The 72,089-nt window shown below is 37.8% G+C and overlaps 1 protein-coding gene across 1 annotated transcript; it reads right to left on the reverse strand.

The window, feature by feature from the left end:
• Positions 1-353: 353 nt before the first annotated feature.
• Positions 354-56,796, reverse strand: LOC121431982 (disks large homolog 5-like). The gene is given in 24 exon segments (XM_041629785.1): positions 354-2,672; positions 3,348-3,457; positions 4,642-4,754; positions 5,798-5,925; positions 6,597-6,698; positions 6,976-7,017; positions 7,839-8,038; positions 8,770-8,992; positions 9,397-9,499; positions 10,567-10,756; positions 14,232-14,367; positions 14,960-15,062; positions 16,184-16,340; positions 17,484-17,592; positions 18,812-21,233; positions 21,697-21,867; positions 23,469-23,583; positions 24,139-24,266; positions 27,514-27,646; positions 30,090-30,295; positions 31,085-32,424; positions 36,982-37,747; positions 37,749-39,977; positions 55,331-56,796. Coding segments are annotated over 23 exon segments (7,257 nt in total). The 5' UTR covers positions 37,902-39,977; positions 55,331-56,796; the 3' UTR covers positions 354-2,565.
• Between the last annotated feature and the right edge of the window lie 15,293 nt (positions 56,797-72,089).

Here is a 72,089-nt window from a genome sequence, read left to right on the forward strand (position 1 = left end):
CAAAATGTAGTGATGTAATAAAACAATAATACAAATAATTACCATGGAAATCACTACAATGATGGATTTAAAACACAATGCAAAAATCCTTCAGCTCTCAAAAGATGATAAACAAACTATGATAAAAACAAAAATGAACATATCACATGTAAACATACTATTTCATTAAGTATAGGCAAGGAAATGGTTTTCTAATCTGTGATTGCGGTAAATGTAAGTAAACTTGGCTTTGCAGGGAAAAAAAATCCTTCTTTTCAAAAGAAGTAACTGTAAAGCTGATTAACTTAGATAAATCAAAAGTTAATGAGTCTTTAGCCTCCGTATCCAGTCTCGTTTCATTTTTTCATGAAAAATAAATACAAACTAGGCAATTATTGGTGGAGTTTAATTGCCCAGAATTATCATATACAATATTGAATTACTTTTACTTTCATAAAGTATGACTTCGATCCATCATTATTGATTTCAATATCCAATATGAATACAGCTTATTTGCTACTTATACGGTGCTTATACAGTGCAAACATATTCTTAATGAATTTATCTTTATCAAAACGTTTTGGCAGATTTAATCTCACTTAAAATTAGAAACAGTATTAGAATACAAATTCAATGAAAGCCCTTGACTAAATTTCTCAAGAAAAATGAAAATATTGTCAAATTTATTAATTTTCAGAAACAAATGACATGAATTTAAATTAATTTTGGCAGTATTAAACAAAGATTATTTCAAAACATTCTCGAATACATCAATATAGGTCTTTAAAACAATCAGAATGGTTACAGAAGTTCATAGGAAACCACCAGGAATGCAATACTTCTTGCTTGAAGAAAAAAAAGAATTTCTTGACCAAAAAACAAACACCATGAATTAGATACAAGCTAAGTTAATACAATAGTTTTGCAGATTTAGAATACTACTTAAATATTGGTATCATTGTGGCAGTGACGCTATTTTGAAGCCAATATATTAAATTCATTAAGTATGAAGCAATAATCATGTCCAGATAAATAGCTAAGGTTTTTATCAATTTTTACACAGAAGAAACAACTGGGCATGAAGTCATCAGCTTATCAAATCGAATGTATTTATTTAATCAAATTAAAATCTGAGATAAAAAATAAAATAATTTGAATACTGCAATGAAAGCAATCTGGTTTGAAGTGTAAGTTGTACTGCTACTGGTAGGGAAGTTATTTTGTTCAAATTCCTATGCTAAAGTAAATCCATTTCATGATTTTAAACTTTCATCATACATTATCCCTTCAGATGGGAGACAGGCTCAAACTCAACAGAGATATCTCAACGACACAGAATTCTACGTGAAATGAAAGGAAAAATCCAGGAAATGCTACTAGTTATAACCATTTATAACAAAATTTATCTGACTTTACTTTCAAACAAATTCCCTCATCTGACAGGCTTACCAAAAAAGTCCCATAGCACAAAGGCTAGCAATGATCATAGAACTTTTTTGTACAATCGATTGCATTGACTACGGTGTACAATCAATCGCAAAAATCAAGCCTACGATTAATTGCCAAACTCTGTCACGGGACCCAGGATATCCCCTGCAAGCCTCATTGCATGCCGCAGCTTTCGAATCCTTATGCACAGCGGTCTCAAGGTAACAATGGTGGATTTATCACAAAACCAATCTGCAAAGTAATTGTTCCTTCTTTCCATTTTGAACCAGATCTCATATCACAGTAGACTATACTGCTTTGTTTAAAGAACAGGCATTTGACTTCACTGGTACAGTAGTCAAAATTCTGAATATCATCCATATTACTAATGACCTTGGGAGTGTTTCATGAAAGGACTTGTCACATGTTTTACCTTACAGTTACTATGGTAACAGTGAATCTTAGCCAATCATTATCAAGAAAAGTTGTCAGACCCAACATCTTGTTGGACGAAAATGTTGATGAAACGCTGCCCTGATGGCTGACAGCTTTGATGGCTGATAGTTATGACTGCTTGATGTCCGACAGCTTTATCTGGTTTGTGTCTGATAGCTTTGCTTGATGTCTGATAGCTTAGTCTGGCTGATATCAAACTCTGATTGGGCAAAGGACGAGCGACATCTGAAAGCTGTGATTGGTCAATCAGAGCTGGACGTCTCAAGACTGTTGAAGATTGATATCAACTTAAGAGTTAGATTTGTCTGATGTACGACTGATGTCTCCTGTCTGACAGCAATCTGCTCACTTTGATTGGCTGCTGTCCGAATGACGCCATCTGCAAGATGTCTCTTTTAAATTTGACTGGCTAATGTCCCTTAGTTGTGATCAAGTGGTATCTGCAACAAGCAATATCCTAATGACAAAATGATGTCAGCTAGCTCATATTGGCTGATACAACAATCATGTCTATAAGATGTCATCAGATATGAACTGATGTCGTTGATCATTATAACTTTAAGTACTCAACAGTCATTATTCCTCTCGAGGTTTGCTCTGTCTGATATCTCAGTCATGTCTGCAATATGCCATCAGATATGAAATTGACATAAAAAATGCATTTAGCTCTAAGCACTCAACAGTCCTGAACATTAGTTCTTCCTATAGAGGTTGACTCGATGGTATCCAGATAGGTTTGCGTTGTTGGGCGTCTATGAGGTTCTTCACACGAGTTGATATACTAGCCAGGTTTCCTCCTTGGATAATTTCTGCAGATAGTGAAAAAAAAGATATCCATTTCAAAGTGAGTTAAGAGTGAGTAGTCTTTTAAGCATGCTAGCTCACATTCTTAAAGGGGAAGTTCACCTTGATGATAACAGTCTTATTATCAAGAAATATTAATGGTAAGAAAAAATTCAAACTAGCAAGATTCTTAACTTTCCATGTTGCATTATCTATCCACAAAAATTTGCCTCTTCCAAAATACATGAATAACTGCAGCTTAATATTATCAACATCTCACATGAAAAAATGGGTTCAAACCTACAATGCCATAAAACCTTTTACATGGCTCACCAAATGGCTTGTGAAAGTAAATGGAGGTCATCAATGAAAACCAGATAACTTTGAAACTGTCAGATTTGAAATTATGGGAAGAAATGGACTTAACTCCCCAGTAAATTTATGCCTGAGACGGGAAAGCTGGAAACTGTAAAAATTGAAATTTTCAAACTAAAAGGACAACTACTAACACAATGACCAGCAAACATTGTAGTATTGGACTAGTACAACCCCATAGCCAGTGGAGGTTCAATTGAACCCCATCCCCCCCCATTTTTTTTGCTGTTAAATTTTCAGGCGAGGAGAAGGAATCAAACCCCAAATTGAAAACCCTGGCTAGATAACTGTAGTATGATTTCTCATTTGGAAAGAAGTGGTCGTACCCGAGAAGAGGGATTTGAAATCTTGTTCAATCTTGTTGGCAGCCTCCAAGAGTTCCTTGGCTTGTTTGTGAGTCACTCTTTCTCTCAGGAAATGAGGATCTTTCTGCTCCCTGTAAGATGGAAAAAAAAAATAAAAGTGAAATTATTTTCATTATCATCCACAACATTTTGAATTTAATTATTCTTGTCATTTGAGATAATTTACCTTATAGTTATAATTCAGATGCAGTCATTATAACTAAAATATCTTCCTTAATGAAAAATAACCAGAATTACCATGATCATCATCAATATCATCACCATCATCATCATCAGCAGCAGCATCATCATCATCACCATCACCACCATCATCACCATCACCATCATCTACATCATCATTTTCATCATCATCATCATCATCAGCAGCAGCAGCATCATCATCGTCACCATCACCACCACCACCATCATCATTTACATCATCATCATCATCATCGTCATCATCACCACCATCATCATCACCATCATTATCATCACCATCATTTACATCATCATCATCATCAGCATCATCATCATCACCACCACCATCACCACCGTCATTTACATCATCATCATCATCACCATCATTATCATCATCATGATAATCATTATCATCATTAATATCATCATCATCATCATCATCATCATCATCATCACCATCATCATCACCATCATTATCATCATCATTACCACCACCTTTATTTACATCATCATAATCATCATCATCACCATCATCATCACCATCACCACAACCATCATTTACATCATCATTTTCATCATCATCATCAACACCACCACCATGATCATCATTAACATCACCACCACCACCATCATTTACATCATCATCATCATCATCACCATCATCATCACCATCATTATCATCATCATCACCACCACCTTCATTTACATCATCATAATCATCATCATCACCATCATCATCACCATCACCACAACCATCATTTACATCATCATTTTCATCATCATCATCAACACCACCACCACGATCATCATCATCATCACCCCCACCATGATCATCATTATCATCACCACCACCACCACCACCATCATTTACATCATCATCATCATCATCACCATCATCATCATCACCATCATTATCATCATCATCACCACCACCTTCATTTACATCATCATAATCATCATCATCACCATCATCATCACCATCACCACAACCATCATTTACATCATCATTTTCATCATCACCCCCACCATCATCATTATCATCACCACTTCATCTTCAATCAAGGTTCTCCAAACCTACTTGATATTCTTGATTGTCTTGAACTTGACAAAGATGACAATAGGATGAAGTTGAAGTCTCTGAAGTCTCTCGGCCACATACGGGTTGAGACCATTCAAGATGCAATGACACCCCTATAAAGACAGCACCAATCAACAGTTAGTCAAAGCATTATTCATCATGAGGACCGTTTGTAATTTCAGGAGTAAAATCTAACTTTTATAACCCTTCACAACATTTTTAATTGCTATTTGTATGGTTATCAGGGGGGCATTTCATCAATATATTCACCTGACAAATTGTCAGATCTGACAACTTTCCTGGATTCTGACTGGTTGAGAAGCACTGTTACTATAGTAACTGTTGGATAAAACAGGACTTGTTGGATAAAACGTCTGACAAGTCCTTTCATGAAACGCTCCCCTGATTCATGCTAAAGATGTAAGTATTCCAGACATCATATAGTCGGAACTTCTCTCAAAGAATATTTTGAAATAACAAATAAATCAATAGAGGTAAACTGTTCTATTAATATGGCTATAGATGCTGAGGCTTCATCCCTACATTCAAGTTTTCTGTTCAATTCAATCCATTTATTTAATTCATTTATTTAATACTTTCATTAAAAACAGACATATATAAAGACATAATAACATAGACAATATATAATAGAAATAATTATGACATTAACAGTAAAGCAAAACAATACAAAGAAAACATGAATGAAAAAAATTACTTTACTTGGATAGAAATGAAAGTATAAGGAGTGGCAGAAAGGCTGAGCCTTATATAAAAGCCAAGCTCCAAACATGATTATAAACCAAAGTATATATATAACCGATTTAAACCAAAGACAAAATCTAAAAGGTATGTGCATACATGCAATCATCAACACCTATTTACAAAAAAAATGGACAGACACACACAAACACACCCACACATACACCACACACACATCTTATTGAGTAAAATGTTGTTGAAAACTACTGACTAGGCCTTAGGGATAGCTATCATAGTGTTACCTGTCTTGTTTTCTTGTATTTCTTCATGGACTATTGTTTATTTTAACATTCTATCCAATTTTTTTAAAGAGGTAAACTTGCCCTTTTAAACAAATATCAAATATTTGTACTTTCTCATGACAAAATAACGATTTGGGGTTGAAATCTTGGCTTACCTTCTTACAGATGTCTTTGACATCCGATGTGTTGATGACCTCATACATTCCATCTTTTCTCTGATAGTCTAAGATTAGGCCATTCTCAATGTCCTTCTCTAACATATGGCTGGCTGATTGGACTATTTCTGCACAAAATACATGAGAGAATAATAACAATAGGTCCGCAACTACTATGTTGTATTTGCAAGCATAAGATTGGAGTTTCCGATTGGTTCAACATGCCCACCTTGTTATTGAATGAACAATACATTTAACAAAAATTTCTGGATGGCATCTGCATGCTAATTCTTAACATAATAATTTTTGCCAATCTAATGATAATAACATAGGATTTGTATAGCGCAAATATCCACCTTGCTAGGTACTCAATGTGATCCTACATTACCCCGGCTTAGCTAATCTACCCATTCCGGTGCTCACAGCTTTTACAGGAATTACTGCCAGCCAGTACCCATTTACCTCGCCTTGGATGAGTGCAGCACAACGTGGGTAAATTTCTTGCTGAAGGGAAACACGCCATGGCTGGGAATCGAACCCACGTCCCTCAGACTGACAGAAAAGATTCTCAACCACTAGACCACAGTGCCTTCATGGAGGCAAGATGAATTAGTTGGAATTCTTTAAACAGGAGATTATCTAGTATCCTCAAGGCATTGAAATTCTGTTCTGGACACTAACTTGGGGATCCTCCTTCCTTGTTTATATTTTTACTTCAGATATTGTTACGGTGCGTGTGTCAAGTGCTTGATGTGCACATAACCTCATGTCGTATCATAAATATTGAATTATGACTTACTTGGATAAACTCTGACATATTTGTTGGGCGATTCCTCTGTCATTTTCAGCGCAACTTTGTCAACCAAAGGTCCCAGCAATATCACAGGCCTTTTGATGTGCACTGCAAAAACAGAGAAAATATGCAAAAGCAATTAAAATAGAATCCATATTAAAATGAAAAAAAATCAACATGATGATTGAAGAAGAGCTAATCTTCAACAGATATCCATCTGAAGTTTTATTCAGATCTAAAATATGAGACAAAAATGTGAAATATGTAAACATACCCAGTAACTAAAAAGTATCTCTGAATTTTGATGTCATTTTTTGGCATTCATATCAAGCTATTATATCTATAACATTTTCATAAAATCATTTGCAGAAAAAAGGTAACTTACTGTCCAGGGGCTCCACTCGTAGGTATGTAGGGACGCTCGCATCTATGATAAAATAAAAAAATTAAAAAAATATTGAGAATAAATATCACAAAAATAAAAAAAACATTATGAACAGCTGATTGAATATCTTCTACAGCTCCTCAGAATTAGGATACTCGTTATAAAAGCAGCAAAGGAAAATTTATATTAGTTGCCATTTTGGAGAAAAATAGGGACACGATCTGACATCTTACAAAGGTCAGAATGATGTCTTTCATGTAGGAATCCTGCAAGCGAATTTCATCGCCATTCGTCGTGTTTCATCAGAGACGGAACAATGTGGGAAGGAAGTAACAGCTGCTGTGAAAAGACACAAGCAAAGAGACACAACGCACCTTGATAGCAGTATCTCTACGAAACGACACGGCAGAGACTTTCGTAATGGTGCCTTAGTCCAAGTGCAGGATAGCATTTTTTAAACAAAAAGTCAGTGATTTTAAGTGACAACTTTGCACTTAGCCAATCAGAGACAATGATTTCAGTAGCTTATAACAATAAGTCAGTGAAGATCACTATTTGTTTCATGAAATGCCCTCCTGGGCCCCATCTTACAAAGAGTTAGGATTGATCCAATCAATCACAACAACGGAAAGCCAGCAACGTCAACATCTAAAATCAGGTAATCATACATTAATCGTTTTCTTGAAAATTACAGTGGACTTATCTTTGCTCACAAAGAACATTGTGCAAATTTTCTGTACAAAAAATTATGGCATTGATGGATTTCCATAATTGCGATTGATTGGATCAATCGTAGCTCTTTGTAAGACGGGCTCTGAATGTGAGAAAGGAGGTAACTAATGAGCGGAAGCAACGCTACCTACCTTCATGGACAGGGACATCAGTCATGGAACCTTCACTGAGTTCCCTACTGTCCTTGGAGTTGTTGTGCTGGTGTTTCTTCTTGCGTTTGAGGAAGCTCCGTCTGGCGGGACCGGAGCTACGTCTCGAGGATGCGGTCCGGAGTTCCTCCTCCTGCATGCCCTCTGAGAGGAGACGACGCCTAACCATCTCACGGTGGAGACTGGGAAAGAAATTGGGAAACAATGATCATGTTCTCACCATGTTGCTAAACAGAAGTTTAATACTTTGATAATTAGTTAATAGTAAAGCCCCTCATAGACACACTTGAAAATAAGCAATCTTTAAGTTCAGTCAAAGATTAAATCCATAATATTTCTCATGGTTTGCACCCTATCCTCGAACCATAGAGGTCCTCATTTGTAGTTTTGAGTCTTTTTGACCAATAATCAACAAATTCAAACTTAGCGAGACATTTTCCTACACTCAGTAGTACTGGGGTCATTGTGATGTCTCTAATCAATGAATGGGATTCTCACTCGAAATACAGATCTTAAAGATTAAGGGCCCTTATTCTGAAGTCGGGTTTAATTCAAATTATGGTCTTAAGTTGCAACTATGGATAGCCAATTGTGACATTTATTTATAACAACGAAGGATCAGAGTATTAGCTCATTTGACTCTCAAATCATCTTTACTGTTTGGGAAAGATAAACAAATTAGTTTTCATATAAGAATTATGAAAGAGCACAGTAAATAAAAGCAGCATACAATGTAAACAAAGTTTTGACATGTCTGGGTTCCCATATGTTTAGGACACAATGGTCTAATCTAAACCCGACTTCAGAATAGGGTAATATGGACAACCAGGGGTGAGCTCTTATCAATGATGAATAGCAATCACCAAGCTAGAAGAGTTTCTTTCCAGGTTGTTCAGGTCTTGCGGATACTTACGCAGTCTTGCTGGGAATCTGTCCACCGGCGCCCCTGCTCTTCTTCCCCTCCTGGTTGATAAGCCAGGCAATCCAGACACCAAGGGATCCATTGTACATGGTGTCCTCAACGACCATGATCTCTTCCTTCTTGAAAGACAACTGACCTTCCTTCTCAGCAGTGAAGTCCGTCAGAGCCTTGATGTAAAGCTCATCACAGTTGTGGTTCTGAATCTTGTTGAATTCTGGAATTAAATGTTCAATTTTAGATAAATTAAAGTTGTGGCAAACATGGAAATATCAATTGCATGATGAACAAATTTTCATGATATATTGCAATATCATGAAGGGGAAAAAAATGGTCCAGAACAAAGGTCTGCTCTTCAAATGTCCTCTCATTCAAAATATACCAAAGTTGAAACTGTAAGATCAACAATTTGGGATTAGTCCCATACATTCTTATCTGTGTGCAGTGCATGTGACCTTCACAAATTTTTGACATCATTTTGGTATTTTCATTGCTTTAAAACAAACACCAATTCTTACGCACATTTTAGATATTTTCATAATGTTTACACAGTTTCCTCTGTCATTCCAGTTCACAAACAGAACCAAATCTCATCTTTAAAGAGTAAAATTCGAGACTTACTTGAGAGGTTATGTTGTGCCAAGATTGTGATTCCTTCTGCTGGTTTCTGAAGCTCTATGGCGGCTTTCTCAGCAGTCGCATTTCTCAGGTCAACGCCGTTGTACTGAAAAGACATTAACCATAAATATAATGTAAGTATATTTGGATGACAAATTACACATTCTTTCCTTTGATATTACTGAAATGTCATGATTTTCATGTTTTCTAGGTATATACAATAGTTTCTCCATTATTCTACATATATATATATATATATATATATATATATATATATATACATATACACACCAAGGTCTGAAAGCCTTACACTAACAAAAAATACAATGGATTATGAGTTTAAGCTGCAGATCTCCTCATCCCCATGTAAACATAAATAGAAGAAAAAGCATGTATATTGTATGTATTAACACTAAATTGATTCACAAAATCATAAAATTTTATTTGTGTTCCTTAATATTTCCCTTACTAAGTATTTGGAGAGATATTCCTACAATTGAAAAGATTGTCTGAGGATCTAATGACTTTTGTTGTCATCAAGTTGGGATTGTTTTAATGTAACTTACTACAACCACCACAAACATTCAGGTTTGACTACAATAATGATAATATGCAACACTTATATAGCGCTTGATATAAATGTTTCTAGGTGCTGCATACTACTACCCCGGCTTTAGCACGGCTACCCTCATCGGACGCTCAAGCATTCAAGGAATTCCTTCCTACCAGGTACCCATTAACTAGACCTGGATGGAGAGTGGCAAATGTAGATAAACACCTGGCCAAAGGACGCGAGTGCTGCGGTGGGATTCGAACCCGGGACCTTGTGGTTCAAAGTCTGGAGACTTATCCACCGGGCCACAACACCTTGGGGGCGTCGTGGTCTAGTGGTTCTGACTCTCGCCTTTGAAACAGAGGGTCGTGAGTTCGAATCCTAGCCACGGTGTGTTTTCCTTCAGCAAGAAATTTATCCACACTGTGCTGCACTCGACCCAGGTGAGGTGAATGGATACCCGGCAGGAGTAATTCCTTGTATGCACTGAGCGCCGGTGATGGTAGCTCGAGCTAAAGCCGGGGTAATTATAGCAGCACTTTGTATCCTCAGGCAAAAAGCGCTCTATAAATCCAGCTATTATTACTACAAGAAAGATTCATTCCAAATCAACCAATTACCTCCAGGATCTGGTCACCGACGAGGAGCCCATCTGATTTGGAAGCAGGGCTCATCGGTTCTATCTCCGAGACGAAGATGCCCACTTTGTTACCTCCATACATCCGTATCCCGATGCTTCCTCCACACTTGGTAAGGAAGACAAACCTTGGTTGCTCACTCAACATTACAGATGACGAGGAAGAGAGGATGCTGGGAAGGGAAAACGTTGAAGAGAATTTTTTTTAAAATCGTGATGGCGATTAATTTGGGTATTCAGTCAAAATAACTTTATCTACGATTCCAAATTAATGTTCATAGACGATGGTAATAATGATTACAGGAAGGAAATGATAATGAACAAGACAATGGTGATGATGGTAGTAGAATTTGAGGCAGATATGATGACAGTGAGGATGGCGGTGATTGAGATTATTATTATTACTTGTTTATTTTTTCATTGATGATGATGATGATGATGATGGTGTTAATGGTGATGGTGATGATAATGATGGTGATGATGATGAATATGAAGAAGATGCTGGTGATGATGTTAATAAAGCTGATGATAATAAAGATATTCACACATATTGTATCTGTTACATTACTGTTTGTGAAAAGTATAAAGTATCATATTATTTTTCTTTGAGAGGAGGCAAAGTACTCACTGCAAAACAAAACATTTGATTTAAAATAGTATTTATCATATATCTGACATTAATCCAAAGCGAAGAAATGTGTAATACAGCAAACAATGCCTCTATTGCTCAGCACATCAGACATTTAGGATTACAAGCACCATGTGTGTGACAAGCACCAAATGTAAATCACCATGTGTAAAATCACCCAAGGTCACTGCTATAGAAATATGTGTATGACCTATGCCAGTTGAGTCAACACCTGACAATACTAACATCACTCCAACAAAGAAGTCTTTCCCCTTACCATAAACTTCAAACAAAATAAGGTTTATATCCATTTGGTCTACTATCATTTTGGTCTAATCAGCATTTGGTCCAACCGTCAATTGGTCTAACTGTCAGTTAGTCCAATGCCCAGATGGACTATTTCCACTTGGCACAATAAAATTTGGTTCATAAATAATTTCTCTCATAATACTAGACCAAGTAAATTTATATATAAAATGAGAATATAGCCTTTATGCAAATTAGACAAAATGGTAAATGGGCAAAATGGCTATAGACCATAATGTAAGTACATAACTGGTTATATTAATAAGTGGAATGCCTCTGGCCGTCTCACCTGCATCACGCGGTTCAATATAGCAGCAGTGCTGACTTTGAATACTACTCTAACTCGCACAAGATGTTCAGTGATACATGGTTACTCTTATGTCCACTTTTTATGAACTAGACCAATAAACTTACAGAGATATGATGGTTATTCAACAAAAAACCCCAACATGGCCAAAGTTCATTGACCTTTCATGACCTTTGACCTTGATCATGTGAACTGAAACTCGAACAGGATGTTCAGTGATACTTGATTATATACTCTTATGTACAAGTTTCATGAATGAGATCCATAAACTTTCAAAGTTATGATGGTAATTCAACAGATACACCCAATTCGGCCAAGGTTCATTGACCTTTCACATTGGTCATGTGACATGAAACGCACACAGGATGTTCAGTGATACTTGATTACTCTAATATCCAAGTTTAATGAACTAGACCAATAAACTTTCAAAGTTATGATGGTAATTCAACAGATACTCCGATTCGGCCAAAGTTCATTGACCCTAAATGACCTTTGACCTTAATCATGAGACCTGAAACTTGCACAAAATTTTCAGTGATGCTTGATTACTATTATGTCCAAGTTTCATGAATCAGATCCATAAACTTTCAAAGTTATGATGGGAATTCAACAGATATCCCCAATTCGGCCAAAGTTCATTGACCCTAAATGACCTTTGACCTTGGTCATGTGACGTGAAACTCATGCAGGATATTCAGTGATACTTGATTAACCTTATGTCCAAGTTTCATGAACTAGGTTCATATATTTTCTAAGTTATGATGACATTTCAAAAACTTAACCTCAGGTTAAGATTTCGATGTTGATTCCTCCAACATGGTCTAAGTTCATTGACCCTAAATGACCTTTGACCTTGGTCATGTGACATGAAACTCTAATAGGATGTTCAGTAATACTTGATTAACCTTATGGCCAAGTTTCATGAACTAGGTCCATATACTTTCTAAGTTATGATGTCATTTCAAAAACTTAACCTCAGGTTAAGATTTGATGTTGACGCCGCCGCCGTCGGAAAAGCGGCGCCTATAGTCTCACTTTGCTTCGCAGGTGAGACAAAAACTAGGATTAGACCATGTTGGATGAGACCAAATGGAAAATAGACGAAGTGGGCTTGGATCAACTGGCACTTTACCCAATAAACTTCAACCAGACTCCAAAAGCCATTGATTGCATAAAACCTCACATCATGAACGCATAACTTACATGATTTATGAAATTTAGTAACTTTGCGAGAAATGATGGCCACTGTGCAGTCTTCAGAATCGAAAGCGGTATTTTTTTCATATAAAATAAGATCAAAGTCACACTTAAGTTTTAACTTTCATGCTGTTACATAAATTACGGCCATCCAATCCCTCCCCAAATAAAAATCTTTAAGAGAAACTTCACACTTGTTATTGTTGAAATGACATAGCAGGGAAGTATTTTTAGAGAAGTTTGAAAAGATTTTCATAGATAAAATTTGTTCTTGTCCAATCAAATGTGATGGCTTTGGTAACATATAATACTATCTGAGAATAATTATTGACAAATTGTTTTGTGAGAATGCCCCAAGGTGGACCTTGGGAGCTTTACATGAAGCTGTGATTTAAGAGACAAATTTGCTTTCAGCCAATCAGGTACAAGGATTGTGGTAGCTTATAACAATGACATTAAGCTGAAGGAAACACACCTCGTCAAAGCAAGGCTCACTAACACAAAGCTTGAGGTTTTATTGTATCTTAGATACCATGATTGATTGTATATTCCGGTCAATGCAATCAATCATGATTTTTTTTCTAAGCTTCATGGAGTAGAAGGTTTCATGATACACCATGCATCTTTCTTGGGAAATTATTGGTCCTGTAAAGGATCACCCACACTCGACGTTTCGACAAGCATGTTCTTGTCGTCTTCAGTGGAATGACAACGCTCGACGTTTCAACAAGAACACACTTGTCGAAACAGTTTGGGTGGACCTTTTCAGGACCAACAATTGCCCAAGAAAGATATGTGGTGTACCGTGAAACCTACTACACTATTCTTCTTCATCATGGAAACATTACATTTCATCACCATTTATGTCCGACAAGTTGTCGGAGCTGACAACTTTCCTTGATGTTGATTGGCTAAGAAGCAGTGCTACCATGGTAACTGTCGGATAAAATGGGACTTGTCGGATAAAACGTCTGACAAGTCCTTTCATGAAAAGCTCCCCAATAGTTACTAAGCTTCACGTTCCAAGATGTTCCAGGACCAATACCTTTTGTGTTCTACTAGCCTTAGGGGGGGTAATGGTAGAGGTAGGTGAGTTAGTCCCAATATCGACCCGAGAAACAATGAAGGACAACTCTCCTCTCAGTCAATCATATGCTATCATTTCTGCAGCTTACAACAAAACCAAAAGCTAGATGACATGTTCTCTTACCTCTGCGTTCTGCTAGCCCTAGGTGTGGGAGGTGTGATGGTTGGGGTTGGTGAGTTAGTCCTGGTACTGGTCTGTGAGGCGATGGGTGTGGACTGGGTACTGGAACACATGGAGTTCCTCTGGTCGTCTTCCATTTCTACAGAGAGAGAGAGATAAGGTTTAAACAGGGTTCCAACAGAAATAATAAAAAAAAAATAACAGAATTCCATGAATTTTTCATGACTTTTCAATGAATAAATTGCTGCTCTCCATGACTTTCCGTCACGTCCCGGGAGTTATGTAGAATTTGGGATGTCACAAAACTGGGAAAAATGGAAATCATGAACACAAATTATAATAGCAGAGTAGGACCACAGAGTATGAGAGTTGCGAGACACTAACTGGAAAGTTGCCATAGCCAAGAAGTAAATGCAATTCCATGACTTTTCACAAATTTTTCCTAATTCCCTGAATTTTCCCGGACTTTCCATGACCACAAACTTTTCCAGGATTTTCCATGATTGTGGGAATCCTGTTAAAAGTGAACAAGATCATAGCAAACACAGTCTAGACATGGTTCAGACAGCAAAACATCTACCCATGGGAATGATCAACCAAGTTGCGAATTGTGACACAAGCTACAGAAAGAACAATTTCAAAAATTTTGCCTGTACTCCCTCTACTGCCTCTAGACACTCCCAACAAATTTCATGAATAATAGTAATAACTGATATGAAAGATAGACTTACTATTCCTGTTGTATTGAACCTTGATACAGATGCTATTACCAGCCCTCGTGAGGATCTGGACTGCGTTCTCATAGGTCGCACGACGGAGATTGATCCCATTCACCTTGAAAAGGAAGACAAAAAAGAGAGAAGGCATGTTACTTCTTGTTTCTTTTCTGCTGGGAAAAATTACAGTTGTACCAAGTAGAATATCTTGCAAGCATGCAAGTCGCTCTTCATATTATAATTGATAAGCAAATATATTTACAAAGACAAATTGATGAATATTTCGTTCATGTAAACCTAGTGAAGAGGCAATGCAAATGCCAATTGTGGTAATGAATACAAAATAAATTTGAACAGAATCCAATGAAATGACCACAAAGGATTTGTATGAAAAAATGAAAAAAATTCTGGTAAGAAAATGCTCTTTTTCTAAAAGCACAAACAATTCAACTTCTAACATGTGCTAATCTGTATTGGATATCTTCAGTGTGATCCGTTTTCAGCTAAGATTCAATGATTTCACAAAGTTAGCTCCATGATATTGTACTAATCTAGATCTACAATGATGTGGAGACAATTGACCTTGATTTGAAAGCTTGGTGCGACTATTTGATCACAGCTTTATCCTGCTTTGAGCCATAAAATACTTGAATTTCAAACAGCATAAATTCCTTGTAGCTTTATTCTCAAATATCATACCCAAGCTTTAGGATTCGTCAGGAATACTTATATGTTTTCACTAATTTTCAATGAATTTGAATAGGTTACACTAATATGAACAAATAAGCAAACTTAGGGCCGTTTCATACAGCTGTTTGTAAGTTAAGAGCGACTTTAAGAAAGACTGGTGAACCTTTCTTACATGCGTTACCATCGTCAATGAATATACCACTTCCCCGCATTTTCCACAAGAAAGGAACAGTCGTTATTTAAGTCGCTCTTAACTTACGAACAGCTTTATGAAACACCCACCTGGGGGGTGTTTCACAAAGATTTAAGTATGACTTAGAGTCGCACTTAAATGTCTAGTTGCGCATAGTATAAAAGGCATGACAGCATTGGTCAGATCATGCCAAGAGGACGCGCACTACTGTGCATTGATCAATAAGATTGCGCGTTGCATATCATGTACGCGTCGACATTTAAGTGCGACCTAAGTCATACTTAAATCTTTGTGAAACACCCCTCTGGTATATTAACCGTCTATATTATTACAAAGAACCAAACTCGTCAGCATACCTCAAGAATTTGATCTCCATACTTGAGACCCCCTCTGTAAGCAAGGCTGCCCTCTGTGACCGTATTCACAAAGATTCCTCCGGCTTCCTTGATACTGAATCCTAGACCAGGTTCCAACGTCTTCTCAATTTCTATCAGACGAGTGTCGTTCGGTCCACTGAAAAAAACATATATACATATTCCTCACATGAAAATTACTCCTACATGTATAAAGAGTATCATTTTGGTCCATTAAAATCAACAAAAATGTATTTCATTCATATTAAAATAAATCCATGAATAAAATTAGCATTGTTAATTCCACTGAAAACTAACAAAAACAATTATTCCTCATAGTTCAGAAAAGATGCTTAATTGAAAATGGCTTTCGTAGCCCATTATATATTGATACCAGGTGATCCCTGTACAAAGCCTATGGAAAACACAGAATTCAAAGTCAATATATATGTAGACGGACAGTCAACCTGCCCGAAACGTCAAGTCTCTACTGCTTCTACTCATCATCTCTACTCGACGACTCAAGCCAGCATCTCCTCATCCGTCCTACTACTCAAGCTCTTTTTCAACTCATCAATTTCTTCTGGTTTAGAGTCCTTTTCAGGACTACTTTCAAGAAAGAATACTCTACTCTCAAATCTCCACTTTCTCGCCTACCCATTCCTTTCCTTCTTCTATCCACTGTTTCTATAACACTCCACATGGTGTACCGTAAACCTCATCAGCGAATATATTAATAGTATACTTTTGATTTAAAAAGAAAGTACCAACAAAGCGATATTCAAGTGGTGCATGGGTAAGATGAAAAACAAAATATCTCCAAGCCGTCAAACCAATTTCAAGATATCAGATAAGGGGACAAGCCAACGTAATGATGACATTTTTTTTCCAATCAAGTAATAGGTGTGTTATACAGTTACATGACTCACAACTGTTCTTTCAGGAATTGTCTTCCTCTTTCCCCCTTTACTTCCTATTTCCCCCTTTATTTTCCTCTATCTTTAGTCATACTTGAAAAAAATTATGAGGAGGGGGCCCTTCCCTGCCCCTTGTAGCACCACCCCTGGTGAGTGTTTCATCAATATTTCTATCCGACATGTTGTCAGATCCGACATCTTCCTTGGTTTTGGTTTGCTGAGGAGCACTGTCACTATGGCAACCATCAGATAATCAAGGACTTGTCGGATAAAACATCAGACAAATCCTTTCGTGAAATGCTCCCCTGATTAACCTACATTATATCATCATTCTAAGTTAGAAAATACACTAAACTAAAATCTCTTGGCTCATGTTAAAGACTTACCCTTGGCTTGTGACGGTTACGCTGGGTTCAGCTGATACGGCAGGTGAAAGGTGAGAATCGTCTATCACACTAGGTGATGTCGGACTGCTGTGACCGGAATTGATAGATGCTACACACAAAGAGGAAATAGTTTATAGTTGATGATGATGAAGACTCATAGCATTTTTATGGTGCTATACAGTGAGTCCCAGAAAAAACGAAACCGAGATTTAGCGATGACATATCATAACTTAATCACAAATAAAATAGACAAATGACCTACCAATGTAAAGCTTAGAATCTCCTCTTTCATCTGGTATTACTTAGATTATTCCTCATTCATGCATAAGGGGGCAAAAACAATTCGAAGAAAGGATGCCAAAAACTCATTTGGCGGGGGTATCTGAATTTTAAAAAGAAAATCACATGACTAAAAAGTTCAATATCTGCTCTTTTCTTTGATACCTTAATCACAATAATTTCATCAAATAAACATGTTTTCACCGGTTTCCCACAGAAGCTATCGCACAGTAATAAAAGACTTAATGCATGGCTGATCGTCAACAAAACGGAGTGTCCCGTGAGTTTGAATGCTAGCCTTTAAAACCTCTTCATTTTAAGAAATTATTGAAATTCAAGCCTTATTTCAAATAACCAGAACTTTGTTATTTCTTGACCATTTTCTGTATTTGAGGTATCATATTGAAGAGCAGATATTGAACTTTTTAAAAATGTGGTTTTCTTTTTAAAACCCAGATATAATCCGCCAAGTGACTTTTTGGTATCCCCTTTTCAAATTGTTTTTGCTCACTCATGACTGAATGAGAAATAATCTATTTTCAGATGAAAGAGGAGATCCTAAGCTTTGAAATGGTAGGTCATTTTTCTATTGTATTTGTGATTCAGTTATGATAAATCATCGATAAATCTCAGTTTTTTTTTTTGGGGGGACGCACTGTATATCTCTTTGGAATCTCCCAGACAATGAGAAAGACTAGGCAGGTATGATACAGTACAAGGACTTCCTATATTTGCATTTTACATTGCTATTTAAACCTGACTCTCTATTGGAGACTTATTATGATTATTTTATATAACCTCTAACAAAGAACAGTTGTACATGTGCTATCAAAATGAAGCTCTAACTTTGGCAACCTTGTACACGGTGCAGAATCTTTTCCCCTTCAGTGCAGTGCACTCCTCCTTATTCATGTGCACTATGAGAGGCTGCTGTAAGATTCTGCATCATGAGGAGAAATCTAAACCTCTGCATTTAAACAAGAATGTATAGGAAGTCGATCTCATGGTGTTCATACAGGATCAAAATTAATGAAGGAATCCTTTCTTACCAATATCTGAGGAGCTCGATAGTCCAGGACTAGGCCGACTAGGAGGATTGGGAGTAAAGTGAATCCTATTAAACTTAGCAGGAAGAGAAGTTGTGCTATATTCAGAACTAGTACTCCAGGACGTCTGGTGTCCTCTCCCGCTTCCAGGCAAAGATGTCCTAGAGAGGGTGATCGGCTCTCTGGGGTACATCGGGAAAGGATCAAAGTCAGATAATCCTGGTGATGGTGGTTGGCAGTTTGGGTTGTCCTGGATATAGCGGTTGTTGGTGATGGCCGACTCCAGCTTACGACTGATGACTCTGTAGCTTGGTACAGTAGGCTGGATGATCACCTGGGCTTCTGCAGGCCTGGACCAGGTGTTGTAGTAGCTAGAAGATCCTGACTCTGATGACGGGAGAGATGAGGTGTCCCAAGGTGGAACAGTCACAACTGGATCTGCTCTCACATTCTGGAAAGGTTCTGGATGCCGTCTGCTGGAGTAATATCCTGGAGATGTGGCATGAACGAGAGGCTCCACTCGGGGCACTATTGCACTTTCACTGGATAAGTATTTGATTTGCTGCACAGATGGAACTGAGACAGGACGAAAGGCCACAGCCTGGGTAACATCTTTGGTCACGGAAACAAACGACTTGCTGTGTTCAGGATGTGAGTCAAATTGAAAGAACCCATTCTGTTTTGGGGAGTCGATGCCATTTTGATTGATGTTATCCTGGCGCATATTGTTCAAGGGACTTGATGGGTTGATAGGTGAAACCTTAACAGTTGTGCTTTGTGCTGAATGGAGCGACCCTTGACTCTTCATCTCAGAACCTGCACTTGATGACTGCCTCCTAGATTCTGATCCATTCGGAGAAGTTGGTGACGGTTCTACATGTCTCAGTGAGGCTTTGAAGGATGATGTACGACTAGGAGGAGTTGGCTTAATAATAGCTTCAACACTATCGTTCCTTTGGGTCATGTCTGGAATTGGTCCCCTCCTACGTTTTTTATGTCCTTTATTGTAGGGATCAGGTGGCCCATGAGATCGGGGCCAAGTACTGTGGTCCTTGACATGAACTTGCTGTTTGGGGTGTGTGACAGGCACAGTTTTGCTTTCAGCATCTCCTGCAAAAACATTGTTTTCTGCCTGTTTCTGATCCCAGTCAGGATAGCTATCCTCTTGATCATTGTCCAAATGACATGAAACATATTCCTCAGGCTTAAAGTTCGGCTCCATGTCACGTCCGCTACTGCTAGACCAGCTACGGATGTGACCGGACTGCACTGGCTGCTGCATATGAGGCGATGAGGCATGGAAGTCTCTAGGGGAACAATTCTGCGATGTGGATCTTGATACTTGCACATTCCCATTAACATGACTACTATGTACACTTTCATTTTTGCACTTTTCCCAATGACTGGACTCGTAAGAAGGCTTGTGGTTGGGCATCCGCGAGGGATACAAGGAGCGGCTAGGCTCGCTCCATCCATTGAATTCTCTCTTGCGATTCAAGCTTTTTGAAGCATTCCGGTTGTGGAAGCTCTCCCTGTGGGGATCAGTTCTATCAAATTGCACTGGCGGAAAGTCTCCATTGAAATGACTCTCACGGCTTCCTTCTCTTGGAAATGTTCTATCCTTCCTCTGACCTTCCCTTGACCCAGGGAGAGGTCGCAGGTCACCATTCGTAAGTGGCTGCCCATCATTCTTAATCTCACTTACATGAGCAACATCTCTGCGGCCACTGTCTTGAGGTCTATGAGATGAATCATTTCCATGATACGATCGTAGGTTGCCATCCCTGCGATAGTTTTCATGATGCATAACGGCACCTGGCGAAGGTGATTTAACAAACTCTCCTCCCACATGCCGCATTGGATCATATTGTCCATTGGGATGACCAAACTCTAAAGGCATATTTTCATGTCCGGAGTATGACTTCCTACTCTCACGTTGCCCAATCTCACTTCTCTTCAGCGAATTCTGCGGGTAATCCCCCACCGTCAACCTCTTGTCGCGGTTCGGGTCCTGGTTGTGCATTTTTTCCTTGACAGAATTCTGCCTGGACAGTGCAAGTGGAGTCTGTTCACCACTGTTGGCCGACTCATGACTGCTCTCCCTCGAATGCATGCTCTCTCTGCGCTGGACAAACGCCCTAAGCGCTTGTTGGACGACCTCATCCTTGGCGCTTGGAGGCTGCTGAAGGTTGCCATTCCTGTCCGACTTCTGTTCTGGAACATCCATCGGGGGTAAGTAGGGTGTTAGACTGGACTTTGATGACGATGTCTCGTGGCTCTGAATGGATTCCACTGTCGGGCTGGTGCTGGATGACATTGACATCCCTGTAACCCTGACAATGTTTAGCATGACTGAATCGTTGCTTGAGGAGAGCATCTCTTCAACTTCAGAGACAGACTTGTTCTCCACCAGAAAACCATCAACCTGATCACACAACAAACAAATCAGAAACATTTTTTTAGTCATCCTGCCTTTCATTTATTGGACAATTCCATGAACTTATCAACGTCCATCCCCCTGCCATTTTTATCCATTCTTTCTTCACTCCATGAATCGCTCTTTCGCAATGATAACTTGAGAGCATTATAACTTTTCATATTGACAAGAAAACAGGGGGAAATCATTTCAAGAAGGTCCCATGTATCAGGGGTCAGATATCCATAAATTGTGGAATTGTGCCCCACTGCAATATTGAGTGATATTCTTGTCCATTTTGTAGGTGGGCAGGGTTTATTCTATATTTTCATTTGAAGTTACTGATATGATTAAAATTGGATTATTTGATTAATGGTAAAATGTTTTGCTAAAAGAAGAAACAGATGTTGAATTTCATATCTCAAACCTTCCCAACCAATGACACACTTCATCCGGAATTGTTTATACTTACATAAACTATTCTGTCACCAGGTAGAAGACTGCCCTCTTTAGCAGCCGCAGAGCCAGCCACTATCCTGCTGATGAAGATACCATTATCAAGGACAAGACCATGCTCTTTGCCGCCATAGAACAGCTTGACTGGATGATGTCGGACACTAGAGGGCCTGCGTCGCTTAACAACCTGACAGGGAAAAATTTGTCAAAAGTAGAATAAATTGCTCCTGACAGATTGAGAGGTATACTATTTCTTTCCTTAGTCGGTAACCAGCAATATTTGGAAGATTTAGATGAAGGAAATCCATTATCTATCTAATAACAAGTGGAATGCCTCTGGCCGTCTCACCTGCACCACGCAGTTCAATATAGCAGCAGTGCTGACTTTGAATACTACTCTAACTCGCACAAGATGTTCAGTGATACATGGTTACTCTTATGTCCACTTTTTATGAACTAGACCAATAAACTTACAGAGATATGATGGTTATTCAACAAAAAACCCCAACATGGCCAAAGTTCATTGACCTTACATGACCTGTGACCTTGATCATGTGACCTGAAACTCGCACAGGATGTTCAGTGATACTTGATTACTCTTATGTACAAGTTTCATGAATCAGATCCATAAACTTTCAAAGTTATGATGGTAATTCAACAGATACACCCACTTCGGCCAAAGTTCATTGACCTTTGACCTTGGTCATGTGACCTGAAACGTGCACAGGATGTTCAGAGATACTTGATTACTATAATATCCAAGTTTAATGAACTAGACCAATAAACTTTCAAAGTTATGATGGTAATTCAACAGATACCCCCAATTCGGCCAAAGTTCATTGACCCTAAATGACCTTTGACCTTAATCATGAGACCTGAAACTTGCACAAAATGTTCAGTGATGCTTGATTACTATTATGTCCAAGTTTCATGAATCAGATCCATAAACTTTCAAAGTTATGATGGGAATTCAACAGATATCCGCAATTCGGCCAAAGTTCATTGACCCTAAATGACCTTTGACCTTGGTCATGTGACGTGAAACTCGTGCAGGATGTTCAGTGATACTTGATTAACCTTATGTCCAAGTTTCATGAACTAGGTCCATATATTTTCTAAGTTATGATGACATTTCAAAAACTTAACCTCAGGTTAAGATTTCGATGTTGATCCCTCCAACATGGTCTAAGTTCATTGACCCTAAATGACCTTTGACCTTGGTCCTGTGACATGAAACTCTAATAGGATGTTCAGTAATACTTGATTAACCTTATGGCCAAGTTTTATTAACTAGGTCCATATACTTTCTAAGTTATGACATCATTTCAAAAACTTAACCTCAGGTTAAGATTTGATGTTGACGCCGCCGCCGTCGGAAAAGCGGCGCCTATAGTCTCACTCTGCTTCGCAGGTGAGACAAAAACTAAAACAATTGAGATTTGTTTATAGTAAACATGCGTGCAGTTCGCTTGCAACCGGCAGGGATTATGCCTATAAGATGAATTCATACTCAGTCTGTATTTACCCCATGTGGTTCCTATCAAACGTTAAAAAAGTATCTAGAACAATGATTTTTTTTATTTCTGGAAAAAATACTGTCTTCATGAGTTATTGATATTTCATACATTTCTTTAAAGTTATTAAAGATTAGATCTGGTCAGCAAAATGGAAAAGGAAGAAACGTCTCAGAACGATTGTGGAATATTGATTAGAAAGTACATTCTTTTAATTATTTAAATTCACAAGAGGAACCAAACGATATCATTTTATGATTGATAATGTCATTACCATGTTGAGCACCCCTCTGCTGTTCTTGACCGCTTGAAGTGCCTGGACGGCTATACTGCGATCTCCGCCATTGGTCAAATCAACATTGTTAACCCTCACAACACAGTCGTTCACTCTGGGGGAAAAGAATGAGTAATACATTTACATATAGACATCATAAATGGGGTTTCCAAAGTACAAAAAACAATTTCAATGGATTATATGTTACTAAGTACTTTTATAAATTACCTTTTGTTAGCAATTACTATAAAAAACTGCACCCACGCCATATTTGTCAAAAGGGGCTGGTACATTATTCCTGAAGAGATAGGACAAGATATCACATAAATTTTCTACAAAGCTACCCCCCCCCCTTACAAGGGTTTCACCTCCACTCCAAAAGGGGTGGCCACTTTTCAGATATATAGAGGCACAACAACAATCTTAGGCAATAGGGTTAAGAGTGAATATCATTGGTTCCCATGACTAAGCCACTGGTTACTTGAAGTCTAAGAAGATGATAAAAAATGTTGCTTTAAACCACTTGCCAATGTGGTAGATCACAGCAATTTCAGCTGCACAAAGTGAAACGAATCGGAGGAGGGGGTGTTGGAAAAAAGGAACAAGAGCTCATAATCATCTAAATTTCTATGAGTATTTTCAATTATCATCAACAATACATAAAACATACTTCAATCTCCCATCAGCCACGCTGCCCTTGTCGACCTTTGTGATGACGACGGAGCAGTCGTCAGGAAATTGGTGATCCTTGTTGCAGTCGCCGATGTCGAAGCCGAGCATCGTCATATCTCCATCATCCTGATTGAGAAACACATGAGAATCAAGAATTTAGAATGAATGGTTGAGTAGAGCGACTTCCTGAAGAAGTTGCTCATATTTCTACCAAGACTAGACTTGCATATTACTTGATGATTTGAGGACATCATCACATAAAGAGGATTCTGGGCCCTGTATCACAGAGATTAGTGAATGATCACATGGTTGATTTTATGATTGATTACTGTAATGATTGATGTGTCTATTGTACAAAACAAGTACATAATCGATCGCAAAGCTCTGTGGTATTGGGCCTTAACATATGTAATGTCTAAATGCACCGGTTTCACCCAAATGATGTGAACAATGCAAAAAATGTACACAAAAAACCTACAAAGACCAGCCGAAAAATACAAGGAGACCCATAGGCAAGCATTACTCTTCATTATGGCCAATTTCATTTTTAATACACTTCTTTTTTTTAACATGACTGCATTATGCCCCCCCCCCATCCAATGAGACATGTGGTGAGTAACAATGAAGGTTAACTGAAATATGCCAGTCTTGTCAGATAGTACTGCCAATGGTAAAAGTACATTTAAAATGATTCACGAAATACTTCCTTACAATGAAAAATAAACAGATGCTGCATTAAATATCAGATAAGCGTTACATATTTGGGTCAAATATATTTTGTTACATTCGGGTCAACTGTAATGATGCTTTTACATGCATTATGATGCATTATGCTCTATCAGTACATCCAACCCATTGCTTACTGAAATCAGGTAATCCATAGCCTATGGAATTACAGAATTCAGAAGTCAACAGACTAATTTTCAACGTATCTTAGAAATAAAGCCCCTTTCACAATTGGTGGTGCTACTGCTTACAACCGTTGCGATATTGTGCTACATACTTTGCGACCAAATGATCGCAAACAATCACAAAAGTGATTGCGAAAGCCCCTTTAGTCTCTAGGGTTTATATGTATCAAGTGTTTTGGTTGTGTTTTTTTAGAAATGATTTTTGTCTTATTATGCCCATATCATTTTATTCCAATGTGGCAATCATAAATATAAATAAGTGGGCTAATAAAGACCCACACTTAGTGCCCTATTAATATTAGCATTATCAAGTGTTGCCAATTTGGAACTTGACATATTGTGACTTTAAATAGTATCATAATCGTAAAAAAAAGTATGGAGACTTAGAAATATCAAAATAAATTTGTTCTTGTCTAGTTAGTAATGAGCACTGCTGTTAGTAAAAAAAATAATCCCATGAATGGACAACTGACATTCTCAACCTTTCAAAATAATTGATAATTCAATTTCATGGAATGCCTACGAACAAGCTTCTAAAGACTCACCTGTTTCTAAAGGGGGCATTCATTTGGCTGCATTCCATATGATGTAAAATAACATGTGTATTTAAAAGGCAAGATCTTTTGATGATATAATTATTTTACAACAAATGAACCCTCATCAAACAATGATTATTATCAATTGAGGGTCATTTTGGATTAAAGAAGGTCATATTTACTCTGGCCCCAATTAATGACAAACCCTACATGTGTTTTGGTTTGTATTCCTCCTCGTTTTCTTTTGGTTTTTTTTTTCTCACCCATGTAGACAATCGAATGAGTCACTGGGTGGGAAAACTGAATGTAAGCCTGGGAAGTTCTTCAAACTATGGGTGTGCCAAAGCTTATTAATCCAAAATAAAGGTTATGTTTCAACTGACAAGACTCATACTGATTCCTTTTACCCACTAAGAATGGTTTTATAAATATATATATATTTGTGTTTGTGTGTGCTACCGTACTGAGCTGCAGTTTGTTTATTTTTCGCCAGTGATCTTTCAGTTGAAATTCCTTTTTACAGAATACATGATACTATTATTTCATTTTAAACATAATATATATTTTTTTCTTCTTTAATGGTCACTGCATGTTATGTGTATTTATTAATTTCTCTGTTATGTATTTTTTTATTGTAAACTCACATTGCTAGTCTTCCGATTTTTTATGAGTATTGCTTAATAAAACCGAATTGAATTTGAATATCTTGAAATACATGTAATTTGGTTTGCATAATCATGTTGCTATGTTTGGAAAACTAAGTCTGATAAGCCCAGGTGTTCTGACAACTTATTGTCTAGCATGTCTCAAATTTCCCTCCCACCCCCTTTCCAAGTAAAAATATTATGAAAAAAAAGATATCATACCCTTTTCAGAGTTTCAACACAGTATGCAAATATCCTTGTTTCTTAAAATCTATTCCTGAAATCACTTCACTTGAATTGAATTCAAGTATATGAATACAGGTTTCACTTGAAAATTAAGATGTACACTACAAAACCTTTATATAAATCTCACAATACACTTTGACCAACTTTAAGGTAAAATCAAGCTCTAATGAATATAAAGTATGGAGAAAAATATTCTGAGGTGTTTACAATGCACATAAAAGTCAGTTGTTTGCAGGAAAGCAATGGAACCACCAATATTACCTCAAATTGACTAAATACCTATGAGGGTCACAAGCATAACACATGCATACTCATGTATGGGACTACATAAAAATTGACAGCTTATAAGTATCAGTAGTTATTTTTTTATATTTTCAATGTGAGGGCATTGGTAGAGCAATCAAAAGCAGTGGACCATTAATAATGATATTCTACCTTAATATCATGTAAAGACTTTGAGCGCTCACAATGATTAGTTCCATTTTTGTTTATTTTAATGTGGGTTTTGACCTGGGGTGTGTCACAAAGAGTTCAGTGTGAGTTAAAGCTATGCCTAAAAGCCATGGGCACATGATATAGAGTACCGAAGTGTGATGTCCTCAATTTTCACTTTTTGCATAATGGGTGTTTTTGATACAATACATGTGTTTTGGTAGAACATGATGAAAAACCCAAATTTGGTGGGAATCGGTCCATGAAACCCCAAGATATGACTTCATGAATACATAATTAGCCCCATTGATGTCATGAAACAGTTTTAGATTGCTCCTCTCATTTTATTCTTTCTGATAAGATTGAGTCTCTCCTTGTATTTTGGTTTGCTTAAATGTGATGATGATGCTGATGCACAGCATTTGTATAGCGCCATATATCTGTCAAAGACATTCAAAGGTGCATTGGAGGAGCCAGCCAATCTGGGTCGCCAAGAAGGGTGCGCACACAGATCTGTGATCATAAGCAAATTGGGAGTTAAGTAAGAATATAAATCACACTTCAATCTTTGTGATACTCCCCCCTCAGTTTGCATTCATCTTACCTTGACGGTTTCTATTTCTACCAACTCCATCTGCCATTCTTGAGAATCAGCATCGATGGCGGAGTCTCGGCTACGAGGAGCGATCAGCTGTCTCATCCTAGCTTCCTTCTCCTCCTGCTGTATCACATTTTGTCTAAAAAAGATTTTAAAAAAAACTTACATTAAAGTCAACTCATATTAGAATAAAATCTATTCCTATTAGATTAAACTCAACTACTTTTAAATTGAATAAAATCTTACTTGATCAAAATCAACTCCTATCAAACTAAATTCAACTCCTACTAGATTAAAATCAACTCATTTAAGATTAAAAATCTACACCTTTTAGATTGCATTCAACTATTAGATCAAAATTAGTGAAAACATTCCAAAATCAGCCCAACAAAAATCAACTGAAGTAAACATAATCATTAAAATTTTCAAGCAAGAAGGCAAAATTTAACGAAACTTATTTGAAACTTGACAATGACACTTGAAGAAGTTGGCTCAAATATGATATTGATACAAGTATGATTTCAAAATTATACATGCTATCACCAAATTAAGTATAAATCAAAATTGACAAAGCTGTCCAAATCAAACTGAAATACAACTGGACTCTTACTAAAAGAGAACAGAAAGGAAAATTCCTTATAAATCAAAATAAAAAAGCTTTAAAACATTTAAGCTGTACAGAGCAGAAAAAAATTCACACCACGCATTAAATATGAACAAGACTAGAGACCTATTCCCTTTTTGTCTTTCAATAGGGAGATGATTGACCTTTAAATTACATTACTTTAATGGTCTGCTCATTAATGCATACAAATACAGACAAGGGCAACACAATGTCAGGCAATTAAAGGAGGCCCACATAGTTTCAAACAAGCCAACAAATATTTTTAAAAGCCAGCATGTAATGTTAAAATTGATTATTCAGGACCTATTATGCCAAGTAGAATAATAATCATTAAGAACAAATACAATACATATAAGTTTTTTACATCACAGAAAAGAAACCATTTCATTGCATGTACAATTTTAATATCTTCAGCTAACATTGCCATATTTCATTAATATAAAGTGTTTGGAGCTCCTGCACCTTCACAATATTTGTAATTAACATTTTTTCCCCTTTACTGTTTAAGGCAGTTTCTAATTACACAAATCAAAATTTGCCTCAGACTAGGATTTGATATCACAATAGTGTATTCGGTATATATTACATTAATCTGTTCCTTTGTTTATAATGCAAACATTTTATATGATGGCTTTATCTACTTTTGTAGGCCCAGAAAAAAACTCATTTGTAATTGATTAGCTCCTTCTAATTCTCATAAACCCAACTGCTTTTCATTTTTTTGTGAAGCAGTGCATGCAATTGTTGTTCATTTAAATGTAAACATTAGAGTACTTGATGCCAAACCTGGGCTCCATAACATCAATCTTTGCGATCGATCATGACATCGTTTTCTATGAATTATTGAATGGATTATTGTGCATGATCAGTCGTAAAATCCATCGAAAAATCAAACGCAAAGGTTTTTGTGTCACAGAGCCCTGGGTAGCATGACACAAAGCTTAATATTGATTGTAAGCCTGGTTTTTATGATTGATCATTCAAAATAATCAATGCAATTGATCACAGAAATCAGCCATAAGATCAATCAGAATGTTTTATGTAACAGGGCCCTGGGTAGCATGACACAAAGCTTATTGTTGATCATAAGGCTGGTTTTCACAGTTGATAATACACAATGATCAATGCAATTAATCACAGAACTCCGCCCAATGATCAATTGCTAAGCTTTATGTTTAGGGGTCCTGGGGCCTGTAACACAAAGCTTAGCAATGATCGTAGAACACTTTTCTAAAATTGATTTCATTGACTACGATGTACAATCATCCTTTAAAATCAAGCAAACGATTAATCGCTATTATCTTACAGGGGCCCAGGGCTTTAATACTTCACAGCTGGTAATCTTTATTCCTTCCCTCTAATGAGAATAGACCTATCATTCATCTCATACAAAGATCCTTCCATTACAAATTAGTATGCTCCTGTTGTTGTCCTTACACTATTGCCCTTGTATTACAGAATTAGGTTCGGTAATTGCCTGGACATATTACCCACATAGTCAATGCAACAACCATGGAGAACTGCTTGTTGAACTCGGGTGAGACTTCGCAATGAAAATAAAGGTTTGTTTGAAGTCAGAAGGACTTAACTTCTCACGTGACTGAATGGAGAAATGGTTGTTTGGATTCAGAACGGCTTAAAATCTAACAAGATTTAATCAATTTGGGTTGACATGACCTAGTATAAAAAATATTGGGGTAATCATGCGTTTGTTTTGATTAAAAAAAATCATGTATCCCTAACTCACAGTCATCTGTCTCAAAACAATAAAGCCACAATGCTTGTAAATAGGAATACCGTTCCATTGGATAAAGCCAAATGGCTGCAAAGTTCTGCACTATCCTAAACTTTTTAATTCTTTTGAGATATGAGGTTTTGTCACCCAGACATTATTATGCTTTTCTTTAAAGTTGGAATTATTCCTCTAAAATTATAAGTTTGTTAATTTGTTACTTACTTGACCTCGTTGAGTTCTTTAGTGACTTCATTCTTCTTTCTTTCCACATCATCCGTCTTACGCAGAGCTTCTGCATAGTTGCTCACTGCCCTGTCCCGTTCCCGACGGAGTTTGTCACAGAGGGCCCGTATACTCTCCCTCTCAGCCACGATCTTATCTCGCTCCATGAAGGCCCAATCTCGTAACCTCTTGGCATTCTCTGATTCCTGTGAATACAGACATCATATAAAGATCAAGGAAATGTTGCATGTAGTGATATGGTGACCGATAGTAGGGAAGTGGTATTCAAAGCTCTCGTCCAATTTTGTGACAAATGATATGCTTGATGTCATTTGTAAAGCGAATTATGAAAATACTTACCTGATTTTCTTATTTACGAGATAACTCATACATCTACTTGATACCCTCCCACCGACCCTCCGCCTTGCGTAGCAACATGTTTCAACGTATGGGCTTGCGAAAGGTGAGGAAGATGGACGCTAGTTGCGCGGTGATCATGGGTAGTAAGCCTGAACGGGAGAGGGCGCGCTCGCGCTTTTTAAATCCTTGGGAGTTCTATTCGGGTATGGCAGTCCAGAGGGCTGAACTAGCAAATCAAGTAGATGTATGGAGTTATTGAAGTAAATATTCCTTTATTCCTCAACTCTTATAAAATATTTGAAGCCATCATTTTTGTTCGTTAGAAAAAATGCTCATCTGAGCCGATAAGTCATTATTTTTACCAAATGGCTAACCTTTAATCTCAAAGCCATTTATTTTTACACCGAGTCCAGAAAACATCTGAACAGTTTTGTTCCTGAAACCTTTCCATGACCCATAGAATACAAAATTCTTCAAAGTTCAGACGACTAGTTGGTTCCCGTAGGCACCCAGTTAATCACAAATTCCAATTGCAATACTGAAATAATAACCTATGTTTGGCTGAGAGCGAAAAGGCTATTACAGTTCCTCCTCTAACTACCCCACAGAAAGTTATAGGAAAATTACTGTCTCACCTGTAATGATTCTTTAAGTTCCCTAGTCAAAGAATCCACCTTCCTTCTCAAAGACTCCACTTCCTTGTTGACTTCTTTGTACTCATGGTTGGTCATCTCCTGTTCCTGTTTGGCTTTGTACCTCTCCTGGTTGACTTCCTCCAGCTGGTCCAAGGCTTCCTTTCGCTCATGACGTGCTACCTGCAGCTCCTCTTCATACTTCCGGAGGTCCTGAAGGATACCTTCACGTTCTTTCTTCGCCATCATGGTATTGTTGATCATGACGCGATAGCGTTCTGACAGATCGCTAATTTTCTTTTCTGATTGGTCCTGCTCGCGCAACGTGTCAACGAGTTTCTGATGCAGATGGCTATAGTCGTTCTGCATGGTGGCAAGTTTTTCCTCAGCAGCCTTTCGCCTGGTAGATTCCCGCTGTGCTTCGTCCTGGAGCTTTTCAATCTCCTTGTGGACTTCATCGCGTTCACTCATGACCAGACGGTGTTCATGTACAGCCTGGTCACGATCCATCTGTGCCTTCTTGATGGCTTGTTTGAAGACTCTGCTATCCTGCTGAGCTTTGTACTCCTGCTTTCGAAGCTCTTCCAGCTCCCTGCGAGCTTTCTCATACTCTCTTATTGCACCTGTACACTGTTGTTTCAGAGCATTCCTCTCCTTCACCGCAGTGTCTATTTGAAGTTGTAACTGACTCTTGTCTTCCTGTAACCTTTCAATTTTGTTCACACCTGATCCATGTGAGCTCTTCATGTCGGTATACCGCTTCTGAAGACTGTCGTACTCGTGTTTCAGGGTCTCATACCTATCCATGGCCATATCATACATCCGCTTCACATCAGGTTGTCCCATCACACTCACAAATTCCCGACTTTGGATTCGGAGTTCATTCAACTCCTTGGCATCATCATCATATCTCTGTCTAAGATCATTGATCTCCTGTTGCACTTGGTTTCTCTCCGACATCAGCTCCGCATACTCCTGCTGGAGCCCCTGGAGCTTGCCCCGTAGCTGATCCCCATTGCTCATGGCCGTCCTGTGCTGCTTGCAGTAGTAGTCGGCATCCTTCCTTGCCTGGTCATACATCTTCAGTGTCTCTTCATTCTGTCGCTTCAAGGTCTCCAGCTTCAGCATGGCTTCCTGGTACCTCGCCTGCAGCTTACGGTTGGGGATTCCCCTGTCCGCCAGCGACTGATCTGAGGGGTGCATGTTGACAACCTGCTTGAAGACATCCTCGTTATCACTGTCAAGACTGCTTTGGACCGAGACACCGTGTTCCTTTGAGCCGGTACCAGGCACCACCCTCGGGATGAAAGCAGAGTTTGGACGTGGCATCAACATCCTAGGACCTGCATCAATAGAGTAAAAGGAGACAAGGGAGACTTCTTTAGCTTTTGAAGTGATGTCTTTGTATAAGTACACTCTCATAGTCTGTGTAAGAAAAATAAGAGTTATCAAACTTCAGGCTCTGAAGAATTATCCCTGTATGGTATTATGATTCTTCTTCTTATTACTATTAGTATTTGTTTGGCATCCCCTGTGCCTGGGAGGTGAAAAGCACACTGAACCACTCTGACCCGCAATGGCTTCTTCACGTGCAAAGGTGGTGACTATCATGTACGCGGGGCCTCCATTAAACGTCCTATCTGAGGGATGGAGTGTTTTCCACTGTAACATAGCCTGCATCTATGGAACAGGGGAGAGACATTTACACAAAATGCAGGCTTCAGTCATCTGCCCAGGGTGGACTCGAACCCACAACCTCTGTTTTGACAGGCAGACGCTTTACTGACTGAGCGAACTTCGCTCTCGCATAGAATCAGAATGTATACAGTGAATTCAGATTAAGACCGAACCAAGGTCGGAAAAATGAAAACTTGTAACTGTGAAGATAATCAAGTGATAAGATGAATGTGATAAAAACATTTCCTAGTGAAAACTTTTGCAGGGAATACTGCCAAACATAGGGTTAAGAGAAGGTTAAAAGTAGAAAATGGACAGAAATGAGATCATGAACAGTTGGAATAAACGAGCAGGCAAGCCACAAACGATTAAAAAAAAAGAGACAAGGAGTGAAAAAAAAACAGACTGAGTCAACCTTCAGGCAAGCTCCAAGGTATATCTCCATGGCGACAATGGTAGAATGTTACTCTTAATATATATACCCCCTGCAGACTGACTATGTTACAGTATAATTATGTCATGTGCATGAGTAAACATAGAGGCTTGCCACCAGGTTTAATTGCTTATCGCTCACAGCTCCCTCAAAATCCTCCTCCCCCAGTTCCATATATGTACTTGCGCTCTCGCTCTCTACCCACCAAATGCTTCTCCTCTCTATCTTTCTGTTTATTATTTTCTCTTCTTTCTCATTCTTTTCTTTATCTTTCTCCATCTCTCCTGTCCTTTTATCTCTTACTCCCTCCTGTTTTCTTTCATTTACTCTTCCTTCTTTCTCTCTCTGATGCTATCTTTCTCTCCTTTTATATCTGTCTCACTTCCCTTCTGTGTCCCTGTCTTACTATCTTTCTATCTTTTTATCTCTGACCCTGTCTCTCTTTGCTCCCTTATCTCATTCATTCACTGTTTAATAATCCCTTTCCTCTTCCTTCTCTCATCCCTTTCCAATCATCCCCCCCCCCCCCCCCCGCCTCTCTCATGTTTTTCCTTCTGCTCTCTCCCTATTCACATCTCACTAATCATGTGTAACGTGTTGTGTCGTAGACCGATCGTAACCATTCCCCCAAACTCTTCTTACATCTACAAAGAGTATTAACTGCTAATGAATCAGCAGACATGCGTGCAAACACACTACTGATCACCAATTATTAGACAACAATGCCCAATAAGAGACTCAGCCAATCTATTGAATATTTTTTGGTCATATTAAATTTCTTTTCTCTTGTGTGTTTAGACAGAGTGACAGATTGTTAATTTTGTTTTCAAATTAAAATCAAATTGACTGCCTCTCCACCTAGCTACCCTAATCAATTATTATTTGTCGAGCAGAGGGTCAAAGGTCATTAGCTCCTCAAACAGGTATTTTCTAGTTGAACCACAAATTAGCTCATCATCTAATTAGTTAATATGAAAAAAATATGTTGTGTCTTTATGAATTGGTAATATTATTTTGATTACATTTGTTCGTGGCTTACACTCTAAATTTCATGGATTAATATGAATCCAGATCTACATCATATCAATTACCTTGTAAGTGCAATATACCAACATCAATTAATTAATTGTTACTTTATATTATTTGACTATTTCATTTCACTTATGTAACTATGAAATTTATGCTTACATTGTAATCTTTGTTTGTATCAGTCTCCCAACTGTTTTAACAAGGAAATATTGTTTACAATAAACCGAAATGAATGAATGAATGAATGAAAAACTGCCATTAGCAAATCAACTTCAACATTTTATATGAATCCTGAAGACACTTTTTTTTAATTTAGATGTGTCTTACTTTAACAAAGTCTCAGATTTAACAATTAATAATACAAAAATCCACAATCTGGTTGGTCCAAACAACAGTTGATATCTATATATTTTAATTTTAATGAAATTTAGAGTGCACTGCCAGGAACAGACAATCAGCTTATCCACTATTTGAATGACCACCACGGCAGTTAACAATGGTTTTTATATTCAAATTGCATTAAAAGTAAATTTGATACATATATAAAACATAAAAGAAGTAATATATCACAAAACATATGTTTTGCAATATAGTGATATAAAAGTTGTTTTGCAAATATTTATATTATTATATAAAAGTTCAGACAAGATTTGGATGAAAAGTAACATGCAAACCATGACAATATCTGCAAGATACAAATATTGGCTTTGAGCGATGAAGATTTTTTGAAAGATATTATAAGTTTAACTCTTTTCCCTCTAAAAATGGAATTTAAGCCTATCAAGTGTGCATGAACTACACAAATATCTACATGTTTATCATTGGATCTTACTCTTCTAATCCCAACTTATATTCTTTAAAATCAATAGTTTGCATATGGTTTCATGACTACTAGTTTGTCAACACCATGAATAATGTGATCCTATATTAGTCTGCAACAATATTTCTTTTATTTTTCATCCAAAATGAATTTATTATCACCATTCTGAACACCCCCACTCCCTCAAGAAATATTCTTTGATGTGAGAACGTCTAGAGGTATGCATTGCACAATCAATTCATTTTTTAGTAGAGAGTGACTAATAAATTCGGCAAATCTTTACAAAAAAATAAAAAATGTTTACACTAACTGGATCAAATACACACGATCCTGCAATACACTTCAGGCTATGGAGGAACGTTGTAGAGAAGACGATATATGCTAATCACCTCATAACTATGCAAATTGCATATCGGGTTTGCGATGGCTATAATATTCAGTATCCGCTTTTCAATATTTGATGACTTGACACAAGCAGGGGATGGAAAGGAAACAGCTTTCCCGCAATTGAGCACTCAAGACACAAACTAGCACATTTAAAGGTCACGTCCACCTCAGAAAAATGTTGACTTGAATCAATAGAAAAAAATAAGACGAGCACAATGCTGAAAATTTCATCAAAATCGGATGTAAAATTAGAAAGTTATGACATTTCAAAGTTTCGCCTATTTTTAACAAAATAGTATATTTTTTTATTGTTTGAATTATACAATATTTCAATTTTTACGAATTCGACAATTAGGACCTCTTTGCCTGAAGCACAAAATGTTAAAATAATGTAATTCCACGTGTTCACGGAGGAATGAAACCTTATTTCACATGACAATGATGAGAAAATAAAAATATTTCATATTTCATATAATAAAATACAAAAGAAATAGTGAGTGATGTCATCAGTTCCTCATTTGCATACCGACCGAGATGTGCATATAACTGTTTTGTGAAATGAAGCGAAACTTTAAAATGCCATAACTTTCTTATTTTACATCCGATTTTGATGAAATTTTCAGTGTTTTGTATGTTGAATTTTTCTCTTTTTATTCAAATCAAGTTTTTGTTGGGGTGGACTTGTCCTTTAAACAGCTCTTCAAATTATAGAAATGTAATGTATTTCAGTGTCAAAAGACAGCAAATTTCAATTGCAGATTTTAAATGAGAATGACTCGAAAGATGCACTCTTGAATTTCATGGATTTGAAATAAATCTAGATTGACTGTGGATGAATGACAAGCCACACTTCAGAGTTAGATTTAAATCCTACAGAATGATTTTAATCTTGGATTTAAAAAGAAGAGTCAAATGATACAATCTAATTAACAAAGATTTAGATTAGATCCACTGGATCATGATCAGTCAAACTTTGGATTTAGATTCAAATCCTCAAAATTCATTTGTTCATCTTGTATGACTTAAATTCAAATAGACAGGTTTCACTTCATTCACCTTCAAGCCAAGTGTAGGAAATAACGAAGGGTTTCCCTGGGTTGCCACTAAATATTCACAAAACCTTTTTCTTGGGGGGCACCATTTTCTCTATAAAATGCCACAAATATGCTCCAAATTCATAAAAGACATTTTTGTTTGTCAATCATTGCTATAAGTCATGATTGATATCTATAGATGAGAAAGCTAAATGAACATTTATGTGCAGCAAAGTCTAATACTACATTTTTGAAAAATTGTTGTTAAAAATGAATATTCTTAGCCTACCCACCAGGCAAAAAGAAATGTATTTTGAGGGCTACTTTTCACAACTTAAATCTGCAACAATGGAAAATCTTTAACATTGCAATGAATGGGGGGGGGGGGGTTCCAGGGCTCCTTTGAGCATTTGGGGGGCTAAATTACCTCTAGCCCCCATGTAGTTTTTCCTGCTACCCAATAAACACCAATAACGGACACAGGGGGACAACACAGACATTTCTTCTTTGAAATACCTACTTGGAACCTTGTCGTTCTCTCCTGCCATCTCCAGAAAGTAGAACGGTTGATTCCGCCGAAGACAAAGTTTCATGAAATTAAGTCTCTTCCTTTGGCAGAACGTCAGGGATGGGGTGTTCGAATACAGCAAGGATGCGATTCCTCTATTCAAATTATCATCCAGTTTTAAACTTTGGATGAAGATGGGGCTGTTTTCATCACTCTCCTGGTTAAAGTTCACTTTCCCATTGGCACAGAAGTCTTCCTTTATGACGTTATTGTTGATCGATAAGATTGGGTTCTTTTTGGAATATCCTACAGTGGGCTTCTTACCGTTATTTCCTCCAGTATCAAAATGGCCATTTTCTAACCATTCACCTACAGTGGTAGTTGCATTGATGTACACATTATTTCCATTTAGGATGCTGTATTCCTTGCGGTTTCCATTTGTGAGATGCGGGTCTGGTCTAACTGCAGTGCCATTCACATCAAATTTTTTGAAGTCTAATCCACAATGTCCATTGAGATGCTCTTTCCTTCGCTCAGGAACAGGCATATGGGAACGGTCACCATTTCTGTCCTTTTCATGATCACCTTCACAGTGACCGTTCACAGGAAGCCGTCTCACAGCCGAATACCTTGCGTCGATGCCATTGCTTTTGTGACGGAAGACAAAATCAGCGTCGGAATCAACGCCGGAAGACCTCTCAGAGTTCTGCCTACTTCTGCTGATATTGACACTCTCGTGGAGTCTCCAGGTGCCCATAAGAGGGATTCGTTTGTTGGGGGTTGTGCTGGACGGCTCCAAAGTTAGGAATAACAATAGACTTGCCGATTCCTTCTCGTGGGGAGCTCTCGCCGCTCGAAGACAGATGGTCTGAGTCCGAGTCAAACATCTCTGCTCTGCGCTGGTACACGAGCGTACTGTTCTCAAAAGCCATTTTTTGCAATGCTACCTCTACTGTGGCTGCAGAATATCTTTAGAATTAGACAGACGTAGCTCAAAATTGTTCCTTGATGAGCTTAACAAGCAATGCCAAGTCACAAGTACCTTGCCAAGAATAATACGACTTCATTAGAGATGAAATCGTATCAAGTTTGGCAAGTTTAATAACCTTTATTATTAATGGCATCAATGTCATTTATCTATTAGCTGTAACAATACAGCAGAACGAATCACAATGCACTAAACAGCTTCAGCCCTCAGGCAATCAAAGCGATGTGGTTCCTCACCGAAGACATCTGTATATATCTTCAAATTGAACTTCATTACGGCTCTCTCACTGTGAACCCATTATCGTCAGGTCCAAGGTAATAAAGCTTAGAATCAAACAAATCGTCTCAAACCTCTTTCTTTCTGAAGTCGACTGAGAGGCAAGATGATGTAAAATTGCTTTTGTTCCACAAATAGCACTCCGACAATCATGCCAATCCCCTAACTGTCATTTCAATTTAGAGAAAGTCTCTCATTTGAAATGACAAGTTCCTGCTGTAATCTTGATTCTGGCCATTGCTTTTTTCCCCCTTTGCTGTAATCGTCACTTCAATATATCTCTTGTTATTAGCCTTCTGATAGGTGAAATAAGGAAACAATTCACAGACGAGATGAAAAACACTTATCCACTTCTGATGTATACAAGGAGGTGACAAATTGATCACTTTCCAAAGTCGCGTAAAACATATCCACATTCCTTATGCATTTTTTTTACTTTGGCGGCACGACCGAGAAATTGGGTGAGAAAAATTGATTGCTTATTGAAGTCTGCTGACGTTGAACATCTCCCTGAGTTACGAAAGGCCAGTCCGTAACCCTTCAATAACATTCTCAAAGTCAAAACATTACCTGAAGGTCATTCTATCCAGAGTACATTTCCTCACCTACTTTTATCCTCTTCCAATGTACCATAATGAAATCCAATGTTGTAAATCATTCCAGCTTAAAGAACATAGATACATGCCGAGTTTGCAGCCTAGGCTGTAATTTATTTTCCATGTGTCTGCCTCGATGACCACAGAGAACGGATGGAGCTTCGCAGGTTCAAGTCGAGCTTTAAGTGATTGCCCCGTCAGATGAAAAATTACATCCAGTGCGTCGCTTGTAATCAACTCTTCATATCCTGAGTGGTTTTATAGGTTGAAGACAGGTTCCCTAATCCCCTTTACACCTGCAGAATCACAAAAATATTGATGAGGGGGTCCCTTTTTTTTCTCGCTGGCAAACCGTCAAGTTTATCAGTGAGGTAATCTTATCCAGGCTGAAGCCTTTGTTTCTCTGAAGATGTTGGGAACGTAAGACGAAGCTGTTCACCTGCGGTGGTGTGTCTGCGCAGGGAAAGATAAACTGGATGGGAGAAGTGGGGTAGGTTAAACGAAGGAGCAATCAGGAAGCGAGGTACACCACCAGTCAGAGATAGCTCGGCAAATAATGAATGAATCCAACCCAATCGAGCTCGGGAGATGATTGCCTCGCGTGCTTCAACGAGATTCTACCTCGCATTGAACATAATTAGCTTCAGCGATAGCAGCAAGCTCGCAGGGTTAACAGGATAACAACAATGCCCCCTCTCCTGGTTACATAATGATCTCATCAGCGACAAGATGATATGAATCTGCAATCCACAGGGCATTTAACACTGATGAGAAATTAGACAGTGGGGGTCCTGTCCTACCCCCTCGCTCATGGACTCATCGCAGCAACGGTCACAAGCTGTTTTGAACAACAGCAGGTCTCTAATATCTCTCTAACATCATACGGGTTATCACGAACAGGCCTGAATTAAAACTGGAGAAATGTAAGCCTCATTTCATAATGTCCATCTGCTCATTACTCCCTCTCCTATCCTTCAGACTGTTTCTCTATCCCCGTCAATCCATCCAATAATCCGACGTCCTCATTTCTCGACCTTCCTCCCTCTTCACGCCACATCAACCATCGCCTCCACGAAATGCCACTTGACTCTACGCAAATGTTCGATTCAGCGATCGCTCCAATCGCTCTGTTTGCTAGACGATGATGTCTGGAGTACACGGAGAATTGCAAAATTGTTGCCAGGGTAATGTTTGATGAGATACAAAGTTATACTTTGCACAGGTACGTGTATCGTGCAATGTCTGTCTTTAGGTGCCTTTCACTTAACACAACATTGAACATTAAACACAGTGAGATACATGAAAGAAATAAAGGGATACATGGAGACCAAACATCATGCATTTGATACAAATAGTCAAGACTACCCCCCCCCAAAAAAAAAAGAATCCAAGAAATAATTAATCCTGGAATGATATCAGAGATGAAATAATTTCTTATAATACCCCTCCAAAAGATTTGAAATATAGATTTCATTTTACTACTCAGCCTATCGCCTACACAGAGATATCTTTTTTTTCAATTGAAAGCAAATACTTTGGAATAAACAATGCCATGCAATTGCAATCAAGAATAAAAATATTTGTGATTCTGATTAAAAATAATCATAATAAAATCTTGCCCTTCTTGGCTGCATGTCATAAGGAATTATTTAACCAAGTCACAAAATTTTGATTTGAAAGATAGTCTCGATGGCGGAAGTGCTTGATCTTAAATAACCCTCTGGAGAGAAAACTACAAGGAATATAACGTACCTAAGCCAGGCCTGAAATTCCTACATCAAATACATCAACCTTGAGTGAGAAACATGCCGAGATATGTTACCATTCTAATTCCTAATTAATCGTCATATAATCCTCTGCTAACGCTTATTCCTCCTCCAGCACAGATAACATACGCGTGCATGCGTTTTAAATTTGACAGAGTAACAGCAATTCACTGATAAAAATACTTGCAGAATCTAAAAATGAATAGTCTACAACATCAGGAATGTTTCAATCTGAAAAGGTCATTCTATTTCCCTTCTTATTCCAAAATCAAATTTAAAATATCTATGAAATGTGAGTTTTGTATATATTCCCACACTATTATTCATTTTTTATAATTTTTGTATAAATGAGGAAAAAAAATTCACAGCTAATAATTCAGTGTCAATTATATTTTAGCACAGACAATGAGATTTTGCAAAGAGTTTGCAAAATGAGACTAAATCCACAACAATGATGAGCCAGGGGAATGAAAATGATTATCACATAATTCCTCAGTCAGAGATATGACAATGGCATGGTCAAAGCTATGATACGACTATTATGTGCTACAGCCAATGGACATTTAACCCCTATATGGTCAGTTCTTGCATGCCCTGCACCTGCGTCCGCTGTTCACAACCCTAGCCATGATGGATGGGTTAATATCAAACGAGGGCAGTGCTATTCTAGAGGATCAGAGAATTCTGTCAGGGTATGAATCACTTACTCCCATCAAAATCCTAGTTTTTGATCTCTGAAATCACTTGTTTGGAACAACTGCTATTTCTGTGCCCTGTGATTGAAGAGCGCATTGGTGCTTTACATTGGTTTTGGAATCAAGTTGCAAGCATTACAAGCAAAAACAAAATAGATGAATTGAAATACAATAAGGAAAATAGTGGTTACAAGATTGATCGTGGCATATATTTGATTTAAGGGAAAAGATAAGAAAAGATAAGAAAATTGAATTTTTCTCATAAAAAAAAAACATAAAAAAACCCCATCTGATTTAATTAATATCCGTACTGATGATTTTGTTTTATCCATTATATGTAAATTTGAGTATCCACTTTTGTTTGTATAGTGTGTGTGTATGTGTCTGGATGCGGGGTGAGTGTGAGCGCATGCCTGGGTATGACTGTTTAATGAGTGTGTCCTTGTGAATATTTTTTTTTCTTTTAAATAATTCTTTTTGATAATCAATATTCCTTTAAGTAATATGCAATGTACAATTTTATTGTAAATTCATGGCGCAATTTAATTTTAAAAACTACCATGCCTGTATGTATTTTATATGTGATTTTGTATTAATAAAACCATTTATCTATCTATCAGTGTAAAGCATAAATTTGTTGTATCTGGAAACTGTCTTTACAAAATCTCAATTTCATAATTAAGAGGTACAAATTGAATCAAGTGATAATATCATCAGGGCCCAACATCACAAATCAAGATAAAATATAAATAGGCCTTAACATCTATTCACACCAACAACATGTATTATAGTAAATATACTCTAAGTCATCAGCAGAATTTTTTTTCCCTTCACATCCTTATTCACAAGCCAAGGTGTAGTCTCTATTGGAATACATTAAGTTTCAACACACCGGTAGTACATGGATTCTACAATTTTTCTTTAGGAAGCACTCCCAACTAAACTCATGTTGTTTTTTCCAACGCTCTTGTATGCGTGGCACACATTCTAAGCACTGAACACTCGCATTGAATATCTGATTTTATATGCTGGGGTCCCGCACAAGGCAATTCTTCGGGCTGTCGGGAGTAAATGTCACCGCCACAAACACCTTTTCTTTCATTGCTCCATTTCCCTAAAAAATGCATGAGGTTGACGTTTGTAACGTATCTCATTACACGTTCACTGCAGAAGTCGCAACTGTTCTATGTGTATGATGTAAAGTAAGACAATTATTTATCTTTATCTTTGCTTTCTCATTTCATGTAAAATTTGAAACTTTTGTTACCCAATTGAGTACAGAGATCCTGTTTTCGCTTAATTTCGGTAATGGCAGTGAGGGATGATTTCAAAAGAAAGGTTTTCAAATCATAGAATGAAGATCTAGTAAACTTCGACATAGCATATGCAAACCAAATGCTCAAGGATACTGCCACAACAGAACAGCACATCTGGGTACATTGGTGCTCAGAAAAAGACATGTAAAAACCACCAGAATTGCAAAGATAATTTTGTCTAATTACTAAGCAAAAACTAATATTCTAAAAGAACTATCAAGAACACATTTTTTAAAAATCAATTTATAAAAAAAAATCACTCGGTAAGTAAGTTTGATGGATTCTGTTCAAACTCATTTTATCATTGCGACATGACTAGAAGTCACATTTAATCAAAGTGAAGGTGGTACTGGTACAATACTTTCTCCAGAATATCTTCTTTCCACTGTCCACTACCTTGGTATATGTATTCCTTTAAAGTTGCAACCACCGCTAGCCTTTTGTTGAATGGTTGTATGAAAGACGTGTATAAGGTGTCACTGGATTTTTCCAATTCACGATTATTAGATTACTCAATGAGTGTCCGAATCTTCTTCTAGGATTTCAACCTTCGTAGCAGTGGAAGGAAATCTTGGCCACTTGACTTTGTCCTGTACCCTCCATGCTTGTCCACTATATAGGTGTGTTCATACAGAGCCGGTTCTCATTACTTATTCTCTATATTGCTTTTTTTCATGCACAGCTAATTATATATTCTTGTTCTTTATATGGGTGTGTTCATACAGAACAAATTATCCATACTTTAAATGACTGTGTTCATATAGAGCAACTTCTCTACAAGGGAGTGTCTACACAGTGCTGACTCTTTACACTTGCTCTCTATATAGGTGTGTTCATACAGAGTTACTTTTCTATGTGTGCCCATTATAAGGGTGCATCAGACAAAGATCATCAGTAGATATAGAACTACCCTTCTGGAAAGAACGTGGTGTCCCACAGTGCATCCTATGGTGTGTTCACACTGTTGATAGAATTTAAAATCATCTTCACAGTTAAATTTGAATGTTTGAAGGTGCGGATCACATTTCCACATAGAGGTATCCACAGTGTAAATTATCTTCACACAGTTCAATTTTGAGGATTTTATCATGTGAATCATATCATCAAATAGACCACTATGTGAACACACTGTTATTAATTGTACTCTGCATTTCTCACTATGATGAAAGATGATGGAAAATATATGACACAATGCTCTTACACTTCTATCTTTTAAACGAACCGTCTGAACCCATGATCTATATAAAGTAGTATGAACTCAAACATGGACAGGGGTGACATTTTGGAGAATGAATATCTCAGTTCTCAGAAAGAGCGGAACTTTGGAATCGAAGCAGATGTAACGTGACATCACCATGAACTTCTGAAGCACAGGGGCATTTCCTTGGCAGAGGGTCGAGGGCTTGGTATCAATCCTACCCTATTTGGAAATTTATATAGGTATAGTTTCTGTTTAACACTGTACCATTAGAAATAAAACCCTCTGAGTGCAAGAGTAGGTGGTTTCAAACCGCCTCGATCATAAGAATCCCCGTTAAATTACGAGAACTTTTTTAGGCTAAAAAACACCCATTAGGCCTAATTATTCCTGCATTCACACCGCCCCGAAACATACCTTTCGGGATAAATTCCTGAAGTTAGGAGCATGCGCAGTATGGTCTGATAAGCAGGCAAGGCACGAGATTCAAAACCACTAGCTCAGCAGCCACACACGGCGCCCGCGCCCAACTACACGCTGGGCTAAAAGTTCCCGTAAATTGCTTTCACACTGCCAAAATACCTGCGACCTTGGAAAAATACCCGCAAAAGTTCTCGTAATTTTGCCAAGTACCTCCTATTTAGTGGGTATTTTCTTTCGGGGATATTATGCGTAATTTGCTTTCACATTGCAAATATTACCTGGTATTTTCTGATCAGGGAAATCTCCCGATCAGAAAATACCTGGAACTGATAAACTTTAAGGCGGTCTGAAACCACCTAGTGGCGTTAGCTCTGTGACCAGTACCAACTTGTAACAGCAATTGGTGTGCTAAGACTCAATTAATTTATCTATAGACAGCGAGGACAGTAAGCTAATAAAATAATTAAAGAATTAAAGGAATTCAAGAGAAATACCCAATTAGGATAAAATATTCAGATGGTGTTTTTTATCTTATCCTTTTTTAATATTCACATCTCCATGATATCTGCTAAAATGCCACAGATAATCTGTCTCATAGAACTTTTTTAAAAGAAGAGGAAAAACACACCTTTGCCTGTCTAGTTGTGTGGATGTACAATACAACTGTTACAACATACGACAAACCTATTTAGCATTGCAGGTAAGTGTTTCCTCTGGGGCTAAAATGGCGTAAAGCCATGCTTTAAATGACTGCATGTCCCTTGGGGCTCAAGAAAATTAAATCTTTATCTCCTTATCATTTCACATTTTTCATCGTATTCCTCTGCCATCAGTCATTCATTCAGAACCTTGCGCAGACACTCAAGCCGGTGATCGGCTTTCAGGAATGGGTTGAACGGCACGCCGAATCCAAGACCCTCACGGGATCCCAAGGAAAAGGTGTAAAAGATCTGGCCAAATGTGAAATCATATCGTGGGTCTATGCGACCACAATAGGATGCAAATTAATTTATAAGCCCGAGGGAAGAATTAGCAGACACGATGGTGAGCATTTGCGGTTGAGGAATATCTTTGTGTTTTCAATGTTCCACATATCCTACTCACTTTACTCAAGCTTAAGTTTATCTTCTTTTAGTCCTCTTTAAGTTCCTATTTCTCATTGTCACTGTCACTTCATCAAAGTCTCTTCTCTCTCTTACTTGGTCTCAATGTCTATTTCTCCCTTTAACTCTTAATTTACTGAAGCTTAAGTTTATCTCCTCTTATTTCTTTAAGTCTTCGTTAATTATTCTATTGCTCATTGTCACTGGCATTGATTGTCTCTACTCTCTCTTCCTCTTTCTCTTTCTATTTCCACCTCTATCTCCTCCATCTCTCTCTCTCATCATTTGCCTTCCTTTCTTCCTATCATGCTAATAATTCTTTTTTTATTGCTTCACCTTCCTTTCTCCTTTTCTTTCTCTATCTCTCTCTCTTCCTTCGTCTCCCATTCTCAGTCTCCATCGATCTCTTCCATCTCCTTCCCCCCGTCTTCCTCCATGCAACAGGACCGCATCCCAAACAAGATCCCGGTGGTTAGCATCCCGAAACATCCCTAGAGACCGGATGTCTGGCGTAGCCCCCACCAACAGGAGAGGAGGTAAATCAGATAATGAAGCACAGAGTCACGCCTACCAAGCCACGCTTTAACCAAATCACAATGACACCTGCAACATCAACCGGCTACAACCTAACTCAATTTAACGGCAGGGCACACCTTACCAAAGAACCTCAAGACTTTCTACTTCTTTGTGTAATGCAACGCCTACGTCGTCGCGATCCAGATGCAAACCTCAATATGATAAACCAACACAGGTATATCTAATTTGTCTGTAAAGAGCTGAAAGGGCTTCAGCTCCTGAGGAGAGCCCTTCTGGGTTCATAGCCAAAGACAGGAGCGATAGAAAGAAAGATGCAAGTCACGAGTCCTGAAGCTCAACAACCATTATTGATTTTTATTTCCCTCCACTGATTCTCCAAGATTTTGTGGCTTTCTAGAGTGTCATAAAAACATGTTACCTCTTAAAGCAAAGTTGTACAAAAAGTGTGACTGTAATATCTGATAAATTAGGAATAATCAGATAACAAGATTTGGTTGTACATTATTTGTCAAGAATTGATCTAGATTGCAAATTTCTTTAAGGCATTGCATCCAATCCATATCCCAAAATATAACATGAACCTACCTCTTTCTTATGAGCATACATAATAAAAAACCTGCTTCCATTAGCCTAATCACACTTTACTTATGTATGGGTAAGGCATACTGTTCACAAATAAAGGTTTTTGCTGCAAGTTACTGGTAAAATTTAGCGCAATTTAATTTTTGTCTTTTTTGGTGTAAATTTCTGTGTACTTAAGTGAAAAAGTTTGTCTAAAAGGCACCTATTTGGGGCAGAGAATACAGATAGGTATATTGATAGTGTCATAAGGATTGGTTAGTCATTCCCTTAATTCTATTTCATTCCCAAACTTAAACTTCACGACACCTGAACAGTGCTCCGTCAATCCATACTAACTTCACGCTCTCCCCCTTCTTTCACAGCTGTTACTCCCGTCTCCAAACCTATATACTTGAACTCTGTACCAGGTAACATAGAGCTCTAATGAGATACATGTATACCTGTTAGCCAACATTAACAGGCTTGTCCACACTGAGCATGTAAATGACCCGAACAATGAGAGTTATACCTCGGTCACATTTGCTCTACGGCGGCCGTATGGCAAGTCGAAAACAGCTGTTTTATTCATCTTTATTCAAACCACCTATGTATAGCTGGTACAATAAATGTTGAAACGACTGTTTTCAACTTGCCGTATGGCCGCCGTAGAGTAAATGTGACCGAGGTATTAGGATTGTGTATTTAATGCCAGTCACTCACACTACCGAAAATATTGGCAGATCTACCAAAGCTATTACATTACATCCAATGATATATCATCAATCAGTTTAGAGTCAATTTCGTTGGTGTATCTGTAGGCACAACTTATTCCACATCATGCACAAAGATAGAGAGCTGAGATCCACCTGTTTAGAGAAGTTTTTAAACAATTTTTTTACTTTCATGATTTCTCCTCCTGTGAAGGAAGTTTAGTGAAGCAAGATATGGTGTTCAGTGAAATAATCAATGAAATCGGGACTGAAGCTTTCGGTCTGCACAAAGATTGCCTCCATGGGGCATTGTCAATGTCTCATTGCCCAATTCTAGCCCTTAACAACCAGTGGCGGATCCTAAATTTCGAACTGGAGGGGACGTATCGAGCAAATTTGCAAAAAGATGAGGTACAGGTAACATTCTTCTTAGGTTCAACTATATTAATATGTATGTTCAATGGGTGTATTTGAAATTATAGTAGGGGCGTGTACCTATAGCGGATCTGCTGCGAACCCATCTAGATCCTACACTGACAAATCTAACATATCACACATGGTCATTTTCAAACAAAAGTGGACATGGGGGTGAAAATTAAAACTTGCTAGAAATCATTAGGCATCAATGTTTTTTGAAACTAGACATCTTAAAGTATATTTTTCCATTTCATTTACATAAAAGTATTAATTATGTCTTGAGATACAGTGAATTTTATGCAAGGGAAATTAAATGTTACAAAATGTTGATTTTTGCATTAAAATTCACATATTGCCTATCACAATATAAAATTTGTATTAGAAGCACATTTGTTGGCAAGATACAAGCTGTGTATTGTATCTAACTCCTAAATAGCAAAAAAAAATTCTGTGAAGTGTTTTTCTGAAAAAAATTGGGTTTCGAAGTTTTCAAAACTGGTTGTCGTGTCACTCACGTTTTAAATGCAAAAAGTTTTCTAGAGCTGTGTATTCTGAAAATTAATTTATCCCAGTACTGGAGCAAATACAGTTTATCTGTACCTTAATGTATATAAAGTAACTTGGTCCAATGTGTTAAGGTAAAGCTAAAATTATCTGTTAAAGTTGTATCGTGTCACTCACAATGTCGTGTCACTCACAAAATGTCGTGTCACTCACGGTATTATATTGTGTATAAAAAAGGACATCCAGTAATTTTTGAAGCGTTTTACCAGGGATACAGTCAAAATGTTGTTCCTGACATCATTTAGGCCTATTTTAGGCTAATAATTTCCTCCATCTTCCTAATTTTACTCCTTTTTATGGAAATATTGAATTTGACATTGAGTTCATCTATTTTCTCTCCTCTCCGTGGTTGCCTTGGTTTAAAAAATCCTGACAATTTTCCATTGGTTTGAAGACTCGGATCCTAATTCATATTTTGGTGAATGTACTGTGATTAAGAATATAACAACATAATCAATCAACACAAAATTATGAATGTATCAAGAGAAAAACCACTATACTTTAGCAATGGACATATTTACAATGCATAAAGGGTTGGTGATGGTGATGTTTCAAGTCATACCTAGCTATTACTAGAACATTCACTGTCTCCATTTACAGAAATGAGCAGAAAGTTCACCTTTCTTTTGAGCAATGTTTTTTCTTTACTCATAGAGCTTTAGAAAAGTCAGGGATCCTTTTTCGAAATTTGCAGAAATTTAGTGGTAAAGTAGTGTACATGAGATATAAGAGATCACCATGAACACCAAACATTTTTTCAAATTCAGAAAAGAAAATATTTTTCTTTTCCTTCTGATTGATTAAATCAACCTTTTCATTTGCCATAAAACTTGTATTCCAGGACATGAAATAAACAAATTTGCAAGAAAACAAACATTTCAGGTGAGAATGTACTGAGATTTGATAGAACATTTTGGATATTGCTTGAAGCAGCTACATGCCAAGTTCAAAATCGTTATTTGTTCGGCCACCATTCATACCGCTAGTGATTAACTACATGTAGTGTCTGAACAGCAAACTACCATAAGTGGGCCGATGTGTGTTCAGAGCAGATTTGCAGTTACACATATTCATTACAACAAAATGATGCATGTTCCCAACAAGTCCCAACCGAGACCGCATTTTGATTTGAGCAACTTTGGATGGGTTGCCATGTACCAGCAGATCAATTTTTTTTTTTGGGGGGGAGTACCCTGATTAGAACAGAGCTGGACCTCGAGGGGGAAAAGCTATTGAGGTATAAAGGGACCATGCCAGATGATGTTAGCGACTATTGAGAATACCTTTCTTACAAGGAAAAATTATTCCATCCGTTGTGGATGCTGAATTGTAGGAACCAGTAAACTTTCATATACAGATAGGGAGAAAGAGTTAAAGTTTTGAATGATATCAGGCCACAAAAAGAATGTTTGAGTTGATGTCAATGCCAAGACCTCATAACACCTCCTTCAAGTGCCCCCTCCTCCTCTAAAGAGGAGAGTGGTAGAAGCCCTAGTGTGACAGTGTGGTATGGTATAGGGAATGTGAGTTGATGGGCAAATATGACCATAAACCAAGAATAAAACATCAGGATGACATATTATGAACTTTAAAGAAAGCAGTTATTATGTAATTAAGCTTGTTTTTTGATTAATGGTATTTTACTTTTCTAGATCATGCAAAAAATACTTTCAATGTTGAGATAAATGTTGTATTTTTGCACTTGTCGTGTCACTCACGTTTTGCATGTCGTGTCACTCACGGTATATAGGAGGGTACCATTTTCAATAGAGAAGGTTTGATTGATTTTGACTATATGTGTTAGATAGGTACACTATCTATGTCCATTTACTGGTACTCACAGTACTCCATGACAATTACTTGGGCACGAATCCAACCATATGTGTTAGTGGTCAGAAACCCATGTCCAAAATTTGTCGTGTCACTCACGCACCGTTTTTTAATCATATCTACTAAACAAATTGTTGAATTCAAATCAAACTCGCAGTGGCCCATGCCAGTCCTACATTGTATATAATATAGTAGTCATGATTGATTCATAACCTTTAAGTTTGAAGATATGAGCCCTTAAACCTCTCCGATTGTCGTGTCACTCACGTTTGAAAATGACCACATCTAAAGTTCTGTTATGGGAGACAGTGTGAACGTGTCGTTATATTTCTCTTGTTCCCTCTCTCGCATTTGATTAAATTTTGGCCCATGTCTTCACAGGCTTTCATCTCGATACCATTAGCCTTATTGCCAATATCTTTGCAGTAGAGTCTAATCTCTTTTCTGTGTATCTGTTTCTGTCTACCTCACTCTGTAAATCTGTTTTTAAAACATTCTTGCCTCTCTCTGTTCTTATTCAATCTCATTTTATATCTATTCCCTTCTCTTTCTCTTTCTTTCTGTTTCTCCTGCCCCTTCTTTTTTTAATCATACTTTCCTTTAGTTTGTTATTTATCCTGCCATTCAACACACTCATTTAATCTTTTCAAACAAAAGAGTACATTTCTGCAAAATTATTATCTCCTGAAAATGTCTCTTTTTATGAAGAATAATACTTTATCTTCTCCCTTTTTCTTATACCTCTCTGGTTCTATTTCCTATCTATGTGTATGATGAAACAATAACAGTACATCCCAGAATAGATTATTTTGATCTATTCTGAAAAACCAGTGCTGTTTAAATTATCTATCAATACTCTGACTTAGATGCCCATCAAGGAGGTACAGACCTGTTAATTATGCATAGTAACCATGTTCATTTTCTTCTTCAACCTTTCCAATGTTTCTTTCCCCCCTCCCCCTCTCTCTCTCTTACCCCTCCCCTTTCTTCCTCTCTTCCGATCCATCTGTTTATATATATATATATAAAGGGTGTCATGCATTATACAACAGACACTCCACGCAGCAAAGTACATTCCTCCTTACGAAGCCAAGTAACCCCATCAGACAAATTTATCGAGCCCACCATCCAGAAGACACGCCACATACCCACTCTTCCTGTGTCTTCGGGGGGAACATCGGAATCAGGCTAAAATGTTGACACACATCCTAATAAGCTTTCATCCGAAACCATTAGATCTATTGCTTCAGAATGCCAAGTGGGACCGAGCCGAAATAACCCGTAACAAGCTTCTCGTTTTCAATCTAGCCTCTAATCCCCCCGTCCAACTCCCATCCTTCTTGACCTAATCCCTTTCTTATTATTATCCTGCCATCCAATACTCATATCTGCTTCCATCATGGCTTTCAATGTCTTGCAAGAGCAATGCAATAATAAATGATAAATCCATTTCAATCTAGCATTTCATACTGTGGCAAGTGTAAAGTGAAAATCCCTGCATGAAAGTGAATTTCAGGTTTTCAGTACGCTGCAAAAACGGTGGTGTTAAGTATATACAGGGGACCATGCTAAGTATTTTACACCAGCATTAAAATTCATGTTAGTTCAGCATTAGAGAAACTGTCAATATACAATATTTTGTATAAGTTGTAAAAGAATCTACAATTTATATCTTTTATCAATTGAGCACTTTTAATAATTTTCTGTTTTAAAATGTATATAAAATGGTATCAAGATGAAAGCTGAACAGCTTTCAAATAGCTGAAAGTGTGCAAGATGATGGAAGAGCGCTCGCGTCACATGGGGAGGGCGGATTGCCCGGGCGAGCGTGACTTGAATGGTAGCAGCAGAAATCGTCTTCTACTAAGTTTCATTCTCTAGGGATAGTCTGAGTCAGAGACCCCACTGGATACTGTTTTGATTTAATTTATTTTGGTCAGATTACACAACGAGGGGGATTAATCAAGATTATGTGACGCTGTATAATCTATCATGGAATACGAGCAGAAAGCATGATGGATGAGAAAAGATGAAATGAAACGCATCTGCAATGATAACACAAATGTTTATGTAAATGTAACGGGACCCGAGATAAATTTGAATATCCGAATGGAGGATTTCTGGAGAAGTGGGTGGACTTCAAGCCAGGAGTAGACTACATCAAAATAGCCATAGGTCCCATAACACTATGAGTCAGAATCACTATGATCATTTATCTAACTGATATAATTTTCATTCAAATTCCAACAAGAAATGCCGTCATACTGATACCTCACAGTCAAATTTCTAGAAAAAGGGGGCATGCAATGCATATTTTTCTTTCTGTAAAAATTGTAGATTTTCATATTTCTTCTGCATAACATACCAAAAAATTAATCGTTCTTTTATGACCCAAACATGTTTCCTTGCTCAAAAAGTAAAAGGGTCTTCCTCGGTTCCTCCATTAGCCATTCCACACCCGGGTGAAGAGAGGCATATATAGATTGAATATTTATTTTAAGTACATTAGTTACACTGCAAAGACCAGTTTAAAAGTAATGGCCCGTATTCTGATAGCAGGTTTAACTTAAACTCAGGTTTAAAGTTATGGTTTAAGTATGGATAGCCAATTGTTACATAAATAACAGTAGAGATATCATACCTCAGCTCATTCGGCTCTCAAATCATTCATAATTGTCTAAGAAGTATAAATAGATGATTGTCTTCACCATCGATGAATCAGGAAAGAGCAAAGTAAACATTAGAAACATACAACTTAATAAAAATTTTGATACTTTTGGCTTCCCATACTTAAACCACAACTTTAAACCTGAGTTTAAGTTAAACCTGCTATCAGAATACAGGCCAATGTGTTTACATCTAGACGATAACATCTCTCACAATACCATTTTTACACAGTATGCAAAAACAACCATTTCAATCTATTCCTCTAGATCTGCCTCCCAATTTTCGCATCTATTTGGCTCCATGTCCAATCTGCCATACCCATTGCCCCATTCCCATATCAATCATCATTCCATCCATCATCTGTATAGTATACATACAAAGCCAATGGCAGAGTCATGAACCAAACATTAAAAATAAACACTCCCATCGCTCATACAAACCTAATCAATATATGAATTAATTACTCTCTCTCCCTCTAGCATGTAAATACACTGTGCTGCAAGGAGCCAATGCAATTAATGTATGTGGTATGTCTATACAATATAGTGTGTTCTTACATGTTGCTGTTGTATTAGGAGATATGATGATGTAACTCATTGAGATGAATATCATAGAAGGTTGGGTTATGAATTATGATGATAAAAAATGTTTACAATTGCCTTTTGTGGGAGCTGACAAAAATTGACAAGTCACTAAAGTGGCTGTAATGGAAACTGATGATGATCTTGATTGTGATAATCATAATGATGATTAAAGGTCAAGTCCACCCCAGATAAATGTTGATTTGAATAAAGAGAGAAAAAACAAACTAGCATTATGCTGAAAATTTCATCAAAATCAGATGAACAATGAGAAAGTTGGGATATTTTAAAGTTTCGCTAATTTTTCACAAAACAGTTATATATACATCTCAGTGACATGCAAATTAGATTATTGATGATGTCCATCACTCACTATTTCTTTTGTTTTTTATTGTTTGAATTAAACAATATTTCATTTTTTGCGAATTTGACAAAAAGGACCACCTTGACTGAACCATGTAGTACTAAACAATGCTAATTCCACATGTTCCACTCTTTGTTCCACTCTTTGTTTCACTAGACAATGAGAAAATTAAAAAATATCATATTTCATATAATAAAATACAAAAGAAATAGTGAGTGGATGATGTCATCAGTCTCCTCATTTGCATACTGACCAGGAGTTGTATATAACCGTTTTGTGACATTAAGCGAAACTATGAAATTCAGATGTGAAAGGGGTATTGTAGGGAGCTTTCATCATTACACCTATGTTACACAAGCTAGAGGCGGTTAGAAAGATCAATACTGTCGACTAATAGAGCATGCCCGCATCAGATCTATACCCCTCCGCTTTACATGGAAACTTTTCTAAATATACGGCTACTCGTCTCTCCTTTTCTGCTCATCATTCTGTCTGCCTGTCTGTCTTTCAGTTTATCAACTTATTTATTAAGAATATAATAGTATTCTCTTTACATTCTCTGACTTTTCAGATAACCCCTCCCTCTCTTTCTACCTCTCTCATCCCTCTCTCCACCCCCCCCCCCCCCAACAACTCATTATTCTATTCATACCCTGAAATGTGACTTCTAAATTAGTATGTCTTAAACCTGTGTTCAAGGGTACGAGTTACATGCAATGCCCTTCTACATCTAACGTGGTGTCACCACAAATTGACCAATCCAGTCATATCCTTTCTCATAAAAACTTCCATGTCATTTCTGCATTTGACCTTTAAAATGTCGCATTTTACTTCTCAGTTCTCTTTCCTTTTCTGTTTTTCCTTTTTTCCCAATGTGTGTGTGCATCAAAAGTATTATTTCACTTTCTCTGTCACAATTTCCCAGTTTTATTTTGAAAACTTTGGAAATAAACAAAGTGACCTTTGAAGAAATGTGATCGATCACCCTCCTTCCTGGATGTCAAAAATATGATATTTCTATTTTCCACTTCGAATTTCCCTGAGCTATAACGGCCTCAGTGTATAAATATGCAGGACACGGAAAAGAAAACATCATATATCATGAGTAGGGGCCTCTCGAGGAGTTCATGTTGTGCTAACATTTCATGCATACATGAGGCAAGGGACAGACATATAAAAAAATATAAATCATTTTTGTCATCATTCACAATTATATGACTGAATTATCATGAGAAGGTGATCTACTTCATCATAACAAAAGTGACCACCAAATGAACTTATTAAATTGAAAACTCTGAATTGAATTAAAAAAATAATGAGTTCAAATTTTATAAATGTTTGTAAACAAAATTTAGGAATTATACTCAAATACACAAATATATCATAAGTAAATAATATCATCTTTTAAATTCTATTATTTTTTCTATATCAATGATATATCAAATATCATATTTAAATACACACATATCTATTCTTGACATTTTTCCCTTCTAGAACACCTAGATATCATACAACAGTTAAAATTCATCATCCCAACATATTTCAATAGAGAAAAGCAAGAAAAATATCCTTAATCACAAAGTTAATACAAAAATGAATCTGAGAAATCTGGCAAGCCAATATTCTTTAAAATGCAACATGAAAAAAAATCATTAAATTAACAATGATTGACAGGTTAGGAGAGAAGTATCAAACATTCAATGGGGAAGTACAGACACATAAAACAAACAAAAAACATGAAGGCACCTAAAGTACTTATCAAACATTACCTTGGCAACCTCAAAGAACCCTGAAAACAACTCTAATCAGAACATCAGTGCCTCTACCGAGGGCATCCCAAATAATTGCATCTAAAGTTATCTCTTCGAAGGTAAAATCCTGCGGTGCTAAGGAAGAAATTTGCTGCTGCCAATTTCCATCTTCCCCCACCGACCCAGAGCCAAGAAGTCACAAACAGCACACTCCATCAAAATTAAGTCGCTATTGTTTTCCAACGCAGCTAGCAACATTACCATCTCTGTGAACATCTCAGGCCGACTGTCAACAATTTTCTCATTTGGAGCAAGCTGTGGTCGCCAGCACCATTCTCCGACGGTATTTCCGCGGTACACATCAATTTACGCTGGGACTTTGGTAACCATCATTACCTATTCATCTATTCCTTACGTCGTCGGGGGCGATGCGGCGAGAGAATCAATACTCTGATATTGCGTGCATTTATTGCTTCCTAGGGGGGGGCGGAGACTGCATGAATAATTCATGATGCCTGGAGAGGGATGTATGCATATTCATGAGCTCTTCCACCAGTGTACACCCATTTCAGCTGGTAAAATACAGCTAGTACTGATTAGGTATGCGATAGTTCATTTAGTGAGCAAGTGTGTGTGTGTGTGTGGAATGAGAGTGAGTATGAGTAAGAGAGTGTGTGAGGGTGTGTGTGGGATAGGTGGGAGGGTGTGTACACTCACTTAACACAGTCCTATGATTGTCAAAGCAAGTTCTGCATACAATACATTCAAGTGTCGGCATTCGGCTGAGGAAAGTACCCTCATTGTCGCCATCCATTCTCTCCAAACAGAAAAGAAATCCTCCCTCCCTCACTCCGATCCCTCACTTGGGTCTGAAATCCAATTCATATCACACACCAACAGTGATATCCCAGTACTCCAGGGGTTAACATCAAGCCACAGTCCCATCTATTAATAAGACCAGGGGCGTAATGGGACACCACCGTAGCGCACCCCTGCCCCGGTCCGCGGCACCCGCTCTGACAATGATTGGTCGCAATTGCTCGCAACTCTCTACCATGTCAAAGCGTGTAACCTAATACTGACTCCCAGTGACTCATCCGAAGGGTAAAAACCCCAAAACATCACATTTTCTCCAAATTTTTTACAAACCTTATATTCTTTATCCTTCACTCCTTTGCAAGGATCATTTCATTTGTTGCATGATAAAAGGGCTTTAATTTTTCGAGAAAAAAAACTACCCTTCTTGTTTCCAATAATTGGAAATTCCTATGTGACAAATGACATTTGAGTTAGGTTTAATATTTTTTGAGCACTTGATAAATCATACTCTTAACAAAACAATTATCTTAAAAAGGGTGATTGCTGAGCAAAGGAATTTTGGTATTCCTTTTATGTTGTAGTTCTAAATACATAGCTGTAATAAGCTTATATTTCAAATAAGTTTAATGTTAGCTTAAATATTTCAAACTTTATTCGACCTTATATACTTCATACTATTTTTTGGGGGGAATAATCTTACTAACATTAAAAACAATCATTAGAATCTATTTGAAATCTTTTCTCTAAATATTATAAAAGCTTATGAATATTTTCTTAATATCAGAATCATTTGCATACTGAAAAAAATCAAATAAATTTTTGTAAGCAAAACATCACTATCCAATGGTCAGAATCAAAATGACTTGTGTCCTTTACAAATGCACCCTTTTTTCAACGGACATCTCACTTCTATAGAAAGATTTACTTGTCTCTTTTGATTCTTCACGCTGCAATCGTCTGGTCACAATGCGTCACTGCGATACGTGGTGTGAAAAATTAATGCAAGCTATTTGCGCCAAGGGAAATTATGGCCACCTACACTGAATAAACAGGAGAGTCCTTCCGAAAGTTCTACAAGGAAGCAAGTGGTATTGGTAGAGGGAAAGACAGAAAGAGAGAGTCAACAGAGAGACAGAGAGAGAGGGTCAAACAACAAGATCCAGAAATAGAAGTAAAGAATGATGGAGAGACCGACATGATCAAATAATGTAAGATCACGAAATAGAATTAACGACAGACCGTGAGAGAGGCAGAGAGAGAGAGAGAGATAGAAAAGGGGAAAGAATGAAACAAGACAGGACAAATGGAGGACAGAGATGGTCAAATGATGAGATCAAGAAATAGAAATAAAGACAGACCATGAGAGAGGCAGAGAAAGATGGAGAAGGAAAAAGAATGACACAGACAGGCTAAATGGAGAACAGAGATGGTCAAATAAAGAGATTAGGTTAGAGAAATAAGAAAGATCGAGAGACAGAAACAGAGACAGAGAAAAAATAGAGAATGGGATTGGGTTGAGAGAGACGGGAAATAATAATACATAATGTGATCAAGAAATAGAGAACAGATGAAGAGGCAGAGAGATAGAGAGAGAGGAGGTAAAAGATTGAGTGACAGAACAAGAGATGGAGAGTTAAGAAGGAAATCCCGATGTTTACCGAGCATGCGCTGCTACGCAGTCTGAAGCTGGTGCTCGAGTGGGAGGCAAATTTACAGTGCCAATTCCTTCTCATTTGAATATACATCAAATATTCAGCAGATAGCTTTAAAATCCAATTATCTCACTATTTGCATTGCTTACTCAGTCGATTTACACTTCTATATTCGCCCAGCAATAAAATTCAATCAACCAGCTTTAAATTCAATTTCTATTCAATTACCAGCTAACTCCTTATGCTTAGTCAGAAAGTTATGCAGACCATTAAATATCGTTGAATCCCCATTGTTCTTTCCATCTACAACAAATTTGTTTTTTGCAATGCAAAATATAAAAATCCAAAATATAATTTTGTTGATATAATTACCAATAATCATCTTAAATCTATTATCAAATTAATAATTTATGACATCTATTTTTGAGGCACACAACCAGAAATATCCTAAATTTTTACAAGGTAATGTTGCCATGAAAAACAAGACTTTTCCATGAAATTCCAGTTAACTATTCCCTTTTTCCTTCAGTCATTTAGCTATCTACATTAATCACAATATCTATTCAATTGCAATCACTTTTTCACTCAATCACTGATTAACCTATGAAATTATGAATGAACTCCTTTTCATTATTTTACAAATCAGTTTACTCTTGATTTCACCTCTCCATTCGGATGTGAGGATATACTTATAAACACTGTTATAATAAAGCTTAAGAAGTGTACAAAAATTCTATATAGATTAATGAAAGCACTGAAGATATATTCCTGGTGCCCTGTAACAATAAGGTAAGCAATTCGTAGTTAGGTTGATTTGCAGGCTTAATTGCGCATCAAGATCAAATGTAATCAATTGTAAAAAAAAGAAAGCTCTCTGATCAATTGCAAACCTTTGTGATGCAGGGCCCTGGTAATAATAGGTGGTTTCAGGCCGCCTCGAAGTTCGTCAGTTCCAGGTATTTTCTGATCGGGAAATTTACACCGATCAGAAAATACCAGGAATTTTGGTAATGTGAAAGCAAACTACGCGTAATTTCCCTGAGAGAAAATACCCGCTAAATAGTAGGTACTTGGCGAAATTACGAGAATTTTCGCAGGGATTTTTTCAAGGTCGCAGGTATTTTGGCAATGTGAAAGCAATTTACGGGAACGTTTAGCCCAGCATGTCGTTGGGCGCTGGCGCCGTGGGTGGCTGCTGGGCTAGTGATTTTGAATCTCGCTATTTGCCTGCTTTATTAGACCATACTATGCATGCTCGTAACTTCAGGAACTTATCCCCAACGGTATGTTTCGGGGCGGTGTGAATGCAGGAATAATTAATGGGTATTTTTTAGCATAAAAAAGTTCTCATAATTTAACAGGAATTCTTATGATTGAGGCGGTTTGAAACCACCTAATGTTACTTGTATAGTGTCATTGCTATGAGGGTCTAAGAGCTTTTAACGCACCTACCCCTGACCTTCATAACACTCTCTAAAGTCAAACTGGACTCTCGATGACGCCCTAGCGATTGATTTTAAAACCTATTAACCATTACCACCATCCACTCTGCGTAATCCAATTAATAACGATCATTTCCCTTCTCTCCTTCACTCTCTTTATCCTCCCTCCCCCTTTCTATTTTAATCCTTCTCTCTTTCCTCTTTCTATCATCCCATCCCTCCCTCCACTCTCTATTCAATCTCCCTCTCTCTACTTCCCCTTTCTATCACTCCACCCCTCTCTCTCCCCTCTCTGATCAATCTCTCTCTCTCGTCTCTTTCCATCCCTCTCTCAGTCTCCTTTGTCTCTCTACTCCTCCCTCTCTCTTTTTAACTTTCTCTTACCCCCCCCCCTCCTCTCTCTCTCTCTTTCTGAGTGACACCTCCAAATGGATCCCAATCTGAAACTCATTAAAAAGATTATAGAGCTTTCATTGCACTCCTGGACACCATTATAGATACCTGATATATTTGATATTTTTTAGGATGATGATGGTGGATTACTGATTCAGGCTCAGGTAAGTGAGACAGCAACAATCCTTGTGCTTCATATTTACTTTCTTGTTTTAATATGTTTTCTAGAATAGCAGTCTGCAGTGTTTCAAATAATGGTTTTATACAAGGCATCCCCTTAATGCATACCATACCTGGGTAAGGAGAAGCAACTGTAGATAAATGTAATCTAAAATGGAACACACAAGGAAATTCATTAATGCATTCGTATACATTTTATTGTATTCCAAGATTCAGACAAAAGTTGAAGGAATCAAGTTGAAGTTGAGCAAAAAATCGCTCCATAGAATTTGAAGAGTTTCACTCAAAACTTGTAATTTGCAAAATGATTGGGACTGTATGTGTGTGATCGTCGCACAGCTGCATAGAGAACATTAGTCATAATACAACAATAAAAAAGGAAACGAAAGCAGAACTAGGGAGAAACAGACAAAAAAGGCAGGCAAACATGTAGGAAAGTACAGGACCATTTGCATCGCTCAATGTACCACCCCATTGATCAATAATGCGTCACATTCGCACCTATATCGTCTGGACGGCAATGATTCAAAAAGAAAGACGCAGACACTCTCGGCACATTTCTCCCTTTCCTGATAGACAATAGACCCGGTGTTGGCACTTAACAAGGTTGCCTAGCAACGGAACATGTTTGCACCTTCCACTTCCAACAATGCAGCGGAGGATATTGTTGAATGTCTTTATGAGGTGTGTTTTTTGACAGTCAAGATCATTATGGCGCTGCCAATATTTCACTCATCAGTCCCTCAGCTAATTTTTTTCCATCCTTCTTCCTTATCTAATCATCCATGTTCTAATAAACACCTTTAAATCTAATATCCTCATTGATATAACCTCTCCATATCATCTTTTTAAAAATTATAATTTTACTGTAAATTTCACAATTTCAGATTTTCCCTTCTCTGTTCCTTTTTCTCTTTCCCTCTCCAGATTTTTCTGAAATCATTCATTTCATCTCTGCTCTCTGTAAATCTTTTTCTCTTGCAGAACCCTATCCCAATCCAATTTCTCCTGATTTCTATCTTACTTCAAGTTTCTCTGTCTGCCTCCCCCATTCATTTTATCATTCTACCCCTCCCTCTTGCTCTCTCTCCTCTTTCTCTATCTCTTGCAACATTTCTGAGTTCTTAAATAAATGATAATAATGATATGTCTATTTATATAGCACAGTTACTATATAGCATATACTCAACTGCGCTTTTGATACTTGGTATCATATTACCCCGGCTGTAGCTGAGCCGCCATATCAATAGGCGGTAAAGCATTCAAGGTATAAATTCTACCGGGTACCAATTCACCTCACCTGGGTCGAGTGCAGCACAATGTGAATGAATTTCTTGCCCACGGGAATTATGCCATGGCTGGGATTCGAACCCACGACCCTCTGTTTCAAAGTCCGAGACTAATCCACTGGGCCACAACGCTCCACGGAAATTCTTACCCAAAGAGTTCTTTCCCACCATACTACCTTCCCCTTCTATATACCTCCTCCTCCCCCTCTCATTCTCTTCCATCTCATCAACCATCCACATCCCTCACCCCCCCTTCTATCAACCCATCCAGACTGAAACAAACCCGGATTGATAATGATGTCATGTCTAATGATGCATGCATTAATGATATGATTAATGCATTAAATGAGACATAAAGACAAATACCAGTGAGTCACTCTTGATGAACGCTGTACACTGTAGCCATCTTATTATAAATGCAAGAGACCTGCAATGCACTCATCCCCCACATACCGCTCAGTAATAGAACTTATTTAAGCTCATCCCCTCTTCCCTCATTTAAGAGTGTAGTGCCCCTTATGCATATGTGAAAGATGGTCCTGTGGTTAGGCAGTAATTGGAAGGTTTTGGGTTCAAAGCCAAACCAGCACACACATACCATTCCTTAGTATAGGACTAACAGTTTTTGGTAATTTGGTTGGTTAATTAGTTAAAATGATGCTTTTTCAAAGCAGCCAGATACAACATTGGTTCCAATGCTCAACAGGAGAAATGTTCTAACATAGCAACATATCCTTTTGCAAGGCATTAATGACACAGTTCAGCCTGATTTCTACTCCCTTTTTCATCCTAAGAGCCCAAACCTACACACCCATCTTCAGACTTGCTTTAAATGCAGATATGAAGAGGGGCTGTAATCCTGTCATAGCACCAATGTCCTTTGGCAAGCATTATTCTGCTAAGCTGCAGCAAGCCATGTTCACATCCAGTTCAGCCTCATAAGTTATCATTCTGAACCTTCCCCCTTACCTAATCATATTGCCCCCCATCAAACCTTATCTTTCTTCATCATCATGTGAAAGTGCTACAAACCTCACCTTTTCAACCTTTCCCTAAAGGCTAACACACCCAAACAAAGCCGAACCACATTAACATTGACTCTCACTTCTATTCCTCAAGACCCCCCCACACACACACACACCAAATTCACTAATTTGATGATCTACATAAATATAACTTCAAAATAGCCCATTGTCTTGTTTAATTCATTTTTTTACAGCATACCCAATAGTCTAACTGATCCAAAATGACTACTTAAATCACACCCATTAAAGCTTTTAATTCAGACACATAACCATGGAGATACCAAACCAACTGAAAAGATATTTTTGATATCAATGTTTCCATGTTAAACTTCTAACAATCTTCTAGAACTCCCCCCCCTCCCAACCATCCTCCCCCCCCCCTCCAACGCTCCCCTCCTGAAGGACCACAGACCTAATGAGTATAAACCTCGCCCAATCAACCTACCCCTAGCTAATGCAGATACCAAAGCAAATGATGACCTATCTTCAATGTCACATTGAACTCTAATTCTCCCCCTCTTTCTGCCCATCTCCCCCTCCTAAAGAACCACGTGCCTAGTGACTAACCTCACCCAATCAACCTTCCCCTAATAAATGCAGACACCAAACCAAATGATGACCCATCTTCAATGTCAACCTTATTATTGAACTCTAATTCTCCACCTCTTACTGCCCTTCTCCTCCTCCTCTACCCCTCTCCCCTCCTAAAGAGAACTAGTGACTAACCTCGCCCAATCAACCTTCCCCTAACAAATGCAGATACCAAAGCAAATGACGAGCCATCTTCAATGTCAACCCACTGACTGAGTGATGCCTCAAATGAACCAATCTACAGAACGCACATGACTCATTCATCGTGACAGACAGACGTGCGTCTGAGACAAAGGTGTTCTGCTCAGGTATACCCAGGGAAGTAAAAGCAGGAGTTAGAACTCCAACTACCCTGGTATACCCTTGCTGGTGAATCCATGAGGAGTCTGGAGACATGGGGGTGCTACATGGGTTCCATGACATTTGCTCTGGCGACAATTGCTCCAATGGAAAATCTGCATGTTCAGTCAAAGATAAAACCTCACCTCCACAGCTAAATAAACCCTAATGCTGATCTTTACATTATTCTGAACAAAAAAATCTGTATTACAATCCTATCTGCAATCCTATGACCTCAGAGACAACATTAAGACCTGAGTAATTATTGCTGGAGCAATTGTCTTGTCATTGTTTCATAACACGATATAGTACCTTGTTAGTGACTTCATTGAAAAATGAGTTCCCAAGAAACAAGAATTTCAGTAGCTTATAACTGATGTGCATTTGAGACAAAGTCGTTCTGATAAGATATAGTCTGGACAATGAATCCTAGGAGATTCTACAGACATGGGGTGGTTTATGAAACATAATTGTGATTTTCATTCCTAAATTTCCTCTCAGGAGTCTCAGCCAATCAGATGCAAGGATTTCAGTAACTTGTAACAATTGCAATTAAAAAATCTCTAAGAGCTTCGTGAAATGCCAATATAGTTTCTAAATTTGACCCTTTTAAGCTGCCAACTCGTTAGGTGGTGCTGCACCATCCCGAGTTTGCTCAATCTCGAGTTGACTAGGGATTGCAATCTCGAGATAAATCCTACGAACTAGTGGATAACTGCGTCTCCATTGCAAAAAATCTTGAGATTGTTCAGATCGGGATAATTTGCCGGATCAGAAATAGCGCGCTAATTTCAAAACTCAGGATGGTGCAGATGGCCCTTTTTGAGATGGTCTTAGCTCTCTTGATCTATGAACCAGCTAAATATATTTTGCGGTCGATGCGTGTGTTCAGTCATCATGAATATGTCCCTCACATGCGGAACATATATGTGACATTAAAAGAAAAAAAAATCCTGTTTGTGAAATATCTTGTTGCATGGAAATACTTGAAAAGTAAACCTCTTATTTGAAACTATGCCCAACACAGATTCAGACAATCATTCCCATTGAATAAATAACCTAAAAAAGCAAACCCATCATATTTGCATCATTACCGCATCTAGAAAATCATCAACTATGACATTTACCGCTGGAAGATGAAGATGATACTTGACATTTCCTCTGGGAAAATGAGAAACAATAGCAGGTTATATCCCATTTCCTCCCAGACAACCCTTTCACATTGAATCAAATGCATCATCCATTAGACACATCATATGAGAAAAATATATTATAAATATGTTAGATATCGAATGACTTGAAGAGAGGTCCAGATTGCACAAACAAGGATGCTCCAAGGTTCAAGAACAAGAGACAGAAACTTCTTTCAACAGATTTCTCTTTTTCTTATTTCAAGGGAAAAAAAGATTTGCTATAAAGCTATTAATTATTAACAACAAAAATGAATGACAGATGCTTCCAGAAACAACTTTATTAAAGGAAGCCCCTCCCACACAAGGTTGGCTCTTTTTCCAAATTCACTTTTAACTTTCTTTGTATTCATTTCCGAGTTAGCTGTAGCTGTCTCATTTGATGAGGAAATATACATTTTTTGTTCATTTTCAAGAGGTACTTCACTCCTACATCTGCACCATAATGACATCACTTTACACATAGCAATTCATTAATATTCATTTCCTTATCTCTCCCACTTCTCTCTATCATTCTATCCCCTATCTCCCTCTCTTTTTCCTCTCCTTATCTCCTCTCTTTTCATCTATCTGATTCATACATTTTCATGATCCTGTCTGATACCCTTTTCATAAACCTATCCTCCAATTAGCCGCCTAAGAGTAATGCGGATAATTCAATAAAAATTGCGTTCATAAACTCCGAAAATAAGCCGCATTATTTTTACGAGCGCCCGTCCTGAAAAAGGCGGATAATCGCCATGACAACTGGACACGCCCCCTCCGATGCGGTTGTGTTGGAAAAGGGTGACCTTGTGACCGCACCATGGCAATTATCCGCATTATTTGGAAATGCGTTCATAAACTCAAAATGCGGATAATAGCAGCATCAGAGTAATGCGGATAACTCTTGTCCTCCTCCAATTTTACGACCAAATTATGCTGCTATTAGCCGCCTAATTCATTTTAATTGGGTTTATGAAAGGGGTATGAGGTTTCCATCTACATTCTCCGTGCCTACAATACATTGTTGAATTGTCTAGTAAGCAAGCACCCATCTTCAATGTCATCTTGATAACATAGGTGTCCGCTATCTGCGATGAAACATCACAACAAAAAAAGTGATGAGTCATTCCACCCAAGGTCATGGAATCCCTCTCTGGACCTTAGCTTTCAGACCGACTCCATCACCAGAATACCCATAATTTTAGGGAACTTGTCAAGCCTCAAAATGCCAGATGATCCTTTTCCATATAAATACCCATCCCAAACACACCCTTTCAGGGTAAGCTCTCAAATTTATAAGCATGTGCGAATAGTGCGATACAGTATGAGTAGCAGACAAGGCACGTGATTCATGAAAACACCCACAAATAATGATACAAGAAAGTTGATTATCAAAATACCAGAAAATTATGTTCCACGTTCATATCCACCAATAGGGACCTTTCCGAGGTTAGGACCATGCCCAGTTCAAAACAGTTCTAACTGCTAGCTATAAAGCTATCATGACCCAGGCGCCCTATGCCGCCCATGCCTAGCGCATTAGCTGGGAGAAGAAAGTTCTCGTAATATCCTTTCACACTGCGAAAATAACCCAAGGCCTTGGAAAAATTCTTGCGAAAGTCCGTACTTATTAAAGAATCTTTTTTACAGGGATATTACAAGTAATTTGCTTTCACAAAGGCAAAATATACCTGGTACTTCCTGACCAGGACAGATTGGTGCAGACTTCACATTCAAAGAATACCAGGTATTCTTGGTTTTCAACTCGGTCTGAAAGCATCTTCTGTCTCCCTACCTTGTAACACAATCCTCTTAATGTAGCTACATTGTATGTCCTCTGCTCCTTCATACCGGGTTCCCTCAATATCAGTCAATCAAATGCGAAAGAAGTTAAATAAGTTTGTAATTATCCAGTAATGAAGGACAGACATCAAAGGAGCTTCTAAAAGAAATAGTCTATTGGTCATCAACGTTTAAATCATTAATAGGCAAGATGAAAAGGGGTAATTGTGGGCATTTTTGTAGATTACAAGAGGGGAATATTATAGGAAAAATTCTAGCTGCAAAGGATTGATTCTCAGATGCTTGCAATATTTTCAGATCTCACAGGAGTCACTCCTTGAATATTCAAATGATATGTCAATTCCAAAATATGTTGAAATAATCAATTAAAAAAAATATGTGAAAAACGATCATTATTCAAAATAGATTCATGTTTGAAAAGTATACGTCAGTTTGAATAAAGCAAGGAGAATAATTGTCCTAATGAGCATCCTCAACCCAATGTTCCCGGCCGATGTTGAGGCACAAAATGCTCCATCACTTCCCTAATTCAATCTTAAAAGATCATTTTTCTTCTAACATTTCATGTAAGATGCGATGACATCATCATCCAACCCTCCAGACATTCAATTAAAAGCTTTTCTTCCAATCAATTAAGAATTAATCCTCTCCTATAAGCTTTTATCCGTCGCGACCACTTACGGAAATTCAGTAAGGGATATTCATTAGGAGAACCTTGGGGCAATATGCGCCGATCGTCGGTGTGGTGTAAGCGGAAGACGCATCCATCATTTATTGGACATCTACGAGAATACCATCTTTTGTCATCATTACCGTCGAAGAAGGGTGTTTTGTTATCTAATTTGTCTTACATTCCCGTTATCATTCCCCATTTACTATCTCCATTTCTTTTCTTCCTACCATCTATCTTCTCTTTACATGAAGCTGTCTGTCTCTCTGTCGTTCTGTCTTTTTCCCTCTCATTACCGTATTCACTTAGATTACAGATAAATTCCATTATTGGTAATGATCTCAAAATGAATTTTTACAGAATCTAATATAATGACCACCCAAGTGTCTGTTTGTATGAATAAAAAATATGTGGCAAAGGATTTTGGAAGAAATTGTGTAATTGCTGAGAAATGAGCAAAATGAGCGCGGATTCGGTCACTTCCGTCGGGTCTTTATTCCAGCAATAATAATACACTGTCCCACGTGTGCCTATCTGTGTTGGTGATCTTCAGTGTGAACATTTTTCAGCGTAGATTTCAAGATTTCACAAAGTTCAGTTTATGTAACGGTACCAGATCTAGATCCTCGATGATGTACTGACAATTAAGCCTGGTTTTACAGACTTTCTCATGAAATCAGTGTTTACTGCAACTACTAGAATTTCTCTTTAAACACCTTATTGTATCTTATTGTATCTAATGCATTCATTTGCAGTGATGTAACACTATTTCACCATATAAATGCTAATCATTTCGATATCTTTTTCTATTAATATCTCTCCTTTTTATTCCATTATAACAATGCTCATTTATATCTTTGAAAGATTTTACCAAAATGCCATTGATTATTAAAATCTTTCTACATAAAGATAATTTCTTCACTTAAATCATCACATTCACTCAGTACCATCCTTGCAAACCCATTTTAATCATTTCATATTTTGATATCGCAAACATCTTGAGTAAATCCACTTTGGAACAATCAAAGTCTGAAAGCAGGACAGAAAAGAAATGTTAGGCGAGACAAAGAGCCGTGATTTCGCCTTATCGAAAACCCTCTCGGGGACAAATTAATCAGGATAGACGTCCATTAGTAGGAAATGCGCAGTGGGCATTCACTTCAATTTTCTGATTTTCATATTTCTCATTGCTAAAAACAAACTATCTATGTAAACCCACATGGATCATTGTACATTTACTAAACACAAACAATGCAGTAAGAAAAACTAAGTGTGTTGTAAAATAGAATGTGAAGTAAAATTCTTGAGTATAAACTGTACATCCACTCTCCTTTAACATTTCATTTCACTCAGTAATAATAAAAAAGGGTATATGTATATATTGCGCACATATCCACCTTGTTAGGTGCTCAAGGCGCTCCTATATTACCCGGCTAAGCTAGGCATTCATAGCGCACACAGCTTTTTAAGGAATTACTTCCTACCGGTACCCATTTGCCTCACCTGGGTTGAGTGCAGCACACTGTGGATTAGTTTCTTGCTGAAGGAAATTACGCCATGGCTGGGATTCGAACCCACGACCCTCTGTTTCAAAGTCCAAGACTAATCCACTGGGCCACAACGCTCCACATGTTTTGCTCTCTGAATTTAACAGATTTTTTTTATAAATCCTGATCGGCTAAAAAAAATTAAGACCAACTCAACTTTGGATACAAAATAAAAGCTTGAAGATTTGGATTTAAAGTTTTAGATTACTACATCTGATCTGGATTCATTCAAAATCCATATCTATTTCCAAAGAAAAACTATCAAAAACAAAACAAACCAACGGAAGTCAAATGATGGGGAAATATGGAGAGGTAGAGATAAAACAATACAGAATGGAATACATGTAACTAGTATTTATGTAAAAAAATTAACAATAATACTAAAATCCATACAAATATTTCTATTTCTCACTATTCCTTTGACTCGATCTCGACCATGCCTACAGGAATGTAGGTAAGATAATCAGCAAGAGAATTAAACAAAAGAACTAGCAAAATATCTAGCAATAGTAATAATATCCAACATTTATATAGCGCTTGATGTTTCGGCTTTATCACGGCTATCCTGATCAGACAATCAAGCATTCAAGGAATTCCTTCCTACCGGGTACCAATATACTACACCTGAGTGGAGAGCGGCAAATGAAGATAAACGCCTTGCCAAAAGATGAGAGTGCTGCAGTGGGATTTGAACCCCGGACCATGTGGTTCAAAGTCCGGAGACTTACCCACTGAGCCACAACACCTCAATAAAAAAAAACATAATTGAGCCAGATTTTGCTCAATTCTTGGCGGTCCCAGTGAAACAGCTTTCACAAATCAATGAGATTTAGGTCGAGATTCTTCAAAAGAGCTGAGACAAATTGGTCGCATCAACCGTCAAGCCAGAGGTACACTGTGCATGACTCATGTGCATAATCTCATCTTTCATAACCCTCTTCATTCATATGCATCTAAGCATGACTGGGGGGGCTGATTTAACGTCCCTGGACGACCACCAATCATTTCAGCCAATTCTATAATTATTTGATTGGACAAGCAATGTGCTATAAAATATGTGTGTAAATATGTATTTCTATGACAGGGTTTTGATTTTCACATTTTTTTCTTATGAATTTTGGATAGGAAAATAATTACACAATGGCTTTGTTTTAATTTGGGTATAAGCCTAGTTGTTAATCAAAACACACAAAAAACAACTATTAAATATTTTTTTAAGTATATGAATTTGAAGGCAAGCAATGGACTCATTCAAGTCCACTGTATTTTTCTGTAAATTCATAGTCTTCACATCACTACCTGTTTTGAAAATTAAATTGCTTTTAATCAAAGATTTTTTTTTTCTTTATTCAATTTTTAAATGGTCTCTACACTTACTGATTGAGATAGAGGTATAAAGAGACTATGGCATAAAATTTTGATAAAAGGGTCCTCATTCAGAGACTACCACTCGGCAATGGTACACAGTAAAAAAAAATTATACAATGCTGTTTACTACATGAACCTTACAGTAATTGTTTAAACAAGTGCTTAAATCTTAAAGGACAAGTCCACCCCAACAAAAACTTGATTTGAATAAAAAGAGAAAAATTCAACAAGCATAACACTGAAAATTTCATCAAAATCGGATGTAAAATAAGTTAGGCACGTCATCAAAAATCCCTTATGCGTCGCTACTCGTCGCGACGGAATATCAAGATCCGGGTCTGATTCCAGACGGGGAGCGACGAGAGCCGACGCAACCCGACGACCCCCCTTTTCCCATTCATTTTGGGTGATATCCCTTCCCGTTACATCCTTTTATCTTGCCGACTCGCTAATTGGAGCGTCTCGCTTCGTCGCAAATAACAATGACGGATCGATAAGACTGCTAACAACTTCCGGGTTGCGTGAAGCGAACGTGATTGCATATATCTATTTTTTGCACAGGCATGCCTTTTTATTGCATTAATTGCGATTTTTATATGAAATAAACGATTTCATCATATAAATGCGACATAGATTATATTCCGATGTCTGAGTACTTACCGCCGTCGGCGCTCTTTACTCCCCGACATCGCTTATCACCCACGGAGGGTATTCTGTAGTCACATTATTTTTATCTTGGTCATCATATTTCTTACCTCGACATCCTTTCTGTGGTCATAGATTATATTCCGATGTTTAAGTACTTGCTACCGTCCGCACCATTTATTTCCCGTCATCGCTAACCACCCACGGAGCGCATTCTGTAGTCATTTATATTATTTTTTATCTTGATCATCATATTTCTTACCTCGACATCCTTTCCGTGGTCATAGATTAAATTCCGATGTCGAAGTACTTCCCGCCGTCGGCGCTATTTATTTCCCGTCATCGCTAACCACCCACGGAGCGCATTCTGTAGTCATTTATATTATTTTTATCTTGGTCATCACATTTCTTACCTCGACATCCTTTCCGTGGTCATAGATTACTTTCCGATGTCGAAGTACTTCCGCCGTCGGCGCTATTTACTTCCCGTCATCGCTAACCTCCCACGGAGCTCATTCTGTAGTCATTTATATTATTTTTATCTTGGTCATCATATTTCTTACCTCGACATCCTTTCCGTGGTCATAGATTATATTCGGATGTCTGCGTACTTACCGTCGTCGACGCTATTTACTCCCCGACGTCGCTAACCACCCACGGAGCGCATTCTGTGGTCATTTAAATTATGTTTATCTTGGTCATCATATTTCTTACCTCGACATCCTTTCCGTGGTCATAGATTATATTCCGATGTCTGCGTACTTACCGTCGTCGACGCTATTTACTCCCCGACGTCGCTAACCACCCACGGAGCGCATTCTGTAGTCATTTAAAATATGTTTATCTTGGTCATCATATTTCTTACCTCTACATCCTTTCCGTGGTCATAGATTATATTCCGATGTCTGCGTACTTACCGTCGTCGACGCTATTTACTCCCCGACGTCGCTAACCACCCACGGAGCGCATTCTGTAGTCATTTAAATTATGTTTATCTTGGTCATCATATTTCTTACCTCGACATCCTTTCCGTGGTCATAGATTATATTCCGATGTCTGCGTACTTACCGTCGTCGACGCTATTTACTCCCCGACGTCGCTAACCACCCACGGAGCGCATTCTGTAGTCATTTAAATTATGTTTATCTTGGTCATCATATTTCTTACCTCTACATCCTTTCCGTGGTCATAGATTATATTCGGATGTCTGCGTACTTACCGTCGTCGACGCTATTTACTCCCCGACGTCGCTAACCACCCACGGAGCGCATTCTGTAGTCATTTAAATTATGTTTATCTTGGTCATCATATTTCTTACCTCGACATCCTTTCCGTGGTCATAGATTATATTCCGATGTCTGCGTACTTACCGTCGTCGACGCTATTTACTCCCCGACGTCGCTAACCACCCACGGAGCGCATTCTGTAGTCATTTATATTATTTTTATCTTGGTCATCACATTTCTTACCTCGACATCCTTTCCGTGGTCATAGATTACTTTCCGATGTCGAAGTACTTCCGCCGTCGGCGCTATTTACTTCCCGTCATCGCTAACCTCCCACGGAGCTCATTCTGTAGTCATTTATATTATTTTTATCTTGGTCATCATATTTCTTACCTCGACATCCTTTCCGTGGTCATAGATTATATTCCGATGTCTGCGTACTTACCGTCGTCGACGTTATTTACTCCCCGACGTCGCTAACCACCCACGGAGCGCATTCTGTAGTCATTTAAATTATGTTTATCTTGGTCATCATATTTCTTACCTCGACATCCTTTCCGTGGTCATAGATTATATTCCGATGTCTGCGTACTTACCGTCGTCGACGCTATTT

The sequence above is a fragment of the Lytechinus variegatus genome, chromosome 18 (assembly GCF_018143015.1).
Source record: "Lytechinus variegatus isolate NC3 chromosome 18, Lvar_3.0, whole genome shotgun sequence".
In the NCBI taxonomy this organism is placed as follows: Eukaryota; Metazoa; Echinodermata; class Echinoidea; order Temnopleuroida; family Toxopneustidae; genus Lytechinus; species Lytechinus variegatus.